This window comes from Gossypium hirsutum, chromosome D08 (genome assembly GCF_007990345.1).
Source record: "Gossypium hirsutum isolate 1008001.06 chromosome D08, Gossypium_hirsutum_v2.1, whole genome shotgun sequence".
NCBI classification, from domain to species: Eukaryota; Viridiplantae; Streptophyta; class Magnoliopsida; order Malvales; family Malvaceae; genus Gossypium; species Gossypium hirsutum.
The window spans coordinates 61,898,292-61,968,197 of record NC_053444.1 but is presented as its reverse complement, the minus strand read 5'-3'; the positions used below and the strand labels follow the sequence as shown (position 1 = coordinate 61,968,197).

At 32.2% G+C, this 69,906-nt stretch overlaps 9 protein-coding genes and 1 long non-coding RNA gene across 23 annotated transcripts in view; 4 read left to right on the top strand and 6 right to left on the bottom strand.

Annotated features, from left to right (window-relative positions):
• LOC121219925 (probable galacturonosyltransferase 6) overlaps positions 1-1,026 on the top strand; it is a 4,249-nt gene extending 3,223 nt beyond the window's left edge. For both annotated transcript variants that reach the window (XM_041098692.1, XM_041098691.1), the window contains exons 8-9: positions 1-334; positions 499-1,026. The exon at positions 1-334 is cut by the window's left edge and continues 188 nt beyond it. In XM_041098692.1, the coding sequence (XP_040954626.1) occupies positions 1-334; positions 499-774 (610 nt within the window). In that variant the 3' untranslated portion in view covers positions 775-1,026. The remainder of the gene's footprint in view (positions 335-498) is intronic.
• A 1,523-nt stretch (positions 1,027-2,549) lies between these two features.
• On the top strand, positions 2,550-3,599 carry LOC121219924 (photosystem II reaction center W protein, chloroplastic). The gene is made up of 2 exons (XM_041098690.1): positions 2,550-2,832; positions 3,198-3,599. The coding sequence occupies exons 1-2, from the start codon at positions 2,739-2,741 to the stop codon at positions 3,494-3,496; spliced, it is 393 nt and encodes a 130-aa protein (XP_040954624.1). The 5' UTR covers positions 2,550-2,738; the 3' UTR covers positions 3,497-3,599.
• An 876-nt stretch (positions 3,600-4,475) lies between these two features.
• On the bottom strand, positions 4,476-8,245 carry LOC121219923 (transcription factor UNE12). 2 transcript variants are annotated; one of them, XR_005916981.1, is made up of 7 exons: positions 7,569-8,245; positions 6,695-6,814; positions 6,236-6,301; positions 5,826-5,891; positions 5,621-5,698; positions 5,216-5,523; positions 4,476-4,790 (listed from the first exon to the last, which is right to left on the bottom strand). XR_005916981.1 is itself a non-coding variant. In XM_041098689.1 (6 exons), exons 1-6 carry the CDS (start codon positions 7,923-7,925, stop codon positions 5,293-5,295), a joined length of 918 nt encoding a protein of 305 aa, XP_040954623.1. In that variant the 5' UTR covers positions 7,926-8,245; the 3' UTR covers positions 4,476-5,292. The 2 variants fall into 2 exon arrangements, 1 of the variants encoding a protein (XP_040954623.1); XM_041098689.1 differs by having other exon boundaries at positions 4,476-5,523.
• A 9,075-nt stretch (positions 8,246-17,320) lies between these two features.
• On the top strand, positions 17,321-21,763 carry LOC107940215 (tryptophan synthase alpha chain). 2 transcript variants are annotated; one of them, XM_016873653.2, is made up of 9 exons: positions 17,321-17,706; positions 18,916-19,062; positions 19,141-19,206; positions 19,339-19,447; positions 20,618-20,694; positions 20,886-20,963; positions 21,042-21,119; positions 21,384-21,443; positions 21,533-21,763. In XM_016873653.2, exons 1-9 carry the CDS (start codon positions 17,515-17,517, stop codon positions 21,665-21,667), a joined length of 942 nt encoding a protein of 313 aa, XP_016729142.1. In that variant the 5' UTR covers positions 17,321-17,514; the 3' UTR covers positions 21,668-21,763. The 2 variants fall into 2 exon arrangements, with proteins under 2 accessions (XP_016729142.1, XP_016729141.1); XM_016873652.2 differs by having other exon boundaries at positions 17,325-17,706; positions 21,381-21,443.
• A 1,013-nt stretch (positions 21,764-22,776) lies between these two features.
• Positions 22,777-23,880, bottom strand: LOC107940226 (splicing factor U2af small subunit B). Its single transcript, XM_016873663.2, has one exon. The coding sequence runs from the start codon at positions 23,878-23,880 to the stop codon at positions 23,035-23,037; it is 846 nt and encodes a 281-aa protein (XP_016729152.1). The 3' UTR covers positions 22,777-23,034.
• On the bottom strand, positions 22,777-29,253 carry LOC107940227 (V-type proton ATPase subunit F). 3 transcript variants are annotated; one of them, XM_041098688.1, is made up of 6 exons: positions 29,053-29,172; positions 28,891-28,970; positions 28,313-28,445; positions 27,764-27,845; positions 26,814-26,887; positions 25,733-26,090 (listed from the first exon to the last, which is right to left on the bottom strand). In XM_041098688.1, the coding sequence occupies exons 3-6, from the start codon at positions 28,313-28,315 to the stop codon at positions 25,926-25,928; spliced, it is 324 nt and encodes a 107-aa protein (XP_040954622.1). In that variant the 5' UTR covers positions 28,316-28,445; positions 28,891-28,970; positions 29,053-29,172; the 3' UTR covers positions 25,733-25,925. The 3 variants fall into 3 exon arrangements, with proteins under 3 accessions (XP_016729153.1, XP_040954622.1, XP_016729154.1); XM_016873664.2 differs by lacking the exon at positions 28,313-28,445 and having other exon boundaries at positions 22,777-26,090; positions 26,814-26,896; positions 29,053-29,230; XM_016873665.2 differs by lacking the exon at positions 28,313-28,445 and having other exon boundaries at positions 29,053-29,253.
• Positions 29,254-37,301: 8,048 nt separating this feature from the next.
• Positions 37,302-40,111, bottom strand: LOC107940218 (factor of DNA methylation 1). Of its 3 annotated transcripts, XR_005916980.1 has the most exons (5): positions 39,890-40,111; positions 39,518-39,681; positions 38,843-38,958; positions 38,481-38,572; positions 37,302-37,800 (listed from the first exon to the last, which is right to left on the bottom strand). XR_005916980.1 is itself a non-coding variant. In XM_016873657.2 (4 exons), the coding sequence occupies exons 2-4, from the start codon at positions 38,862-38,864 to the stop codon at positions 37,651-37,653; spliced, it is 264 nt and encodes an 87-aa protein (XP_016729146.2). In that variant the 5' UTR covers positions 38,865-38,958; positions 39,890-40,107; the 3' UTR covers positions 37,302-37,650. The 3 variants fall into 3 exon arrangements, 2 of the variants coding, with proteins under 2 accessions (XP_016729146.2, XP_040954620.1); XM_016873657.2 differs by lacking the exon at positions 39,518-39,681 and having other exon boundaries at positions 39,890-40,107; XM_041098686.1 differs by lacking the exons at positions 39,518-39,681; positions 39,890-40,111 and having other exon boundaries at positions 38,843-39,498.
• Positions 40,112-45,368: 5,257 nt separating this feature from the next.
• On the bottom strand, positions 45,369-46,907 carry LOC107940224 (uncharacterized). The gene is made up of 2 exons (XR_001695389.2): positions 46,577-46,907; positions 45,369-45,632 (listed from the first exon to the last, which is right to left on the bottom strand). It is a non-coding gene; the product is annotated as an uncharacterized lncRNA (long non-coding RNA).
• A 7,174-nt stretch (positions 46,908-54,081) lies between these two features.
• LOC107940232 (basic leucine zipper 10) lies at positions 54,082-57,939 on the top strand. Of its 4 annotated transcripts, none has more exons than XM_016873675.2 (7): positions 54,082-54,560; positions 54,657-54,732; positions 55,901-56,096; positions 56,438-56,513; positions 56,603-56,728; positions 57,049-57,093; positions 57,413-57,491. In XM_016873675.2, exons 1-6 carry the CDS (start codon positions 54,102-54,104, stop codon positions 57,073-57,075), a joined length of 960 nt encoding a protein of 319 aa, XP_016729164.1. In that variant the 5' UTR covers positions 54,082-54,101; the 3' UTR covers positions 57,076-57,093; positions 57,413-57,491. The 4 variants fall into 4 exon arrangements, with proteins under 4 accessions (XP_016729164.1, XP_016729165.1, XP_016729162.1 ...); XM_016873676.2 differs by lacking the exon at positions 57,413-57,491 and adding an exon at positions 57,186-57,401; XM_016873673.2 differs by lacking the exon at positions 57,049-57,093 and having other exon boundaries at positions 57,413-57,939.
• An 11,159-nt stretch (positions 57,940-69,098) lies between these two features.
• The window catches only part of LOC107940234 (uncharacterized), a 2,760-nt gene continuing 1,952 nt past the window's right edge, over positions 69,099-69,906 (bottom strand). For 2 of the 4 annotated variants that reach the window (XR_001695396.2, XR_005916979.1), the window contains exons 3-4: positions 69,485-69,906; positions 69,099-69,406 (exon numbers count right to left, since the gene is read on the bottom strand). The exon at positions 69,485-69,906 is cut by the window's right edge and continues 481 nt beyond it. Coding sequence is in view for 2 of the 4 variants with exons in the window: in XM_016873678.2 (XP_016729167.1) it covers positions 69,804-69,906 (103 nt within the window). In the remaining 2 variants the exon portion in view is untranslated. The other 2 variants (XM_016873678.2, XM_016873680.2) reach the window with 1 other exon arrangement.

Here is a 69,906-nt window from a genome sequence, read left to right as displayed (position 1 = left end):
TTCCGTCCTCAACCATCTTCGGTTTTATCTGCCAGACATCTTTCCAGCACTGAATAAGATCGTGCACCTTGATCATGATATCGTAGTGCAAAAAGATTTAACTGAAATTTGGAGTGTTGACATGAAGGGAAAAGTAAATGCAGCAGTGGAGACTTGTACAGAAAGCGAACCTTCTTATCGAGCAATGCATATGTTTGTGAACTTTTCAGACCCGTTTTTGGAACAGAGATTTAATGCCAGTGTTTGCACATGGGCATTCGGCATGAATTTGTTTGATCTCCAAGAATGGAGAAGAAGAAATTTAACCGGGTTATACTGTGATTACTTGCAACTGGTATGAGCTTATTCTTTGATTCTACTGTTGGTTAACAATCATTTTAGTGCCGTGTTTTTCTATTCCGATGAATCTATAAGAATGTTAATTCGAAGCTTTTTGTCAAGATTTATCGCACGCCATATCTTTATCATATGCTTGTTTGCCTCTTCATTGTGTTACAGGGACTTGAAAGGCCATTATGGAAGGCAGGAAGTTTGCCCATAGGTTGGATTACCTTCTACAACCAGACTGTACCTTTAGAAAAGAGATGGCACATGCTCGGGCTAGGTTCCAACACCGATCTCAGTTCGGATGATATTGAGAACGCCAGAGTCTTACACTACGATGGGGTCATGAAACCCTGGTTGGAAATCGGAATCACTAAATACAAAGGCTATTGGACCCAACATTTGCAGTACGACAATCCTTACTTTCAACAGTGCAATATCAATGACTAAATTTGACGATCACAACATACAAAGTGAAGATTTCTTTGATTCATACCACATTACTAGTTGCATCTCAATTGATCTGATTCTTTAACCATCATTTCATGTAAATGTAAACTTATTTTTTCTCCCATCTTTATTACGGCTGTAATCTTTTAGGGGTTGAGTCAAATTTTATGGTCATAAATTTCATAGAGGTATTGCTGTATTGGAGGTATATACATTTTGTACATAATTCATATCATCACAATAATTCCACTATTTTTTCTTTTGAAAATGATAATTCCACCGAATTTAAACCTAGACGTTCTTGATATGAATGGGGAAACATATATATGATAGTTTATTTGTGAGATTTATTCTTCTTAATTTGTTTTTGTGAATCATATCAATAAATTAATGGTTAAAATATGTTATAAATTAAGTCTTTTTCATAAATTTAGAATTTAGTTGTATTTCTATTTTCAGTAATTTAGTCTCTTTATTTTTCGGATTTTAAAATTTAGGTTCAATTGTTAACACTATAATTTTTTTGTTAAATTAGTTGGCTTGACATTTTGAAAAAAAAACTCATTTAGTAGCCATGTAATTAAAAATTAATAATGTATTGAATTCGAATTTAACAAAATATTTTTAACAGTGTTAACGGTTGAACCTAAATTTTAAAATCCAAAAAGTAGAGATTAAATTACTAGAAATAAAAGTGAAGGACTAAGTTTCAATTTTACGAAGAGTACAAGGATTTATGGTATATTTTAACCTAAATTAATATGTTTAAGTAGTGGTTTGTTATCAGCCCACACAAATAGGCTGAGGGCCCAATAACTAGTATGGTGGCCCAAATAAGGGATAATTAGCAATAAGTCGGCCCAAGGTATATTGCTTTTAGCCATTACTAATTTTGAAATTAATTATTATATCTTCGTTTTTATTAAATAGTGAATGACATGTATGTTCTTATTAATTTTTAAAATTAATTATTATATTTTTATTAATAGAAAATTTAATTATTTCTTTTATTTTTAACAGGTTAATATTGAACTTTTAAAAGTAAAATTTTACCGATGGCAAAAAAAAAAGTAACGTTTTATTAAAATTTGGCTTAATAATGAATTTGGCTATTAACTTTTATATGTTTTGTCAAAATGGTCCTAATTGTATTTTTGGGTTTTTTTTACCATCAACCTTTGAGTTTTTTTTTCAAACTGCATTTTCTAATCGATTTAATGAATAAATTTAATGTTTCAATCTTTTATACGTTTGTTTATTGAGAAGCTTTTCTACTGAGTTAATTTTTTTAGATAGTTATGTTTATTTTCTTTAAATTAAGAGTTATTTTTTTAATTTAATGTATTATTTATTTGATTATTTCTACATGTAATTATCTCATTAAAAATATTTCATATATGAAATTTCACATCATGCCCGTTAACTTTTTTAACGGTACTTCCATTAAATCTGTTAGAAAGGTTGATGGTAAAAAAAAATTTAAAAATACAATTAGAACCATTTTGACAAAACATGCAAACATTAGTGAGTAAATTTATGAGTAAGCTTTAAAATTTTGGGTGCCAGCCAACACCATGTTCCTCTTCTCTCCCCCAATTCTAAAACTGAATGACAGATATGTCCTTACTAATTTTTAAGTTTAATTATTATTTTTATTTCTTTGTTAAATAAAATTTAATTATTTCTTTTTATTATTTTATTTTGGGGCCCAGGCCAAATTATCTTTACCCTTTTCTGTGTTTGTGGTGATGAGGCCCCCACTCCTTCATCAGTATCTATTTTATAGGTGGATGTTGTGCCACGTGGATGAAACTTATTGGGTGTATATCGATAAGAGATATCATCAAAATCTATTGGCAACCTTATCATTGTTGATACACACATTTGCCATTGCAGCCAAAATCAGCAACCTCAAGCTTTAGCAGTTGGTTTCTCTTTCTCCTCAATTCAAGAACTAATAAAGTATGGCAACCATTTCAGCTACCTCATCAATCACCATTGCAGCTTCTCTTTCATACAAGCCATCATCACTCAAGCTCACCTCCCCAATTGCCATTGGTAAGTTTTTGGGATTTCGTTTTTGGGTTAAATTCTGCTAAAACTCAGGTACTTTACGAAAAAATTGTCAGATTGTTATTTTTACATATTATTCATTAAAAAAATTTATTAATAGATTATTGGTCGTTATTTGTATCAAGAATTGAAAATTCGAAAAATATAAAGATTTATAGAAGGATCCAGTTGGAGAATATTGAGCAAGTAATTAAATTTAACTACTAGTGTTTGAGTTAAGTCTAAAATTCCAAAAAATACACAAGCGAAATTGATCAAATTAAAGCACAATGATTAAATCCATAACTTTTTATAAAGTACAAGGACTAATAACATAATTATTAATAGTCATTTTTCTGTTCTTCTTTCAGGGTTGCCAACAATGGCGAAGAAAGGGAAAGTGATGTGTTCTATGAAGGAGGAGGAAAAGAATAGCTCTAGCGTTGGCATGAGTGCTGCATCGCTGTTAGCTGCAGCAGTCATGTCAAGCTCACCAGCTATGGCTCTGGTGGATGAGAGAATGTCCACCGAAGGAACTGGACTTCCCTTTGGGTTGAGCAACAACCTTCTTGGGTGGATCTTGTTTGGTGTATTCGGCTTGATATGGGCTCTTTACTTCGTTTACACTTCATCCCTCGAAGAAGATGAGGAGTCCGGATTGTCCCTCTAAACCCATAGAAGTGTAACTTAAAATTTTAATTTTTGGTGTTTTTTCATTGTAATAAAAGCTACTGCATGTCCAATGTGTGTATAATTGGTTATTGTTGTACGTATCTAATTGTTTCTTCATTTGGGATGGGAAGGGGATAATAGGATTTCAACAAATGAGTGTTTGATAAGAATTTTAACCATTAATTTAAGTGAATTTTAATCATTATTGTTTGATTTGGTTGATATGAAAAATTAAACCCGATCAATTCAAGTACGGTAATTTTTGGGATAAGATAAGATATCATTGATCTAGGGTTAGATTTATCCCCAGTTGTTTGAATCGGACTGATCAATCAAATCAGTTAAAGTAAAAATCAATCAAGATATCAATTCGAAAAGAGGTATTAAATTGATTAATTTAATAATTGACACAGAGAGGTTGAACTGAACTAAAAAATTGACTGAATCGATCTCTCTTTTTTTTAATTTTTAATGATTTATTTAATTAAACATGTCGAACTGATAGTTTGACCAATTCGGCCATCGATTCAATTTTAAAAAACTTGATTTATTTCGTTACTTTGGCCAAAGGTCACTAAACAATTACGTACACATTTTAATTATTAAACTTCAAAAAATTACAAAATGATCATCGAACTATTCAAAAAAAAATTTCTTTTCAAAATCTAACTAGATTCGATAACCAATATAGTTGATCAGTACCCATCATCAATGTTAAAAGACAAAATTCATAACATTCATAACTGTTTTCCGAGAAAAAAATTGAATTGTAGAATAAAAAAAAGGTTTTTGATTAATATAAACAGTAAAAATAAAGAAAGCCAAAATACGATTTAAATAAAAAAATTTCGTCAATAAAGCATAAAATTACCAACTCAACCCACCATTCATGTCTCCACCCCAGTGGGTGGCTCAGACCAATGATTGAACATCCATTATAATAACAATCAATTAACAAGTTGAAAGAAGAAAAAAGGTGAAGTCAAATTACTTTATAGGAACAAAGTCCATTATCACAAAGTATCAGTTGGACTTTAAAGCAACAACCATTTTTTTAATGGACAGACATCACCCCCATTCTTCTACCTTTTACTGCAATTCCTCTCCCAAAATACCTTCTTACAATATTATTACATATATATATATTTGCAGGTCTGACAATCCCACTAACAAAAAAATTTAAAGCCCCCACTATGAGAGTGCCCCTCTTCTTCCATCATTATCCCCTACCCCCACCATTGACTACAAAAGAGATCACCATTGACAAATCCGGACATGAAGGCCCCCCCTTCCTGTATTTTTTTTAGGCAGACATTAAACTATGTTTGAAAATTTTAAAAAGCAAGTGCCATGGCATCTGCAGACATTTTTTTCTTTAAATAACAATTCATTAATTCTTTTTAATTTAGTCAACTTTAAAAATGAGCAACTAAATCAACCAATTCGTCAGTTTTACATATATTTAATGAGTATATAACAACTCTAGCTCTCATAATTCATTTAATTTATCAATTTTATCTTAATTTAATAAATTTAACAAAATTTATAAACATCAAGAACTAAATCTGTTATTATACCAATTAAAATGATGTACTCTAACTAATCGTCCTTAATTGCTCATCTTCAAAATTGACATGAATTAAATTGTTTCAAATTTTTTTAGAGGGATCAATTTACTCAAATTTGAAATTAAGAGGGACTAAAGAGATCTTTTTACCTTTTTTTTTCCTCATAGTGTTGGACATATAGGATGGGCTGTGTGGGATGCATACCCTTATTTTTTGTTTGTTAGAGTTATGGTGGGGGATCTGTTTCGGGCTTGACGATAGAAGAGGTATCCAGTGGTTGCGAGTGGTAGATGGCGGTGGCTAGTGAGATTGGCATAATGCAAAGAGCTTTTGATTTAAGGAATTGCATGGCAGCTCCTACGTTTTCTTCCATGAGCTTGGCTACTTGTCGCTCGGTGCCGTCGTTTGACCATTTCTCCCATGCCGGTTGGTTCCTTCCACCGTCGCCGCTTTCGTCCTGGTGTGTGTATGTAATAGAGGGAAGCTCGATAAAAGTATGTTGTGAAAGGAAAATGTGGGATATGTATATATATGAATGGCTGCATGCTTATTACCTCGACCGATGATAATGGGATGTCTGTAACAAGCGGTGCCACTGCCCCCGCCCCGCCTAACCTACTCATACTCAAAACCTGTTAAATAATCAACCAACAATCACCACCGAGTGTATTGACAGAGGAAAACTTCTAAAACAACAAAACACGTTCATATGACATCATAAACAAATCCCAAAGGGAAAAAAACCCAAGCTAACGATACCTTAACTTGGAGCCTCAGGAACTTGACATAATCTACAATTTCATCAAGCATGACCGCTCTATCAGTCTGCATAAAGAAACATGTCACAAAGATATATTATACATCGTTAAACTTTCTCATCGTTTAACACCCCAGATGCACAAATCTATCGTAGTCACCCATGTCTCAAAGAGATCCCTATAGGCTATAGCAATAACATAATTTGTCTAACAAACAATAAAGTTAGCTCGGAAATGAGCCCAAGGAAGCGGAGAAACCCTCGATCAACAATAAAGTTATGACAGTTTTAAAGCTTCCACATCACAAGGTTGGTCATAAAGCCATATTGCAAGGTTATACAAAACTCGCACAATCACTTCATGAGTACATCTTCGGAATGATTACAAAAAGAAAAAAAGAAAAGAACTGACCTTGTTAACACTAGGAACAAGTTCCTGTAATGCTCGGATTCTTTCGGCAATTCTTTCCCTCCGCAACTGTACCAAGCGAGAAAATAGAAAAGGTTCAGCTACAATTAGTGAAATTGCAACCACATGCCGAGCAGGTTGGCTTTGCAATTTCACAACGTAAAGCGGCAATCTATATTTCTATATGTCCGAGCTACATCTTATGATTAATCTGTTTCTTGGTGGAACGAACTTTCTCAGTGCACATCAACTGATTAACAAAATTACCGATATAAAAAACACCTTATATCATCGAATTTATCACTACTTAAAAGAAAAGCATCAACTCAACCTATCCGGTTTCTAGCTTGTTAAAAATTTTCCAGCTATAAAACTAACTTAACCATGCCTTTCCCTTTGATATGTTTTATCAGTCTCGTGTTTGCTGTGATCATTTTATTAATAATAATTTAAGCTTTTTACCCGTTCAGCAATGCTATGCGGGTCCGTGGCCTGTCCTCGTCTAGCCCGCACCCTTGGACGCATTGTTGGTGGATGCGGTGATGGAGCAACGGTAGCCGGCATTGGTGAACCATGGAAAACCTGAAAGTTATGTATAAGTCTAGATTGAATTGACATTACAAGTAACCAAATTACAAAAACGAATAAACTCTATATGATAGCAAAAAATCAGTAAAAGTACTATGGAGACCCTTGTACTAAGAGTCAAATTACATTTTACCCCTTCTAAAAAATAACAAATTAGTACATGTATTTTAGATTAAAAAGCAGACCAGTCCTCCTACAAAAAATTTTATCCATTTCTACTATCAAAAACTGATTCAGTGTACATTGTCATGAAATACACGTGACACGCCATATGTAACTATTTGGTTATTTTGTCAACCACGCCAGTTTTTATATGTAGAAATGGATAAAAAAAAAGTAATTGAAAGGACTAATTTAGTCTTTGATTTATTATACATGGACTAATTTGCTTATTTTTTTAAGTAAAAGGGTAAAATACAATCTAACGAATTAGATTCAGGGCCTCCATGTTACTTCAAACATAATGAGACACTGTTGTGAAATTTGACAGCTTCAACAAATAAGTGACTCTTGTATGATGTTAATGAAAACCTATTAAAAACCAGTTTCTTTAGGTAAAACGAACCGTTAACAAAAGACCCAACTGCTAAAGCATAAGTTTAGTACAATTATAAACAAAAAGAATCAAACTGTCAGTCATTTTAATGGCCCTTAAAAGTGAAATAAACAAAAAAATTTACCCTTTTTATGGAATCAAAGAAACACAAAGGCAAAAATGTTGACAAATTACTGGGGTTTTTTTTCTTACGTTTTTAACTGAGGAAGCCCTGCCATCAACGACTTCATCGCGAAACCGCCTGCTGCTACCACCAGAACCTTCCTCCGGCTTCAAGAACCCGCCGCTTTTCCCTTGGTCTAAGCTCAACCCCAACGGAAAAACCTGTCCGGGAAACGCGCCGCCTCCACCGCCGCCGATTCCGCCGAGATGACTGGCTCCATCACCAGAGCTGAGCTGTAGAAACATTGGCGTTCCGGCACCAGCAGTTGTTCCTGTCAGTCCACCGTCGGGTCCCGCCAAACCCGTCTCAGAAGGCGCGAAGTTAGGGAATCCGAGGATTTGCTCGAGGAAATCATCAGCGGAAGCCTCGTTGGGGTTATTAGCCATGTGAAACCCGAAGAAGTAGTAGCGGAAGTGAGTCCAAGTACCGAGTTAAAGCCACCAAAGATCATCAACATGCAAAAGAAATGGCGAAAAAAGAATTGAAAACCCAACAAAATATTTATAGACAAAAAACACGATATTATTTCATATCTTTGCCGTTCTAGCTTAAATCCTTCTATCAACGTGAGAAAGAGAAAATTTTGAGGTTTGGGGTTTCTTTTCTGTTCTGTACTTTCAGCTCTGTGAAAGTAACAGAAAGGAAAAGAGGGAATTTTTTTTTTCAAAGGGATTTTTTTGTTATCCTTGTAAAAAAAATGTAGCCTTTTATGTAATAAAAAGGGGTTGGAGCTCGATCAAAATTTTGTGGAAAACCTTTTCGGTCTAATTATGGTTTTAGTCCTTTTTCTATGTTGAAATTAAGGTTAAAGGAAGGCGTAAGGCCTTCCACAATGGACACCTGTCCATTTTTTCCTTTCTTTTTTTTAACATAAGAATATTATGTGTAAATTTTAATTTTAATTTCTCTATTTTTTCTAATTATAAGAATATTTTGTTCAAATTTAAGATTTAATCTATATACTTTAATTTTGACATAATTTAATATATTAATTTTATAATGTCATTAATTAGTTTGAATATTCTATTCTAAATAAAATGATTATGTGAAATTTTAAAAATTATTAGCACCGTTAAAATTTTTTATTAGATTCATATTTGTTATAAATGTTATTTTTTTATTACGAGGATATCAAGTTTATTTTATTTTATTTAAATGTCACACCTAACACAAAAAAAAATTAACGGTGTTATCAAATGGGTCTAAATTTTTAAATATAGAGATTAAATTCTAAATATACGAATAGTACCAAAACATTGAGCAAATTGTAACCTTAAAGTTTTTATACTATAATTTGGTCAAAAAATAAATAATTAACCCAGCATGAAGCATGAGTGGAAACCATACTAATTTGAGATTATTCGTGTTTTTAACTTTTATAATAGGCCTAAATTGGTTTTATTGTTGTTAAACTGGTGGTGTATGTACTTTTTTTCATATAAGTTTCATGTATATAATTACACCCAATCAAAATTCATATATCAAAATTGAACATAAAATCAAAATTGATCTATAATTTTGAAATTTATCTATTTACTACTAACGATTAGATTTTCTTAAAATATTGTATTTAATAGAAATGATAAATATAAAATTTAAGTTAGACCTGTTTGATTAGCGAAAAAATTAAACTAGATGAAAATTATTTAATATTTTTAATAATTTTTAGATAAAAAAATTTATTTAAAAAAGTGTTGAAATTTTATCCTTCAAATATTTTACACTTATTTATTATCTACTCTTCATTTTATTGTTCATTAGTTTTTTTTTTCTTTCTCAACATCAGCATTCAAATTAAAAGTTAAATATCAATTATTAAAATATTTCATATTTAAATTTAAATTTATTTAAAATTAGGAGTGAGCAAAATTCTATTTTATTCGAAAAACTCGATAAAAATTTTAAATTTTGAATTAAATAGTTCAAGTTATTTGAGTTAATCGAGTTATTCGGACCAACTTGAATAAAAAAATAAATTTTTCGGTTTAACTCGAATACAAATTACACAATTCGAATTATTCGAAAAAGAAAAGGCAAAACTATGTTGTTTTAATAAATGTTTAGCTTTTTTAATGTTAAAAAGTCATAACCATTAAGTTAAAATGTAAAACTAAATTGTTTTAATAAATATTTACGGATTAAGTTAAAAACAAAATCATTATATTGTTTATATAGTTAAATAATCAATCTATGTAAACGCAACATTAACTATAAATAATAGGATTCGTTAACTCGACTCGACTCAAATTGTTTTGACTCGATTCGACTCAACTAGATCAAATGCTCACCCTTAAAATAACATAAAATATTTAAAAATAAATGAAAGAATACGATTTGTTAAGTTTTGAATTTAAGATTTATTCAATATTATAATAATATTCCATACATAATTTTAAATAATAATATATCAACTAAATTTTATAATTTGAATTTAGATAGTAAAAAAACCTCATAATTTTAAGAAAATTTTTTATATAATAACTACTCTTCAACTTCGGCGCACTCGAACCCACATCCTCTTACATTGACAACAATGACAATACCTACAGAATTTTAAAATGTAATAGTGAATAGTAAATCTTATTATCATATCACTTGCGTAAAAATCACGTCTAATACAAATAATAAATTAGTTACAATATGAAAATGATTGATGAATAAATTTATTCAAAAATATTGTCTTCCTTATCACCATGCTCAAATCGGGCAACTTGCACCCTCTTTTGTAATTTCCAAACAAAAAATAAGAACTATATTTATAAAATTATATATATATATCTTTTTGTCAAATGTGGTAAATAAATTATCCTTTTTTATCTTAAATTAGTTTGAAAAATAAGACCAACCTATAGAAACATGAAACATGAGAAGTTTTTGTTGTCCGCGATTTTAGAATAATTTTTTTTAACTTTAAGGATTAATTTGAGAATTAGGTTATATTTTAGGGACCAGTTTTCAAATAAAGGCAACAAAAAACTATGAGTGATAGATGAATGAATAATTGGGGTAAATCTCAAAATTACTCATTAATTTTAATCTAATGTGTAATTTGATACATGAACTCTAATTTGATGCATTTACGTCCATGGAATTTTGTTTGTGATTCAAATACGCACATGGAACTTTTTTTTTTCATTTGTGTACATTTAAAGAAATAAATATGTTGATTTATTAGCATAATGACATTTTTTGTTCTCTAACTTTATAAAAAAAAATCATTTTAGAATTCCATTTAATTTTTCGCCTTTTTAGCCATTGAACTTACATTTTTTGTCAAACCACCCCAAAATGGATGGAAAAGAAAAGTTAATGTTCGTTAACTTTGTTGACGTGGCATACACGAGGATGGCATGCCAGTATTTAATTAATTTTTAAAAAAAGTTAAAATATTAAAATATTTTTTTATAATTTTTGTACTTTTTTAATGATTTTTTTAAAAAATATTTTTTTTGTATTCTTTTTTTTTAAATTAATTAAATGCTTAGTCGTCCATGTGGCAATCCACATGTATGCCACATCAATAAAGTTAAAAAACATTATTTTTTTCATCTATTTTGAGGTGATTTGACAAAAAATGTAAATTTAAGGGCTAAAAATGAGAAAAATCAAATAGAGGGCTAAAATGAATTTTTCTGTAAAGTTGGAGTGCCAAATAAATCATTATGCCAAATTTATTTTACATTTGATAAATATAATTATTTGTGTATGTAACATGTAAACTCTAAATAAATAATGTTATATAGAAAATTGTATTAATAGTTTATAAAAATTAAATCAAATTTAAATTTTTTTGTATGAAATTATATAAAACCAATGTCCATATATAACATTATGTATTGTACCAAAATTAACATGTATTTTGTATATTGCAATTTGCCTATCACATTATGTATTTGTGTTTTTTGTTTACCTAATAAATAAGAAAGCCAATGCATTAAAAGTGTGTAAAATGTGTTTCGGCTAAAGGGCGTAATCAGGCGAGCTCGAATATTGTTAAGCTTGAATTCAATTCAAATTTTGGAGCTCGAGTTTGAGCTTGATTAAGCATGTTTACTAATTTTTGTATTTAAACTTGGTTCGATAATTAATTTTAGGGTTAATAATATATGTTAAGGTAATAATGCAATTTAATAATATAAAAATATGAAAAGTTTGATAAGGTTCGCAAACTATTTGAGTCAAGTATTACTAAGCTCGTGTATTTTTTAAAATCAAAGATAATATAAGATAAAAAAATTTCATAGTTTAAAATTTATATTTATCAATCAAACTAATTATATAGTTTTTTTAAGTAGTGTATCAAACATATTTTATAATTTAAATTTGATAATTAATTTTTTTAATTTATCAAACGAGAAATTAATTGTAATACCCCTAACCCTTTTCCGTCGCCGGAACAGGGTTACGGAGCATTATCAGGGTTTACAGATCAATTATAGACATTTCATATCGTTCAACATTCACATCAGAAATCAATCATATTCAATCACATTGTCCCTTATATGAGCCATTGAGGCCCAAAAATACATATTAGAATCAAGTGGGGACTAAACCAGGTATTTAGAGAATTTTTCGCAAAATGCCAAAAATTTTCCAAGGTATAGGGGACACATGCCTGTGTGGTCAGGCCATGTGGACATTCGAAATAGGGCACACGGCCGTGTTCCAGCCCGTGTCCTTACCTTTGTAACTCTCTGACTTAGGTCACGCGGCCAATCCACACGCCCGTGTGCTAGGCCGTGTGAACAATTTTGAGCATCTTGTTTTGAAATTTTTTAAGATGCAGGGGACACACGACCAAAACACAATCCCATGTGCTAGGCCGTGTGTCGCACACGGCTGAGACACACGTCTGTGTCTCTGCCCGTGTTGACAAAATAAGGTCATTTTCAAGCCATATTTCTCACCCAAACTTGTCTTTCACCTAAATACAATAATTTGCACAATCACAAATCACAATAAAACCTTAAATTCAAGCTAAACTCAAGTTCAATGCATGTTAACACACCCCATATGTTCAAGTATTCAATCTTACTTAATTGACCATATAACATATATGCATATATAATCCTCTTTTCACTTTCATTCATTCACCCATACTCACACATTGATTTGATGAAACCACATATATATATATACATTAAAATGTATCAAACATTAGCCATACCAATGACTATTTTCAACCAAACATTTATATGCCATCATTGGTCAAACTTTGCCTATACATGCCATTATAACCAAAATAAAGTTACTATATATACCGAATTGAGCCGATGGATAGTGTGATGCATTTTCGACCAGCTTCCAACCTTAACGAGCTTCCAAGATTACTATAAAATAGGGAAATAAAACAGAGTAAGCATATAATGCTTAGTAAGTTCGTATAATGGAAAATTAACTACCATTTAATTACAATTAAAGTAAACATACAAGGCATACTCAAGCAAGTTGACCAAAAGCCTTATCACATATCCTCATCAAGCGTGTTAGTCATGAAATTCATGTAACAATTCATATTCATAAATGTACATAGTCATCAAGCAAATTTCATACACATATATCTTTCATCACACATTTCAATTTGTCAAATATCGTCACTTTCATGTATTTCAGGTATATACGGGTAATAATTCATTTTGAACTCATATTTTCTCATGTCAGAATTTTGCCTGTTGAATTATTAAAAATATCGATGGATGCACGGGTAGTACACACAAGGTGTACAAAACTGTAATCCGTCAATTCATATACATGAATGCTCATGCAAACATGTAAACGGGAAACTCTTTCGAGCCATATTACGGGAAGCTCATGTGAGTCATGCAACGGGAAGTTCAAACGAGCATTGTTGTCGAACATTGTTGGATATGTGATTAATTTTCATACATGGCAATTTACACAATTCACATACACAACATTCAATTCAAAAATATAAACATACAATTTAGTTACATGAACTTACCTCGACAAATGTTTGTGGATTTGTAATCTACTAATTCGATACTTTTTCTTTTCCTCGTTCTAACTCTATATTTGGTCTATCTGGATCTATACGAATAAATTTAACATCAATTTAATACAATTCATATTCAACTTAATCCAATTCCCATCTTAGGCAAAAATATCATTTTGCCCCTATACTTTTAATTAATTCCAATTTCGTTCCTAGGCTCGAAAAATGAAATTCATGCAATTTAATCATTATTCCTTGCCTAGCCGATTTTTATATGTAACAATAGCAGCCCATGTACTTCACAAAATTTAGAATTTTTTCATGAATTTTACATCTTTTCAATTTATTCCCTAAATCATAATTTCATAAAAATTCTCTTTACAAAAGTTGTTTATCTATCAACAACTTTTCATTTTCTACTATAAAACTTCATAATTCATGCATACTCATCCATGGCAAAACCCTAGTTGATAGAGGAATACGCACAGACCAAGATCAAGTTGCCAAGTCACGGGAAACTCCCTACGAAAGCTTTAAACAATCAGATCTGAAACGAAACAGAAAATTAAAAGATTAGAACTTTGAATTTCCAGATCTGAAATAAAATCCCCAAATCAGTAAAGAGTCCAATTGAGAATAGAAATAAGTGTTAATAAGGGTTCTTGAAACCCTAAAGGAGGTTGCGATTCTGCCCAATTGAACACCAAGATAGTTTTCCCCAAATTTCGGCAATCTAATTTCACCCAAAAAGAGTATGGATGAATCGGCAAGAACCCTAGAAATTGGGGATTTTTGGCTGATTCTTTAAGATAGAAAAAAGGCTGGAAACACAATAAGAACAACAAATAAATTAGATAAAGATTTGGCACAAGCAGAAATAAAGAAAGAATTGGCAGCAAGAAATTAAAAGATAAGTCCTGAGAAGCCTTAAAATCCTGAAAGATCTCACAACTCCCTTCAAACGGCTCTAATCTCCCCTCCAAAGAATATCAATGGCAAGAAGAAGGCTGGAGATGGCTCCCACAATCAAAAGATTGTTAAAACAACTTCTAAAGAAAACCCAAGAGAGAATTATTGGAGAAAAACTCAAAGAGAATTCTGCACTTAAACAAATCTGAAATTTTTGATATATTTGAGAAGTTTCTAACACGGTGGCTGGCCAAGCCTTTATATAGGCTTTTCAAATATTTTCCTAATCTAATTAGAAAACTAAAACTAAAAAAACTCCTAATTATTTTAATTTTAAATGGAAATTCGGCCAAGGGCTTTTAATTGGGCCTCTTGGACTGAATATTTACATAAAAATTTAAACTAAGTATTTAAAAAAATAAAACTTTACAAATTGGGTCACTTTGACAATTTGGCCTGATTTTCAAGTAAGCATGGTTTGTCTTATTATTTGGGCTTAGGTTGGGCCTTTATGACTCGTATCATTCGACTTGAATACTCACCTAATTGAGCCAAAATAAGTCTGTCTATCTTCAAGCTTCCAACTAGGGTTTCCATGTATTTTTATTTTGGAAAGATGATAATATATGATATTTTGTCTTATTTTAATACTTATCATCTTTAATTATTTTTACTTTCCAATTTCATCCTTTTCTTTTCTTAATTTTCCATTGATGACTAATCATCCTTATCTACTAACTCTTCTAAATGGTCTATTTGCCATATAAGGACCTCAAATTTTGAATTCCATAGCTATTTGATAAATATAGCTACTAGAACTCAACTTTTGTATTTTATGCAATTTGGTCCTTTTATCAATTAAACATGTAATCGGTAAAATTTTCTTAATGAAATTTTTATACGATATTCCTATCATACGGTAGACCATAAAATAATTTTAAAATAAATCTTCTTCCGGACTCAGATTTGTGGTCCCGAAACTACTGTTCCAGTTTCACTGAAAACGGGTTGTTACATTAATACTGTTAAATAACATTGTTAAAATTTTCTAATAAAATTGTTAACTTGAAAATAGATAGTTAAAAATATTATATTAAAAAATAGTTTGAATAATTTATAGGCAATAAATTAATAAAAAGTAACCCATTAATAAAAATAAAATGAATTGAAATAATGGAATTACATTAGAATCATTATAAAAAAATTTCTCTTTCTTTTTACAATAACATAAAAAAAATTCACTCGAGTATTTGATATAATAACAATATAATTTTGAGTTCAAGAAAGTTTTTAATCAATTTTATGAAATGAATGAATGAATGAAATGCTGAATTTTTACTAATAAATTTGTATTATAAAAGTTGTTATTATATTTAAAAAAAAAGTTAAACTATGATCTAGGTTTATGTATTTTTGTGCATTTAAAATTCAATGTTCTGTTTTTCTTTCAAGAAATTTAATTTTCAAGGCTGAGACTAGATCTGTGTTGAAAGGATTATGTGTAGCATGAAAAAAATGCTTTCAACAAATAGAACTAGAGTGTGATAACGCACTTCTGTTTGAGTCCTTGTTGGTTAGTGGTGCGGGTAACAGCAAGTTGGCAGAGTTACGATTAATACATCAATGATTAGGGCGTAGCTAGAAAGTATGAGTTCGTCATGTTTCGAAAACCCAAAATGTTGCAGCTGATTGCATGGCTAAGTATGCGAATGCGAGACCTGCAAATTTACAATTGTTTGATGCATCTCAGGACTTTGTATAAGGGGTGTTATTAGATGATATTATTAAGTCTGCATTGATGTAATGTTTTGAATAATAATGTCATCGCTTAAGAGCTGTCAATTTCTACCGAATTTTTTTTCTCTACTTTTAGATTTAAGAATGTAGGTTTAATTATTATTACCTTTATAATTTTTCTATTAAATTTAGATTTATCACAACATCAATTTTTTTATTATATAAACATTAAGCGAATATTCTTTTAATTACTTCAATATGTTGCACTAACAAATTCAATAAAATTATTTTAATAGAATTAATAATTGGACCGAGAATTTTAAATTTAAAAATAGAGGGATTTAATTATTGAAAATAAAGTAAAAAAAATAAATTCCAATATACACAAAGTATAATGAGTTCATGTGTGGGTTTTAGTATGGGTTAGTCGGTTTTGTTTGGAATTTTCCGGTTCTTAATCTATTTGTGATGTAATAATTTGATTCTACTTGTTTGAACATATTTGTACCCAATTGTGCTATAATAATTCAATTCTACTAGTTCAAGATTTATATTTGTATTTTGATTGTATCATTAATGAAAACTTATTTTTTTTTAATTCATAACTTTTCTTTCATCATGTGTAGGTTTGTTTAGATTTATTTTTAGGGAAAGTATTTGGCTTTTTGCTATTGATGTTTTTAGATTTCACGGGGTTAGCATATGATAAGTAGTCAATAGGTATATTAAAATATTATATATACATATAAGAAATAAGACACGTGACAAAATTTTAACTCAACTTGTGAAGTTAAAGATTATACTTCAAATTCTTACTTCAATGTGTAAATATTTTATACTGGCCAGTGGACCTTTTTAAACTCCACAAGTGAACTGAGAGTGCGACAAGTATCACATTTATTTATATAATTAATTTTTTAAATTATTTTACTACAATTTATAATACATTTATCAAACTCTAAACCAATTTGTGAAATCATTCAAGACACACCTTGTGAATTTTTTAGAACCTTGAAAATTTGACAAAAATGTCCTCTTTATTTATATACTTTTTAAAATTTGACAAAAAGTTCATAAACAATTTTCTCAGTAAAATTTTGGAAAAAAAAAACATTTACCTAGTTATACAAATTGTAATATTTTTCTAATAAATCTTTTTAAAATTGCACCAACCCAAATTCATAATTAGGCAACTATAGATTTTCCTTTATTTGGTTCGAGAAAATTTTTTAGAAATTTTTTTAATTATAATGGGACAAATACAATGACCTAAATCTGAATAAATTTTTTCATAAAAATTAGAGCCTATTTTTAATACAGAGAGCAAAAGGAAAGAAAGAAACCCTTTTAATCTCTTATCGAAAAAGAACACAGAAATGGGTATTTCTTTGAAATCTACAGCAGCGGGATTGTTCCTGTTAAAGAACCACAATACCCATTCTCCATCTCGCTTTCCTTCATTCAAACCCTTAGTTTCAACTAAGAGATTCACTCCAATGGCTTCTGTTGCTACTTCTCAAACTCTTGGCATTTCTGAAACCTTCTCTAAACTGAAAAATCAAGGCAAAGTAAGCATTTTCCCCTTTTTAATTGATGAGCAATTTATTTCTTTTCTTTTTTCTGTTAAAATGGTTTGTTTTTGTTTGTGATATTTCTGGGTTTTGAGTTTAATTTGAGTTGCAGCAAGTCAAAGTAAGCATTTCTTTGGTCCTATAAGTTGAGTAGCAGAAATTGATTTATGGTCTTATTATATATATATATTCAAACTTCATGTTCTGATTGTCTGTTTTTGTTTGGGATATTTCTGTGTTTTGAGTTTAATTTAAGCTGCATTAGAGGAACCTTTTGTCTTGTTAAGATCACAGGCATTGTTGAATTGATTCTTTTCATGGGTTTTATCAGTATGGTAGCCAGAGTTTAGTTGGCTTTCATTGCCTTATTAGATAGTGTTGACGCCAGGAGAAGGTTGTGGTGGTTTGTGACAGTTCTTTCGGTGAGTGGAGAGCCGTAAGAAGGTTGAGATGATCGGAATGTGGATGTTAGGAAAGGATTGGAGAGGAGAGAGTTGAGAGTGCTAGAAGAAAGAATGCCTTGGCCCTTTTTCCTGGTGCCAATAAGCCTTTAAGGGGTTGTATTTGATAGTTTTCAAGGTGCCATGTGTCGTCCATTTATTGGTTCTGGACTCACTGGAATTTGGCCGACCTACTGATGCCTTGCCGTTGGTATGGGCTGTCATGTCCAGGGAATGGATATTTGTAATGTGTGAATGGCAAATATCCTATCCATGCCTGGCATATAGTCTCATTGGATTGTGCTCGCTGGCATCCTAGCTCACAAGGTGTCCTTCGTCAAAGGTATTGACTTACGTGGCTGTAGGCTTGCGAGTTGTAGGTATAACAGATAGGTTTTTGAGATTCTAGATAGAAGATGTGGCTGTTTGATGAATATAAATTTTGTGCTTAATGAAAGAAAATCTTAGTTATTTTGAATATTCTAGAAAAAGAAAACCTATCAAGAGAGGATGAAAGTTTTTAAAGCTGAACCAAATTCTACGCATTGTTTTGTTTCTATAAGTTTGAATAATGTCTATGTTTGGTGACATGAATTCTATACTTGCAACTTCGAAGTATAAAATGCCTTGGCTATTGATTGCCGGTTTATAAACTACTCAAAAAAGGACGGAACTTGTTGAAGAAAATTCTTAATAATATTCAATGGTTTGTTATAGAACTTTCTAAAAACATGAAATATGACTTATAAGCATTCTATGTCCGAAGGTTGCATTCATCCCCTACATCACAGCTGGTGATCCCGACCTTTCAACAACAGCAGAGGCTCTTAAGGTGCTTGATTCATGTGGCTCGGACATAATTGAACTCGGTGTACCATATTCTGATCCTCTGGCTGACGGTCCCGTAATCCAGGTTTGTTAACCGTTTAGTTGTTTGTCTATGCGTTTTATTTAATTTTTCAAATCTCTTAGTCATGTTTCTTCTGTTTAGGCTGCGGCTACGCGTTCTTTGGCAAGAGGAACCAACTTGAATGCAATTCTTTCGATGTTGAAGGAGGTATGAATAGTACTCAGTGCCATTGTATCAACAAATGGAAATAGTGGAAGCGTATAGAAATATTGTTATATATATGTATATATAATTTAAGTTGAGAGTTATATTCTAAGTTTTTATTTTTAAGTTGTGCAGGTGGCTCCACAGTTATCTTGCCCGATTGCTTTATTTGCATATTACAACCCAATTCTAAAGCGTGGGGTTGAGAAATTTATGTCCGCTATAAGGGACGTAGGCATACAAGGTAATCAACACATTATGTTTTTTTTAAATTTTTTGGTTAAATTCTGCTATTAGTCCCTGTACTTTGTGAAATCTCTGGATTTAGTCGTTGTACTTTAGTTTGATCAATTTTAGTCTTTTTACTTTTCAGATCAGTCAATTTTAATCACTGTATTTTTCGAATTTTAAAATTTTAGTCCTGACCCAAATAGTAGCAGTTAAATCCATTTGGTTAAATTCAATTACTAGTCCTATACCATTCGTATTGTTGCAGATTTGGCCATATTTTCTAATTGGATCATTCTAAGTCCTTATACTTTTCAAATATTGAAATTTCAGTCTTGACGCAAATGATAGTCATTAATCCATTAACTAAATTTTTATTGAGTAATATGTAGAAATAACAGCTAACATAGTATTTCACATATGATAATATGCTTGCCGTATTAGATTTTGGAAATAGCAGAACCTAATGAATGAGTTTAGTAGTTATTGTTTGGTGAAGACTGAAATTTTAAAATTTGAAAGTACAAGGATTAAAAATGACCAAATTAAAGTAGGGTTAAGATTCACTACATCACTTTTTCATCCATTAATATCCAATGCAATGATCATCACCATTCGAATGTGTAGGACCCATCTATTAAATGTGAAAATAAACTTGTGAATGTTGATTAAACATGCATTGGATACTAAAGGATGAAAAAGCAAGAGTGGAGCCAAACCCTGTAGAATCCATCTGTTAAATGTGAAAATAAACTTGTGAATGTATAGGGACCAAATCCACAACTTTTATAAAGTACAGGGACTAATAGCCGCATTTAACCTATTTTTTTAAGGAATTTCTTCACTGTTCAACTGTTCTTGGTTTCCACGTCGTTTCTTTGTAGATAGCATCCTATAGGGGTAGTTAAACTTCTATTCTTTCCTATGGGTCACAATGAATTATTCAATCCCATAGAGGTAGTTTATTACGTTTTTGTTTTAAATTTTTAGGCTTTTATTAAGAAAACCCGGAATTTTGAATATGTTGTTGCTCATGCTGGCTTTGTATCTATCTAATGATTCGTTTATAGAATCCGAAACATAGGCCTAATACGATTTTTCGTAGCGGAGATTAGGTTGTTTTTTATTCTTGTTCCCTTCAAGAATCCCGACGTGCTTACCTCGATAATTCCATAAATATTTGCAGGACTGGTGGTTCCAGATGTCCCTCTAGAAGAGACCGAACTTTTGAGAAGAGAAGCTCTCAAAAATAAGATTGAACTGGTATGTTCCGGTATAAGAATATCTTATCTACCTTTACTACTACTAATAAATGCCCGTTCATAATATTTGAAGGCAGCATTACGATCCAATTAGATATAGTCTAAATCATAGCAATGCTTTTTCCTGTTTTTCGTTTCTGTAATAAATGCTTATAGTCAATCTAGTACGACTTATCTGCTCGTGTGGTTAAGGTAATGCTTACAACACCAACTACGCCGACAGACCGAATGAAAGCGATTGTGGAAGCAGCGGAAGGATTTGTGTACCTCGTAAGATCCTCTTCCAAAGTTGACCCCTGTTTTTCTTTCCCGTATTGTTTTCCTTGATTACTTTTGTCTTTAATGCAGGTGAGCTCAGTCGGAGTTACCGGTGCCCGTGCATCTGTTAGCGATCGGGTTCAGACTCTTTTAACTGAAATTAAAGAGGTTTGCATTGACAAATAAGAATCACTATATCATTAGTTAGCATTATATGTTTTAAACATTCTTGGATAGTCCTTGATCGGTAGCTAAGGCGAGCTTATGCTTGGTGCATTTATCAAAGTCATTACAAAAATCTTTCGGGTTTAGGCGACAAATCAACAAACCTTTAATAGATTCTATTTCTTTCCTTATTTTACAATTATAGATTTTGATAATTCAAGTACCCTTTTTACTTGCATTTTGATCGTTTTAACTTCGGTACAGCAGGTAACAACCAAGCCTATTGTGGTTGGCTTTGGCATATCGAAACCCGAGCATGTGAAGCAGGTCTGTCTTCCTTTGTATTTACCAATTTTTGTTTTTGGGTTCAATGTAGTTTGCTCATTGAATGAATGAGTATATATTGCGACGGACAGGTTGCCAGATGGGGGGCCGACGGTGTGATCGTCGGGAGTGCGATTGTGAAGGTGCTGGGTGAAGCTAAGTCTCCTGAGGAAGGATTGAAGGCGTTAGAAACTTTTACCAAATCCTTGAAATCTGTACTTCCTTGAAAGTTTTAATGGGTACTAAATCAGACTGGATACCTTTTTCCATCGAAATTGGAATTTCTTTGAAATAATGTTAAAATCTTTGGTTTGAAAGTACAATTTTGTGATCGAATTTGGTTTTTAGATATTTTTTTAAAGTTAAATTCATTGGGTGCTCTGTCTTATGGGGGATACAATAAATTTCTGAATTATTTTCTCTCGTTTGAACTCGAAAAATCGATCTTTAATGTCATCAAAAACTTATTCAACCAACCTTCTAAACTCAAAATGTAAATTGTGCACATAATTTTTCTACTTTTTTTTTTTAAATTTAAAGTTTTAATCGTTACTAAATAACAGACATTAAATGCATTTTAATTATTTCTAAAATTTTATGCAATAAATATATTATTTCATATCAACTAATTGTTCTCTCAAAAAAATAGTTATTTTCTTTTAATTCTATAAATATATTATCTCATATGTAGCACTTGCATATCAACTAATCATTTTCTCTAAAAATAATAGTTATTTTCATTTAATTCTAAAAAAAGTTAGATTATTTTAGTTAAGGAATGTAATAATCATTTTTGAATCACAACTAAATTGTTAAAATTTGAAGAAAAAAAAAGTATATTATTCAAATTAGAGAAAAAAATTAAATCCAATTTACATATAAAATATGATAAAATTTCAAAATTCAAAATTAATAGAATTCTGCTTAGTAGGCTTCAAAAATGAGTTAAATTCTACTTTTAATTAGATATTTTTAATCCCTATACTTTTTGAATTTCAAAATTTTAGTCTCACCAAACAATAACTTTTAAATTCATTAAGTTTTGCTATTTTCAAAATATGATGTGATGATTTTATTATCTGATCTGAAGGACCAAATTGGAAAAGTATGGACTAGATACTATTTGGATAAAATAATAGAGACAAATCTATAACATTTACAAAGTACAAGGATGATTAATAGTAGAATTTAACCTGAGAGAAGAACTTTAAGGAGCATGAACTCTCAATATGACCTGAACCTAAAATCCATCCAGAGGTTGAAGAGATAAAGTAGAGCATAAGAATCTGACTGAAACAGAGTATTTGAGTAAGCAAATTAAAAGCAAGAACTGATATTAAAGTAGCTTGAATCTCTTTAACAATGGACAAAAATAAAAGGAAACTATTCAACAGAGATACAGATACTCCCTTTAAAAAGACATTGTAACAGCTAAAATGGTGTCACGCATAGCTCGAAATGAATATTTAAGTTTTACCCAAAGTTGCAGAAACATAACAAAAACATTTCTGAAATTAGAAAAAGAAATAATTATAACCAAAAAGGGAAGAGAAATGAAAATTATAGATCAAACCGTGGTCTAAAGAGCTTGCTCTTATGGCTTCTCTTCCCTTTCTCGATTCCATTGTTCAATCCTGGCTCTACGTTCTTCACTCCCTTCCCTAGCAGGTGGAGGGCTTCGGCTTCGGCTTCGACTATGGCTTCGTTTAGGACTTCCATGTTTTCTCCGACCACCGACGTCACGGTCAGTCCTATCAGGTCTTCGACCATTCCGATCGCCATTATCATCACGGTCACGGTGACGGTCGCGATCCCTATCACGGCGGGGGCGAGGGCTTCCGCTTCTGCTCCTACTCCGATGCCCTCTGTATTTCCGGTAACTTCCGAACAGTTTCCTTCTAAGGTCTCTCCCAATTACTTTGACGTGCATGAAATTGCAATAACCACCACGGTTACAGTTATTCTCCTCGTATTGCCGACACGTGGCTTCACGGAAATCGGTAACCGGGGAAAAATCGGCAATGATGGGTCGACCGGAGTAAAACCTTCCTTGAAGTGCCTGGAGAGCGGCTGCCGCTTGATCTTCCTCCCTGAACTGAGCATATACGTTTCCAATCATGTGATCGGCGAGGTTATCACAAACGTTGAGACTCTCGATCTCACCGAACTTGCTTAGTTCCTCGTAGATATCCTCGTAGAAATCCTCGAAATGTTCCTGGATCTTGCGAGGATCTATGGGCTGTCCTTGGGGATCTACTCCGGGAGTGATCATATCTGGCCGCTGATACATGTTGGAAAGAAGGATGGTTGGGGAGATCGTTGGCCGGTTATGGAGACGTGAGCACCGGTCACCGTGCCGGCAAGCTCCAATCTTGAAATAAAAGGGACAATTAACACGGTCCTTCTCGGTACCGAAGATGGAGGCTAAGTGTTCCGCCATTTTTGAAGGAAATCAAACACAGTAAGGAGATTATCAAATTTAATTTCTATTAAAAACCAAAGGGATGACGAAGAAATAGAATTGGGAAGCTATGGTAAAGTTAGGGTTTCGAAACCCTAATTTTTGAAGTTCTTTTGGAAAAGAAAGGGAAAGAGAGAGATGAGCATACGCCGGGGAAAGACTTCGTAAACAAAAATCAAAAACCGGTTGTTTGGTTAATGATGGGCTTAATGATACCTTAAACAAAATGGGCCTATGATGGGCTTTGAAGATAAAAAGGGTGAACTACACCAGAGGTCATAAATTATTAGTATGTTTACATTTTAGCCACTCAACTTCAAAAAGTTACAAAATAGTCACTATACTATTCAAATGTTTTCATTTAAGTTACTAGGCTGTTAAGATATTTTTTAAAGTCCAAATGGTGACCTTCAAGCGACAATTCGATGACCGTAACAATGGAACAATACCTATCGACAAGTAGAACATATGTCAGATCTAAGACGATCTGATGGTCGGTGTCAGAGAAGAAAACAATTCGGATTTTACCTTGTAAATTCGTGATGTTCAAAGTTGTTTCATGAAAAAATTAGACTGTAAAAGAGGAGGGGAAGTTTACCCTTTCGATTGGTGTCAAAGGTGAGAACAGAGAAGACTATAAAACTACGATTTAAATAGCTTGATGACTTAAATGAAAAATTGAAAATAATTTAATGATTATTTTGTAAATTTTTAAAATTGAATGAGTAAAACATAAACTATCAATAGTTCAATGATTTTGGATGTAGTATACCCAAAGAAAAAATGGTGAAAGTATTTAGTAAATTACTATTATAAGGACAAGATTAAATTAATCTTTCTATTATGAAATGAATCAAAGATTAAGTTTGAACAAGATTTAATATTTACGGTTTATAATTTGAACTACAAATGAAAAAAGTTATGGCATTTTTTAAATAATGATTATTAACTTTGTCACAATTTGATTTAACACTAACTTTTTCTTTTGTTGCTACAATACTTAAAACTATCTATAATTGTTCCCTAATTACATTTCAGCGCACTTGAACCCCATGCTAAATGAGCTACGACTCAATCAATATGAACTCAATCAATATGAAACAACTAATGTGAACTGATCATAGATTGACTTAGCAGCTAGTTTCACCAAAGAAAAAATTGTTAAGAATATAAATTAATGAAAAAACAACCAGGAATCTTAATTGTATCCCGCTGGAGAACTTTGGCATTTTATAAATTTGTGCAAACCAAAATTTTCAGCCAGACTTGTATCCCGTTGGAGAACTTTGGCATTTTATAAATTTGTGCAAACCAAAATTTTTCAGCCAGACTTGTTGATTATCCATAGTCCAACATAATCCAAACTCAAAATTCTGGATTTTATAGAATCCATTTTGACTCAATAACCTTAAAATATCTTGAAATGATTCAAATTTAAAATGACCTGAAAAACTTTCCATGGCAATGGCAAAGTAGAATGACACGAACTGAAATCTATACCCAAAATGACTCAAAACCCTAATTTATCTTATAAATTACCCGGACTCAAATTGATATGATCTAAAACCAACCAAGCCTGACCGATTAATAGTTCTAGGTACAAGATTATAAGGCTATTTAACACTATTGGAACTTATTTTTCTTGTACCATAAAACGAGCTACAACAATTTAATAGGCACCCTACACCATAGATTCCGGCTTATCTTTCTCTAATCAACACGATTTCAAGCAAACCTGGCCGGAAAAAAGAGTTCCATTCAATAGAACCATCGTTACCTTAATGTTAACAAGGAGGCATCCGTTGGATGATGACTGATGAATCCTCCGAACTCTAGTCAAACATCTTATTCAATTAAAAAAAAGCCATTAAAGCATATCTCCAACTAAAAGTTGCATACTGTAGTTCATGGAATTTGAGACGAGAACCACTACCAATTGTCTGGAAAAGAATAATTTTAGTCACCCATAATAAACGAATCATGAAGGAAATAGAAACACAATGAGACTAAGTGTCTATTGGCATTTAACGCCTCCCAGATGCCACTGATTCTGCAGAAAAGAGGTATTTAACCCGTGAAAGAACTGAATCATGTGCCGGATCATATGGATGATCCTTAGATGGAATCTCCAAGATCGCTGGAACAGGCTTGTTGTAGCTATCCACCAGAAACCTTATCATATTTGCAACCTGCAATTAAAAAGGTAGAGGGCCATAGCTTAATTTAGCAAATACGAACTTGGTTCCAATGCAATTCAAATAGAAATTCTGTACTTGTGTCTGGACCGGTTATCATTATAGATAAAACTATGAATGTAAAAGATTCAGAAGGCAGTGTCATTTGGTTAATCTAAACAGGTAGTAGGCTAGGATAGCCAATATCAGAATAAGATGAAATTATCAATAAGACAGTACGAGCAAGCAAGACAAGAAGTAGAACACTAGCCGGTCATGAAGAAGTTTAGGTACTAACCAAATTTTACAGAGGCATTTTATCAAATTGCAGATCTTTTATTTGATCAGATCTCATCATCAGTATTACTAATGTAGCAGTCCCTATTATTGTTATTGATAGCATGATTCATGTAACAAGAAGTTAGCACAGATAGTCACTTAAACACTGCACTTCATTACTGAATCCAGTATATGTGTCTCTGAGCTTTAAGGCAATATAGGTTAACATGTCACAGATAATTGACCAACAGTCAATTCTATGGAGCGGTGTAAGTGTGACTTAATAATGAGATGGAAGCAAGAGAATTTACATGATCTGTGCTTGTTAGCATTTCATAGATCTCCAGCTACACATTACAAATTCTGTGCACGATACAGCTTAACAAACATATAGATATTCGCATAAAAAGTGCAGAATAGAATTGATGATTTATGGCAATATCTGCTGGAAAAACTTACATATTGGCTAATCAGAACGACAGCAATATCCTCCCTTGTAGTGAACTCCTTAAATGTATCTTCAATTTGTTTAACTGTGGTTTCTAACAGGCAGAAACAAAAGCATTGATTGAGTAAATGATAAAAAATCAGGAAATATTTAATTTGATTATGAAAATAACCATAAACGATGATTTGTTTATAGAAAAACCTAAAAAAGAAAGAGCTAAAAGATGTAGAAATCTGATATTTATTCTGATCCCAATAAGTCAGACAACTATGCATTGTCCTTCCTTTTCTATTTCCCTCCCCTCTCTTGCTACCAAATGAAAGGACATTTCCTGATAAATGGCTTAATTACTTAATTTTCCTAGTCAACACACATACAATGCAAATAATGTAATATTTAAAACTTGAAAGGCATATTCGTACTTCTCTATGAATTGTTTATTTTTTACTAGTCTTATTAATACTTGTTTCAACACAAAAAGGCACAAACACGTGGTTCCCACCCAAACAAAAATTTAATAACCAAGGCACCTAAAAGTCCAAAAGAAAAAATGACTTGAAATCATAGTTCCGAGAACATAATTCAACTACGATTGCATGCGTTAACAAATATGCAACAAACCATGCAGTTACTTTGATTTGAAAAAGAAAACTGTATCAAAGGCATACATTTAGTTTAACAATCCTAAACAGCATGTTTCCTTATTCAATATCTAGATTGTGATATTCCACTCTTTATCTAGACAGCAGATAAACCACGGTCAAGCTGAACATAATTTGGCCAATTCATATACCCTAAGGTGATTAAGAGAAAGTAAATAACTGCTCAACCTTTGAATTCAATGAGTGAATAAACTATCAATGGCAAGTTTGCAACTATAAAATGTTGACGAGAGTTTGATGAAGACCATACTTAAAATTTCAATTAATAGTAATAAAACATAGAAAGTTAAAGAGCTTACTTGAATCTACAATAAGATAATTTGTCTTTCTTCGCAAGTCAACATTACCCACACCAGCCATTAGAAAACCAACCACCGTGTCCTAGCCCAACAAATTATAAGTCAGACAGGTCAAATCAAATGCATTGTGAATTACATATAATGACATTTATCATTATGTTAACAACATTAGTAGAACATATATTCATCAAAACATACCATACACATACTCTTATTCTTACTACGTTCTATTAACAAAATGAGGAAACATGGCGAATGATTGGATATAGATGTTTTGGGGGAATTCTTAAAACAGTATGGCAATGAGTGATCTTTTCTATAACATATTAGAATCATTCAGAAAATGAAAAACTCACCAATAAATTTATGATGTTATGAACTTATGATAATTTTTCATAAAGATAAATCTGAATGATATTTACTTTCACTGGCACCCGAAACAAGCAGATTAAACTGAGCTTAAGGATCAGCTAGCACAGTTAAATCTGTATGGCAATGAGTGAACTTTTCAATAACATACCAGAATCATTCAGAAAATGCAAAGCTCACCATGAAGTTTATGCTGCTATGAACTAATGGCAATTCATCATTGAGCTAAATCTGAATGGTATCTACTTTTCACCCTCATCAAAAACGACAAGCAGACAAAGCTGAGTTTAAGGATCAGCTAGCGAAGCTAAATCTGTATAGCAATTAGTGAACTTTATAACATAGCAGAATCATTCAGAAAATACAAAGCTCACCACTAACTGTATAGTGTTATGAACATATGATAAATTCATCATAGAGATAAATCTGAATAGTATTTACTTTTCACCCTCGTCAAAAACAACAAACAGACTAAGCTGAGTTTACAGATCGCTATCACGTTACTACTAAGTCCAAGCAACACGCGTCAAACTTAAAAAAGTATTTTGTACCAAATCACACGATAGCTGCTTCAGTTGATGTAACTTGCTCTTTCTTAAAAAAACAAAATCTCTTGACATAAAAATTCAGGCAGTACAGAGTTAATCCAGAAGAATTGCCGGCAAATTTATAGGAGAAAATGCAATGATCTACATAAAAAACGGCAAAAAGAGCGAGATCTGTGCACTGATTTAAGCAGCTTCAAAAGTAATACTCACCTCGTCGGCAATCATTGCAATAAGAGCTGAGTTGCTCGTGGGGATTTGAACTCTGTTCGCCATTAATTAAGTTTTTTGAACTACAAAATCAAAAAGATCACTTAAAAGCTACGCAATTGACTTGGATTTTAGACCGAATTTGACGAGAAAAAAGAAATTTACCTTTCTCTAATGGATCGCCTGCTCTTACTTTCGACGTTCGATTTGAAGGATCTACACAAATTCACAGAGGCTGATTGTATTACTGGTGGAAAATTTTCTGATAATACTGAGACACGGAAATCGGAATATAAACGCTCTGATTTTGAGTAGAAAAACAATACCAATTAAAACGACAACGTTTTCTCCTCTACTCGAGATTCTTCTTTTCTTTAAATAAATCTATGCGTGGCTAAAATGCATTCCACCTGTAGAACGGAAAAAATATTATGGAGGTAATTATAATAGGTATCTTATCGCATTTTGCTGTAAAATAATTTTTATACCTTAGATTAAAAAGTAAATTAATTATTTTTATTAAAAAATTATCTATATTGTTAAAAACTAGCGTCACTAATAAAATATTCATATAATGACATGTGACATGCCATATGTATCTCATACTGACATATAAGAATCAACTTTTAACAATAAAAATAGATGAAATTTAAAAAAAATTAATATATTAACCCTATTTTTTGAAAGGAAAAAAACCAACATTATTTTACAATTAATTTATTTGTTATTCTTAAATGGTATGATAATTAAATTATTCATTTGAATTGTTAAATAGTATATTTACAGGACAAAACACCATTAAAAGTCTTTTTTTTTTTAATTTACCAAAATGGGCTCGGTATTTTATCATTTGCCGGAATGACCCTTTTCCCCGAAAGCGCGTCCACGTCAGCGCGATGTCAGGGGATGTGGCAGAAAATCGCGTCCCTGAGGGCGCGCTTTGCTTACGTGGACGGAAATCGCTCCCGCAAGGGCGCGTTTTGTTACCACGTAAGCGCTCCCTTCGGGACGCGTTTTGCCCGTTTCTCCCTACGTTAGGTTTTGGGTTTTTAGGGTTAGAGTTTTTAAGATTTTTAGGGTTTTGGAGAAAAATTAAACAAATAAGGGATTAGGGTTTCTTAATTAAATTAATTATAATTTTTTTCAAAATTGGATTAGGTTTCGTGTTTATGGGTTTTTAAGAAAAAATCAATTCAAATAGGGTTTAGGGTTACGTGAGTAATTAAATTAAAAATTTATTAAGGAAATCGCTCCTACGTGGACGCGCTTTTGCTACAATAGGTCCTGAAAAAATAATTTTGAGTTGACGTTTCTGAGCAAATAGTATAAAAAACGCTTCAAGCAGGATGCTTTATCAGAAGAATTTCTGAAATCGCTCCCACGTGGACGCGCTTTTGCTACAGTAGGTCATGAAAAAATAATTTCGAGTTGACGTTTCTGAGTAAATAGTATAGAAACGCTTCAAGCAGGATGCTTTATCAGAAGAATTTCTGAAATTGCTTCCATGTGAACGCGTTTTTGTTACAGTAGCATGTTTGGGCTGAGGCTATAAATGAGGCAAAAAATGTTATCAGATTGCATAAGTTACATCAAAAACAATTTAGAGAGGCTAAGAATGTTAGAAATTAAAGATGAGTGAACATATTAGTGCTGTTATTTACTATGATAGTGAGGTTTGCCACACCGAGAACGGTGTTGTTTTTTTATCGGAGAATACAGTGCGACTGGTTTTTAACCAAAACATAGATTTGATAGAACTTCGTAAAAGAATTAGGCATAAAATTTTCAGAACGACGCCAATGAAAGTTTTGTCTATTACATATCGATTTTGTTCTTCTGTTGATCCGGTGACATATGACTTGTTCGACATAAAAGGTGCTCGTAGCTTGGAGTCAATGGTGCAGACTCATCTTGCTAGTGGAGCACCTTATATTGAGTTATATGTACAATTTACATCGTCAAATGATGTACTTGCGACTAGTGTTCAAGAGGTATACACGACCCCTGGCCAACACTCAGTTAGCGGGTTACAAAACACAGAACAGCCCATGTTTGGTAGCGGTGTATAATGCACATCCCCTACAAGACACTCTGTTAGTGGATCGGATATGTACGTCGGTGGCTCGATGTTTGATGCTGGAAATACGTACTGGGGAACGACATCAAGTTTTAGTGGTTAACAATCTACATCCAATTGGGGACATTATAAATGTACTCCTTATGACGTCCATTGGTGAGGGGACCTCGTACGTTGCAGATAATTGTGGGTTAGAAGATGACTCCGATGTGGATCCACCTCGAGAGCCTATTCCAACAGAACTTGAAGATGCTGAAAGGAGTTCAGATGATGAAGAAATCCACGATTTAGAGCATACTCACCTCCAGCCCACATGCATAATGTCGATCTGTTTGCAAATGATGCGTTGGAGTTTCTAGATCTACCATACCGGTTGCGTGATAGTACAAGTTCGGGGCTGGATTCAGGTGAATTTGAAGTTAGTAATCAGTTTTCCAACAATGATAGTTTTATTGGTGCTTTGAAATAACATAGCATCAATAACAGCGTTAACTACCACGTGGTTAAATTCAAATCTGATAAGTTTGAGGCGAAATGTGCCGTGCAAGACGACACATGTTCATGGAAAATCTACGCCTTGTTGAGGAAAAAGACAGGGTTGTGGGAGATAAAAAAGTACAAAGGTCCACACACATGTGCTGCAGGTAAAATATTGACGGTTTCTGAATAATACTGTTATTATGTCATGTTGTATTATTTAATGAACTCCATTTATAGGTGTTTCCCAAGATCATCCCAAGATAGATTCAGCTATGTTAGCTAGCTTGATACTACCCACGGTGAAGGCAGACCGCAGGACTTCAGTGCCGGTCTTAATTGCCAATATTCGTAGCCAAATGGGGTACACGTCCTCTTACCGCAAGGTTTGGATAGCTAAACAGAAGGCATTGGAGAAGATGCATAGTAGGTGGGACGCTTCATATAATAAAATATGGCAGTGGTGTCAAGTGCTAGAGAGATACGTCCCAGGTTGCATTACAGACCTTGAAACGGAACATGCGTACTACAACGACCGATTGCTACGTGGATGCCAAGTGTTCAAACGCCTGTTTTGGACCTTTAAGAAATACCGAGACGCATTTTCATACTTTAAGCCATTGGTACAAATTAACGGTACCTTTATGTTTGGTAGGTATACTCACCGGCTATTGCTTGCAGTGACACAAGATGACGGTGGGAGAATTCTTCCAATTGCGTTTGCAATAACACCGGGGGAGTCATCTGATGACTGAGATTTCTTTCTATCTAGGTTAAGGAGGCATGTGTGCCCCCAACCTGATATCTGTGTTATTTCAGATCGGGGCACTGGTATACTAGCTGTATTTGATCGACAGGGAAGCTTATGGCAGCGCACATACCATCGATATTGCCTAAGACACGTTGCTTCCAACTACTACAGGCAATATCCATCTAAGAGCGAATAACGACAAGTGAACAACAAGAGTATTTAGTCTCTATCTGTGTTATTTAGTTTATCATTTTGAATTTATTGTAAATGAAAAAGTGGTATGTAATATTCGCTATGAACTTATATTGGCAATAAAATAAATAAAGATCGTTTTCACGAGATTTTGGCAGTTTTGTGTTCAATTAACGGCGAAGGCGCGAACTACCTTTGTAACATACATTTCGAACAGTGGACACAAGCATACGACGACGGCCTACGATATGGTCATATGACCTCAAACCTGGCTGAATGCATAAATTCTATTTTAAAAGGAACGTGCCATCTACCGATAACATCGATTGTGCGATAGACATATTTTCGTTTGGCGGCACTATTTACAAAGCGAGTAGCGAGTTATGCAGGCCAGATGCAGGGAGGCCATGTATGGTGCAATAAGGTAGTGCAAGAAATTAACAAGGCTAAGGCGCGGGCGAACACCATGCACACAGTGTGTCACGATGGAGACAACTTATGGTTTCGCGTGACAGAGTTTGATAGACCGCACCAAGGTGTTATTGGCGAGCAATATCGTGTACACTTGCGAAATAGGACTTGCGACTGTGGGATGTTTGATGCATTTTGTTATCCATGCGCTCATATAATTACAGCTTGTCAGAATCTCTGTTTGGACTCGATGAGCTATGTCGACAAAGTGTACAAATTAGAAAACATGTACAATGTCTAGAGACACGTTTTCCAACCGGTTCCAGATGAACGTAAGTGGCCCCCCGTATCGCTTACTCCTTTTAAGCTGTTACCGAATAGAGAATTGCGTCGCAAACCAAAGGGTCGACCTTGTTCGACTAGAATACGTAACAATATGGATATCCGAGAAACAACCAGTCAACAGAAGTTGTGCGGATGGTGTAAGAATCCAGGCCATACAAGCCGGTCATGCCCAAATCGCAATAGTTGAACGTCATTGTAAACAAATTTGTATTATTTATATTTTTTTGAAATCAAAAATTGGTACAAATATTCAAAATATTTACTTATTTTATTTTAAATCTATTTCATTAAAAATATTAAAGTAAATTACAATCACTTTATTCAAAACTATTTTGTATTTTATTAAATGAAATAATATGCCAAGTGTTCATCATATTGCCTTATTTAAAATAATTTCTATTATTAAGAATATTAACTATTTTGTATTTTATTAAATGAAATAATATCAAAATATTCAAAATAAACTATTTTGTATTTTATTACATCAAATAATATCAAATTATTCAAAATAAACTATTTTGTATTTTATTACATCAAATAATATCAAAATATTCAAAATAAACTATTTTGTATTTTATTACGTTAATATAAACTATTTTGTACAAATATATTAAAATAAAAATCAATCTCCGTGCCCGTCAGATTCAGTGCCACATGGCGGTCGTCGACGGTTATGCGCTGGATTCCTTCTTTGTCCAGCTTCCGGCGGGGGTTGTGGTTGCTCCGGCAGGGACTCTGGTTCATCCGGTAGGGGATTTGATTGTCGGTGTTGGGACGATAAGCCATGTTGATAGAATAGTGAATGTGGAGGTGTTTGCATCACCAACGGTGAAGGTGTTTGAAACTCATACGATGATAGGGTTTGGTAAAAAGAAGAGCTCCCGACGGCCCTCTTGCGATCCCTCCTGCGACGATGGTCTATACATCAGCGGTCCACTCGGCGTAATCGAAAATGAAGATGAACTGGGCCATTGACTCTAACCTGTCATGGGACTAGAAAAAGGAAACATATAAGGGTTAGGATAGATAAAAGGGCTAGGATACGCACCTGGCATCATCTGAAAAGGCTTTGCCGTGGGTATCGTCAATTGAACTGCTGGGCTGGGTGACTGTGTCGGTGCTGTTGCTGGCCTGATGAAGTTATGGGCGCTGATGATGGGCCGGGTGAATTTTTGGGCCTCGTTGATAGGCCTGCATTGTCGTCCCTTCTTCTTGGATTTAAAGGGCCACGTCGTTCCCTTTGGACACGCAATTGCTTTGCCTACGGCTTCCCATAGATCCTAAACCATGGCATATATTTCGGCACGCACGCTAACTCTGGAATGATGATCGGTTCCCGAGTAGGTATATAGTCATACCGATCTTCCCACATTTGGATGTAGTGTGACCAGAATCTCGGCCAATCCGTATGCAATTGACGTAGGTCGATTTTGTGATGATCATCCAACACCTCAGGTGCCACGGGAATCGGTTGTCGGAATCTAAATTGTCGTAATACTTTGTCCAACTGGTGCATCTCCACAGTCGCAAAGTTGACCAATGGGACTTTCATATGCCAACCGTTTCGATTTTAAAAGTACTCATCCGGAATTATTGCCTGAATTACCGGATCTTCGTATGGTGTCCATTCAAACTATATGACCATGATGGAAATATTAGTTATGTACTAAATACTAAATACCAATCGACTATCTCATTATGGAAATATCTATTTTATTTAATACTTACTTGTGCTTCCGACCGTTGGTCCAATAGAAGCTCTATATCTTCAAGAGAGGTAGGTAATCGAGCACAACTTACCGGATGGTTCTACCTAATTAAATAAATTTTTAGCATCCGATTATATTTTAAATCTACGTAATAATTGTAAAATCTAATATAAAATTTACCTCTTTATAAGTGAGAATGTATACGGCTGGTCCACTTAAGGACGTAAAAATGGAAAGCGAAATCGTGCCCATGACTGCAGTAGTGACAAGCAACCTCCGATTTTCGCTTTATTCAGTCACGTCATCCCGCACATCTCCCGGTACAATGTTGCCAACACGACAGACCCCCAGCTAAATTCACCAACTGCTTGAAAATCAACGAGTTTCAGCAGCCATCTTAGATGCACGAGGTTCCGTAACAAGTCCGACATCAGATAACCTCTAATTATCTGAAGAATGTATGCCCGAACATATCAGATTCTTTCTATTTCGGTTGAATCATCATTCGGATCCGGGAATGTGTCTCGTAACCAGCCTATCTCGATTCGACCTCCGTTAATATTCTCCGGAATAACACCCAACAGCTCGTAGCATACCGCTCCTATATCACCAGATTGAATAGACCCGGTGACTGCGTACCCGTCCACTGGCAACCCAATTGCAAATTGACATCTTCCAAAGTGATAGTGCACTCTCCACATGGAAGATGAAATCTGTGCGTCTCGGGTCTCCACCTCTCAATCAACGCACTGATGAGTTTCGGGTCCAACTTGCATCCCCGGCCTACCGTCGCCACGTGCCAAAAACCCGCCTCCCGCAGGTAATTCTCTACCAACGGTGATGGAGGACCATGCATATTGATGATATAACATTGTAATATCCAATCTACAGACTTTTATAACAAATAATAAAATAATAATTATTTAAAATTGCATAAATAAAAAATCTTAAATAATATTTAAAAATTAAATTTAACACTTACTATTTTCATTTATTCCACGAATATATGCTTGTCATCAAGACGAATCAATTCCCCAGCCATTGCTAAATTGGTACAAATTTTTACGATATAAAAAAAATTCAAAAAAATAAATTTTAAAACTATTTTAAAAATAATTAAAAAATTGAAGCTCTTTTAAATAGAAATTTTAGAGGAATTTGAGAGAATATTAGAGAGAAATTGAGAGAAATGATTTCTTGTGAAAAAAAATGAAGGTGGGGGGTTTTTATAGTTTTTTTTACCGTTGGGGGGGTCACCAACGGTCAAAAAAGTAGCTGTTGCTACTATTCAAGCGCGGGCAAAACGCGTTCCCAATGGAGCGCTTACGTGGTAACAAAACGCACCCTTGAGGGAGCGATTTTCGTCCACGTAAGCAAAGCGCACCCTCAGGAACGCGATTGACATCGCACTGACGTGGACACGCTTTTGGAGAAAAATGGCAATTCCGATAAATAATAAAATATCAGGCCCATTTCGGTAAATTTAAAAAAATGGCTTTTTATGGTATTTTGTCCATATTTACCTTTATGGTATTTTTATTTTTCTACGATCATTACTTTTCATATCATGCCTAAATTGTTCATAATTCCCTCATTCATCAACTTATTTATACTTATTTATAAATAAGAATATAATAATAAAACATATTACATGTTAAAAAAATGAAAAAGTAGCCGTAAATATGAATATAAAATAGATATAAAGAATTAAAAAAAAACCCACCTATAAACTAAGGGCACGTTTGGTTCGCTGTAATGGAATAAAGTTGTAATGAAATAGAGGCGTAATAGTAATTCAATTGTTTGGTTGAATGGAATGAAATAGATCTGTAATAATATTCTTATGTTTGATTGAATGGAATGATTTTGTAATAGCATAAGGAAAAAAACTAAAATGACTAGAATACCCTTAGCAGAATTTTTTTAGGTAAATGATTATTGTTATTGTTATTAAATTTTAATAAAATTATTAATATAAATAATAAATAATTTAATCATATTTTAACATAATTATTATTAAATATAATTTAATAAAAATATATAATTTAATAAAATTCTTAATATTAAATATTCTTATATGAATTTACTAAAATCATAATATATAATACTATAAAATATAATTTAAAATAATTATTATTAAATATAATTTAATAAAAATATATAATTTAATAAAATTCTTAATATTAAATATTCTTATATGAATTTACTAAAATCATAATATATAATACTATAAAATATAATTTAAAATAATTATTATTAAACATAATTTAATAAAAATATATAATTTAATAAAATTCTTAATATAATTATTCTTATATGAATTTACTAAAATCATAATATATAATACTATAAAAATAATATTTTATTTCACACCGCTAAAAACCATATCAAATTCAACTTCTTTTTTAATCTCATTTACATTCTTACCTTAAATGATCATACAAAAATTAAATGACCTAACAATGGACACACTTTAAATTATTTTTGAGTTCAAAAACATTAACAAGAGAACTGTTCATAATGTTTGATCAAAATGTTAACATAATCATATTTGAAAACCCAATCTAATAACCACGGTTCATACTTTCTCCTAAAACTAAAATCTTTGAAACTTCTGCCGAATAAACAACATGATGTTCACTATAAGAAACTTCAACTACAAGCATACTACAATAAGTTAATACAAAAGAGTTCTTTCAAAGTTGTTACCACTGCATTATAAATCTCTTCACCCCATTCCAGCTTTAGATTTGTTAGTTTCTCCTGAAAATTGGATGCCAATCTGGATTCTTCAGATTCTCCTACCATGATGAGTATAGAGTAGTGGCCTGAATTTCTGCTTCATCAGGAGGAAATCGCGACTTACAAGTGTCATGAAAAGCCTTTGGATCAAGCTCTCCCATTCTCTTTAATCCAATATTAGTGCGAATACCCAACAATTCTGGCAAACCCTGCATAAAAGAAAAAGAACATTGATTTTATGACCAGTTGCTAGAGTCTGCATAGTAATCCAAGGCTTAGGCAAACGTAATTCAGTCTTAAGCCAAGATAAAGTAGGCAATAACTGAATAGTGATGAACAAAAAGTCAATTGGCATTGGTCCAAACTATGATAAAGAGGAGCTACTCTTAGCAACTAGGAAAAATATGACATAAAAAGACATCAACTTAATATTTTTCCCATGAAGCAAAAAAAGAAAATCTTAACACCATACATCAATGGCAAGCAAGAGCAAGTAATTTTGCCTCTATATTAATGGATTTTCCAGCAGCAATCTGAAACACAACTCCATAAGTTAAGCTATCATAAAGATACAATTATGGCTATAATAGTGCTACAGAGCTTTATAAACTTTAAAATACAGCAGCCAAGTACATTGAATAATAAACTTGAGCAAAAGGCAGCAGAAGAAAAAAAGCAAACTTTAAAATACAGCAGCCAAGTACATTGAATAATCAATGCCCATATTGATAAAGAGAAGGCCAACAACCACAATAATGAAGAGACATTTAAGCCATCTAAGAACAAACATAAGCATCCATGTTAATCAGATTCACCAAGACCATGCAACAACTTATAGAAAGATATAGAAAAAAACGCTTATGAAAACAACTAAACATGAAAAAAATACCTGCATATATCGCACAACAATACTAGTATAATCAACAACTCTCCTTTGGGTCAGCTTTCTCATTCTTTTCGCAGCAAAATTGTCACCATGAGCTGAAAGAAAAATAAAAGAATTTTGTCAGAACTAAAATTTAGATAGCCTAACTTCTCTGAATTGTAACTCATCTAAACAGGCAGTTGAGAGTAGCCATAGACCTAGAGGGGTTACCAAAACATAAAGCTCATGGTAGAAAATGAACATCTAAGTGCACCAAACAATTCTCCTCAGGCTCAGGGGGTAAAAACATGAAAGAAGTACATGAAATGATCTAAGAAATATTGAGCGTTAGCTATTAAGAACAATGAAAGATCAACAAGACTCACTCAAGTTCCTGCCTAAGTGCATCAAACAATTCTCTTTTGGTCTGTTTCTCCGCACCAGACATGTTTAGGACCTTACTCTACTTTGCCATTTTGATCGTTGTGTTCTTCAGCTCCTCCTATAGCAAAGAGAAATTGCAGATATCATATACATTGGAGAAGTGTTATAAGTCATTACTCTTCAAATTCAATGAAAGTAGGTTTTGTAGACAATATTAATTAATTATGTAATGTCAGCAAAGCACACAATCAATATCAGCAACTTTAATGGAGACCCAAGAACTTAAGTTAACCATCATCTTTAACCAAGTTAGAACAATAAATATAATAAACAAATCATTGAAGCTTGATGGAGTCAAACATTTATAGAGGTTATACGATAAGCATATAACATTATAACCAGTACCCATAAAAAAGAACAAAATCTTCTCTTTTATAACATCATAAAGAAAGAGAGACTAAAAGGACTTAATTGCATTCAAACAAGGAACAAAGATTCATATTCAAGCTATTATCAAACGAGCTCAAATAAATAACATCAGTAAAATTGCAAAATTTCATGATAATACACAAAATTAAGGGGCACTGTCCCAGAAAATCGTTCAAGGAACTATTTTTACATAAAAAATACACAGATAAAACCAGGTTGAATATAAAAGAGATTATTGAGAGACTAACATTGGCTTTTAGCTGATTTATAATCTTCAACTTGAAAGCATTAATGGTTCCATCATTCATCAATGACTCCAACACATCTTCTAGGGTTATTACTGATGATGACCCCATATTTTAATTTTCACCAAAAACTACAATTGACAGATTGAATCCCTTTAATTCAATGCCTGAAAAAAAAAGCAAAAACAAAAACACTCTTAGGGCTTCGTTAAGCAAAATTAAAAGTTGGGTACTTGAAAAAAGAAACAGAAGTTGAATAGCAGACGATGGAGACTAGAAAGTTAGAAATGAAGATTAGAAAGTTGAATAGCAGACGATGGAGATTAAAAAGTAAAATGAACATCAATGATGCAAGGCCATTGACGAAAATCTTACCTCGTAGAAAATGAAGAGCGGCAGAGAGAGAGGAAGAAAGACTGAAAGAAACAAACCAGACAGAACTCGCCGTAAAGATTAATTCAACAACAACAATGCGATTTAATCCGCCATTTAGAAATTCTAGGAGAAGATTTGGAAAAGAAGGAAACGTAGGAGAAGAAGGAAATGTAGGAGAAGATGCTGAGGGCAGAAAATGGAAAATAGGAAAGAAACGCAGATGGAATCCCTATTCAACGCTTAAGGGAAGGAATGGCTGTGGGCCTGAATGGAATCAGGCTGTAATGCTATTACAGCCCAACCAAACATACATTTGGTGGTGGGCCAATTGAATTGGGGGAATACATTCATATTCCCCCAACCAAACATGCTGTAAATGTTTCCGCTTCACCCTCGCAAGCTTATTGCAACTAGAAGTCAAGTCTTGTACATTCTGGACCAACGATAAGTTCATCAATAGGATCTTTGAAGGAAAGTAACACACATTATCTTTGCAGGTGCACGGAGAACCATGAAATATGGAAGTGGAAAAAAATGGAAGCATCAGAGGTTTTTACTATAACAATGATCCTAACTATAGTTTATATATTTAGCTAGTTTGTTGTTCTTCCCTTTTTTTAACTAGTATCCAAGGGTAAACTTAGATTTTTTGGAATGAGATTAAATATATATATTTTCATGAGAGTTACATATTAATTTATATTTTTATGATTTTTAAAAGAAATAAATTGAAATCTAGCTTTATGGGGAAACTTATAATACTATATATTAACTTAATATTTTATGAATTTCTCTAAAACAAAAATATTTCATTTTAACCAGAAAATACTTAAATTATTGATCTTGTTGTTAGATTACTTTTTTTTTCTATTTAATTTTTTTTCTGACAATTTATAGTGTTTTATTTATAATTTGTATATGCGTCATATATATGTATTTATTATGGTTCTTATTAGAATCTTCTTCCAGACCTTCAACTACCAGAGAAACCCAAAACAATCAAAATTCATCCCACATTTGATGATCAGAGCAACCAAACATTGGGAGGGGGTTGAGATTTGCTTTTAAAATCAGAGTATCCTCAACCCAGAGACAGAAATGAAAAGGAGAGTAACTACGGTGCTTGATGGAAACAACGATCTAAACTCGCTATCTCCATAGCTTTTGACGGTGCGTCTTCAACCCAAAAATAGTCTTCTAACCTTCTCATCCCTTCGATTTCCATTGCATGTGCAGTTGAGTTACCTTCTCTTGCAACAAATTCGAAACGACATGTTGAAAAATTCCTCGCTAGGGCCCTTGCATTAAAGGTGATCATGGGTCGGGTTGAGTTTAGGCCCAAGCAAAAAAAAGGCCTGGGCTCGGCTTGACCCGAAAAGTGGGCCTAAAAATTTACCTAAACTCGACCTAGCCCGCCCATATTAATTTTTATATTATATTATTTTTACATAATTTTTAAATATATATAATACATCAAAAATACTAAAAACATTAAAATAAATATTTTTGAACAAATTGAAAATAAATTTTAAAAAATATGTATACTTAAATAATACTAACATAGATGCAACTTACCAAGAACAAGAAAATGTCTCTAAAATAATAACAAAATTAACAATAAAATAAGTGTTATACAATATCTAAACAATAACAACAAAATAGTAGTAACATAATAGTGAAATGGTAGCAAAATAGGGAGAAAACAACAAGAAAATATCAGTAAAATAACAAAAAAATAGCAAAATTTTTGTCATTTAGTGAATTCGGGTTGGGCCAGGTTCGGGCAAAAAATGTCTTACCCGAGGTCGACCCATTTTTAAAATGGGCCTTATTTTTTTTGTCCAAGCCCATTTTTCGGGACTATCTTTTTGCCCAAATCCTCCCACTTTTCGGGCAAGCCTTTAGGTCGAGCTCATGAAGAGGTTTACCTCATACCCCAGATAATCGATCTAATCTCCAAGTAGTCTTCCTCTATCGATTGGAGATTTTTTATAACGGTCTTAGAGTCACTTTTTAAGACAAATTGCATGAAGCCTATCTCTAAAGCGAACTGAATTCCGCAAAGAATTGCAATTGCTTAATCCAATACAACCGATTTTACCAGGTGACCTTCATCATTTCTAATAATGAACCCTGATACTGCTTTCTGTTTTGTTGTAGAGAACCCTGCATCTACATTAACCTTTACCCAATTCGGAGGTGGGGGATACCAGTTTATTATTACTCTAGGCTTGGGATGCTTTAACATTGATGACAACTCCCGATACTCCCTCCCATAACCTCTGACGAAGGTAATCACTTCTTCTACACTTAACACTTTTCTTTTATGTAAAAATTTGTTGCGAAAAAACCATATTGCCCATATTGTAATAGCGATTTCTTCTTTTCTGTTACCATTCGTTAAAACTTGCATCTGCAACTAGACTTGACCATTGGAAATTTAATTTTGAACAAACTTGCTTAGTAAACGTGCAATCTCAGAAGACATGAGTATTTGATTCACTATAATCACGATAGCGCATACATCTATTATCTGTCATAGTTCTTTTAAAATGCAAATTTTGGAATGTAGGAATAAAGTTTCAAGCAAATTTCCAAACCAAAATATAGATTTTTTATGACACTTTATTAAATTTGCTTATAATTATACTGCTCCATTGCATCCAAATTAGAAGGCTCAATAAGGGCTTTATAACCACTCTTTACTGAATAAATGCCAGAGTTTTCACTAAACCGGACTAACTTATCAGGTTGGTTAGTTAGAGGTATAGGAATACTCATAATTGAATTTGCCTCCTCTTCCAAAAAAGTTGAGAAGATTAATTTGTGGTTCTAACTATTAGAATCTAGTAGAATAAAGTCACTGACTCGTTCCAAATTTGCTACCCGGTTTGTAGAAATTTTTGCTTAAATTTTACCTGGTAGCCAATAGTCTTACCAAATCGAGACTAAGTGCCCCGAACCAATCCTCCACCAAAGTCCTGAGTTTAACAAAGCTTTGGAACACTATATACTTCTCCAAATCAGTGATGGGTTTGATCCCAATGGTGCCTCAAAAAAATTCGAACCATGATAGTATTTAGCACGGATCAATTTTGCTGTTAGGGAACCAGGATTCTCCATCAATCTTCATTCTTGTTTTGCTAACAGAGCAATATTAAATTTTGATAAATCACGAAACCCTATGCCACCATCCTCTTTTAGAATACACAAAGATATCTAAGAACACCAATGTAAACCATTCCTTCCAGCTTTTTTCTGCTACCAAAATTGAGAGATAACAACTTCAAGTTCCTTGTAAAAGGAGTTAGGCAAAAGGAAGCAAGACATAACATACATAGGGATTGCCTGTAACACCGCTTTAATAAGTACTTCTTTACCCCCAAAAGACAACATTTTCAAACTCCAGCTAAACACTCTTTTGACCAATTTTTCATTTTTCCTTAAAAGCCTCTTTTTTTATTATTTTACCCCACAATTGAAGGGAGTCCAATGTACCTTTCTGGAATAATGCTTGAATTTACCCCCAAAATTTGGCAAACCTTCTCTCTATTTTCCTCACTGACATTTGAACTGAAGAACGTACTTGATTTATCAAAATTTATTAATTGCCCCGAACTACGAGCATAAATCTCCAATCTGTCATTAAAAGCTCTAACCCTTTCTATTACGGCCTCTTCAAAGATTAAGCTATCACTCGCAAAGAGCAAGTGGGTGATAAGTGGGGCATGCCTATTAATGTGGACACCCTTAAGATCCTCACTTGTAGAAGCCATTCTTAGGAGGGCTGAGAAACCCTCACTATATATGAGGAATAAATAAAGGTTGATTGGATTCCCCTACCTAAGACCGCGAGAAGGAAATGACATCTCTCAATTCATGACCACAGAATAAGAAACAGTTCCAACACACCTCATAATTTTTTGAACCCACATGTCTGAAAACCTCATCCTTCTAAGCATGATTTTTATAAAAGGCCACTCTACCCTGTCATACGTTTTACTCATGTCAAGTTTCAAAGCGAATGACCCATCTTTCCCCGACATTTTCTTTTTTATAGAATGTAAAACTTCATAAGCAACTAGAATATTATTTGAGATGAGCCTTTCTGAAACAAATGCACTTTGTGCCCTATCGATGCAATAGTGAAGAAATTTTTAGAATTTGTTCACAAGCATTTTGGCAATGATTTTGTACAGTATATTACAAAAGAATAATTGGCATGAACTAAGCCATAAGTCAAGGGTTAGTAACCTTTGGGATCAGGACAATACGTGTCTAGTTTGTAACACCCCTAACCCGTGTCCGTCGCCGAACTAAGGTTACGAGGTATTACCAAACAAAACACAGTTCAAAACAGACATTCTTTACAAATCATAGGCCCAGTAATGTATTCTCCCTTATAAAATTTTTCGAAATAAATTGATAAACCAACCTCTTATTCATACAAGTCAAAATCATTTATTCGAATCACATATCTAACCACACATATCATGCCTTATCGAACATTCTCTTATATGAACTATATTTCAATATCTAACCATTTCAATTACGTTTGCTAATTCAAAACTTTCAAGCCAAGCTATCAAATATCAAAACCAAACTAAATAACAAACGTAATATTTAATAAAAATTATACATACACCTGTTAAACTAATTTAGCCATATCTCACAGTTTAATAACCATTTGCACATAAAACGTTAGGTAACTTTATACATGACCAACTAAGTTTTTTTTACATCATCCAACCATATGCATAACACCCTAAAACCAAAAGTCATTTCTAAATTCAATTACCAAATCATAGCATTTTAAACATTATAACCTTATGTACATTTTACTAAATCAAATTTAACCATTTTCGAATACAAATGCCAAGTCATAAAATATCTAATTTGCAAGCTAAATAGCATATCTAACATGTTATATTCAACCACACACATGAACCCCATACCTAATTCGCATGCGAATTATCATGCCTATAATTCATATACACAACCAATTAATATTTTCAATAATCAATCATTCAATTAACCTCCATATCAATTAGATCATAAACATTCTTTGTCATTCAAAAATCGAGCCTAAATAGTCAAATACCATAGCCGAACATATAACTACCTATATATATAACACATTTTATAACCATCATTGAATCAATGATTTGACCTTTTTAAAACGAAACTACAAGCAAACATTAAATAGGCATATGTATTCATATCTCAAATGTCCAACAATTTAAAAAAAAATAACCTTTCGGTTATCAAATTTAACTCAATAAATCATAACATCTCCATCACCCAGTCTATAAGATAAACATAGTATCTCATATCTTAACATCAAAACAATATGTCATTTATAGATATTCAAATGACCCCTTTTACCAAACCATATTATACCACTTTTCATGCCACCAAAGTAAGTTAATTAATAAGCCGAATATATACCCTACTTACCACTTCTCATTGCCAAATCATATAACCAACATCACAACATATTTACCATAAATCATACCTCTCAATTAAGCTTATAACATGACCAAAAATAATTGCCAACATTTGCATCATGAACAAGCCATTTTCGCATGGCTATATACATATACAAATTTCAAAAATCAAATATATCAAAACTAGCCTATACATGCCACATAACCAAATCTCAAAGCGTTTATTTACCGAAATGAATACGGGATAGTGTGATGAGATCTCCCAAGACTTCCAACCAGAGCAAGTCTCCGAAACTCTATAACATAAGAAAAACACACAGAGTAAGCTTTGAAAGCTTAGTAAGCCATAAGCAAATAAATCATTCCAATAATGTTTATAATTCAATTTAACTAAGCTGAATTTAAAAAAAATCTCAACCACATATACATTCATCATAATCTCAATTTCTTAAGACCACACTAGGTAACTTCACTAGAGTTAATTATGGATGGACATATAAACCGTTTTTTTTTAAATTTATATATCTACCATTAGCTCATTCGTAGGATTAAGCTTCCACAATTTCATTACATACCAACCGAATCATGATCATTTATTACAATTTATTCGTAAAAAATATATCAATTTCTTTTTATACACTTCCAAGCCCGAATAAGCATAACAATTCACATCTCATTATCACATAAATTATATAACGAATAATCATAATCATACTTACTTTCATTGCTCAAATTCATATTCATCATAAACATACCTGATTCGGCTGCACACTCATATACTCATTTATTTCTCGGAATACCCCGTTGAACCGTTCAGAATCAAATAGGATACTTGGATAGCTCAAAAAAAATCGTACAATGCCAACGTCCCAGACGTGGTCTTACATGTAATCAATATCGATGCCACTGTCCCAGACAGGGTCTTACACGAAATCAAATATGATGCCGATGTCCCAGACATGGTCTTATACATAAATCTCAAATCGATGCCAACGTCCCAGACGTGGTCTTACACGATAACATATATCGGAATCCTATGTCATGACATATGTATCCTAACTATTCCTATGGTTCGTACGGGGCTTTTCGGACGTCGTAATTCTATCGATTCAAGCTCGTAACTAGTTCTCCAACTCTAAATTCAATTCAGCATATGCACATATATTTATTAAAGATAAATTCAGCACATATAACATATATACATTCAAATTTAACAGCATTTATTTACTTATGAACTTACCTCGTACGAACGCGAACGGACCGGAACGACTAATCGATAACTTCCGATTTTCCCGATCCAAATCCGATTTCCACTTTTTCCAATCTAATTAATATCAAATTTAACTTAATTATTCAACATTTCATTAAATTTTCATTCAAGAACATATAAATGGAAATTTGCATTTTAGCCCCTAACATTTTGCATTTTTCTCAATTTAGTCCTTATTTCAAAATAACATAAAATACACAAAATTTCACTAAATCCTTGTTAGGCCGAATTCTACCCATACTACTAGCAGCCCATATTTTTAGTTTATTCACACATTTAACCTTGAATTTGTACACTTTTCTCAATTTAATCCTTAATACACATTTTTATCAAAAATCACTTAATTAAACATAATAATCTATCAACAAAAGTTTATATTTCATCATCAAACCACAAAAACATCAAGCTAACATCAATGGCAAATTTCAAAATCATCACCAATTCACAAAATTGAAGCATGGGCTTTAAAGAACACAAAGCAACGATCTCAAAAACGTAAAAATTATCAAAAACCGAACAAAGAACTAACCTTAATCAAAATTCAAAATGGCCGAACCCTTAGCTTGTTCTTTCCTTTTTCTTTTCTTTTACATTCGGTTAGTAGAAACAAAAGAAATGATAATGGCTTTTTAACTTATGTTTGTTTTTTATTATAATAACTTTATAATATATTATTTATTATTATAACCTTTATAATTACTATAAAAACTATATAATATATACATAGTGCCGTCCATTCATTAATTCAATGGCAAAATTGCAACATGAAACCTTCATATTAAAAGAACAACCACTATTTGGCCTTTCTAAAAATAACCACTAAATTTTATTTTACTCGATTAAGCCCTATTCTCAAATTAAGCACTCAAACAATAAAATTAATTCACGAAACTTTCACATATATAAATTCACACATAATAAACACAGAAAAAAAATATTAAAATATTTTTCAGACTCGGATGTGTGGTCCCGAAACCACTGTTCCGATTTGGGTCAAAATCGGGCTATTACATAGTTGAACTCTAAGATATTATTAAACCCATTTAGATTCTCAATACAACACAATAATTTGTTATCTCCTTACCCACAATATTCCAAAACCTGTGGTAAAAAACCTCCCAAACCATCATTATCAGAAGCCTTTAATGGACTCATGGATTTTAGAGCCAGACAAACCTCCTCATAGGAAAATTTCCACTCAAGATCTTTATTTATCGATTGAGTAATACACGAAAACCCCCCTCTAAAATGATATTGGCATTCTCGATTCCATTTGATAAGAAACGATAATCAAAGTAATTGGTGGCAAGCGACAACAACTCCCTATTACTTTCATAGCTGTTCCCATTAGAATCCGACAGTTTTTCCACCATATTCCTTCTTATTCTTTCCGTTGCAACTTTATAAAAAAATTCATGTTGCGATCACCATTCTTCATCCAATTAGCTTTGGGTCTTTCTTTGTTTCTAATAAAGCTCCTCATTGTCATCCTCCATATTTAGGGATAATTTAGTCACAATAATATCTCTCAGTACCTCATCATTAGGGTACGCGTCATTCAATTTAATGAGTTGTTGGTCGAGTTCTTTTTTTGTCAAGGATATTTCTTTTTGTATCTTTTTGAACCAAACAACTAAACCCACTCCAACTACCTTTAATCTATTTGGAACATTTCCCGAACTAGTAGCCCATAACTTTACAACCTCAGATTCGCAAGTTTCTTCCAAAAGCCAAGCAATCTCAAATATGAAATGCCACATTTGAGCATGCTTCTTGTCCATGTTCGAATTAAGAAAAAGGAGACAATGATTTGAGAAAGAATGCGTCAAGTGAAACATTCTATAATTTTAAAATAAATTCCACCAATCAGTATTTACAATACCATGGTCTAAACGTTCCTAGATGTTGTTTGTTTGGGTTCGACCATTCTTCCAAGTGAACAATTGCCCACAATAACCCAAATCAATAAGTGAATAATCAGACAAAACATCCCGGAATTTACTCATTTGACTCTCACATCGGGCTAACCCTATTTTATTTTCTGATTAATACACGATCTTGTTGAAGTCCCCTATGACTAGCTAGGGGATTTGTGGAAAATCGTCTAAATAACGCAGCAAATTCCACGATGTCTCCCTTAAATTTTCCTCAAGTGCTCCATAAAACCTCGTACACCTCCACGTTTAACCATCCAAATGCTCATCGATCATGATATCAATGTGACTTCTCGAGAATAACTTGAGAGACACATTACAATCACTATTCTAGCCCATTGATAAACCTTCATTTCTACCATCCGAATCAACCTTGATCCCATTTTAAAATCCACACTTACTTCTTATTTCTGCCATATGAGAACCCTGCAATTTTGTCTCAATTAAGAAAACCATAGAGGGATTTATATCTTTCAGCATATGTTAGAGACGACAAACTGTTTGAAGCCTCCTAAAACCCCGAACATTATAGCTTAAGAGTTTTATTGCGTCCAACTGGCCTGTTTGACAAGGCTTGCCAATCTACTTGAATTTGGTACCTGCATCAGAGTTCCCAAGGCTTAATTCGAATCATCCTTAGAAGAAACTCCTGAAGCATTTGACTGAAAACGAGATCATTTTAGCCGATAACTTTGTTTTATTGAGCTATTTTCATCATAAAAAACTATAATTTCCTCATCAAAATTATTCCCACAATCATTATTAATTTGGCCCAATTCACCCAACTTTACTGGGCCAAGATTTGACGGTACATTAGACTTTCTTTTTGTTGAAAGATAAATGTTGGAGAGTAATCCCAAATTTACTCATTGATCAACAGGAAATGTAACAACCCGGTCTTGACCCTAATCGGAATAGTAGTTTCGGGACCACAAATTCGAGTGAAAAAATATTATAATATTATTTTTCGTGTTTATTATATATAAATTTGATGTTGTGAAAATTTCGTGAATTAATTTTGTTGTTTGTGTGTTTAATTTAACAAAAGTATCTAACTGCATAAAATGTGAAATTTGCATATTAATGCGTAAAGTGTTTATTTGATAATAGCTTTTTAATATGAGGTCCTTAAAGGGCAATTAGTTTATTTTAAAGGATAGTGGAAGGTAATGGTCAAAAGTGACCTTAATTTATATTGTTTTGTTTGTTTATTTTTAAGGTTATTTTAGTAAAAGGTTAATAAATTATTATATGCTAAAAATTTAACTAAAAGAAAGCCATGTTCATCTTTGTGATTGCCGAAACTCAAAGAAAAGAAATAGGAAAAAAGGTTAGGAACATTCGGTCACTTGGAAGCTCAAATTCAAGTTATGTTTTGTTTGGTTTTTGATAATTTTTATGTTTTTGAGATCGTTGCTTCGAGTACTATCCGACCCATGCTTGAATTTTTTATTTTGATGAATATTTTGAGCTATGCCATTGATGAATAATTGTGTTTTGTGATGTTTGATAATGGATAATGAAAGATATGTTTTAGATTAAGATGTTTTGTATTGGAATTTTAGTGAAATTGAGTAAATAGGGCTAAATTGTGAAATTAAATTTTTGGGGGACTAAAATGTGAAATAAATGAAATGTGTGGACTAGTATGAAGACAAGGAACATTCGACCCTAGCTTAGTGAGGGCAAATTTTGTGTATTTTATGTTTTGTACAAAAAGGACTAAATTGTAAAAAGTGTAAACTGTTAGGGGCAAAATAGTAATTTTCTCATTTATGTATTTTTGGACTTAATTGAATGTTTTGATGAATAAAAAGGTTAAATTTGATTATGTTTAGATCAAGAAACGAAGAAAACGGATTTGGATCGGGGAAAAACAAAAGTAATCGAATAGTCGATCGTGTCCACTGATATCCGAGGTAAGTCTATTAGCAATTAAAATTTATTATGTTAATATTTATTCATGTATACTAATTGTATTTGGTGTTGAGCTATAATTAAAAGTATATTGATTGAATAAATTTTGAAGTATGGATGATATTTACATATATAGCATGTTCGAATATACAAGTATAATCTTGTATAGATTTATGGGTTGAAATAAAGGTAAGAAATGTATAAGAGTATAGTTGATATTCGAATAAGCATGTATATATATGTATATATATAATGCTAGAATATATATACATATATATATATATATAAAAGTTATTGAAATTAGTTAAAGTATGAATGTTGCATAGGTATAAATTCTTGATTTTAATCAAAGGAATGTATAATATATATATATGGTGTGAATATATATATGTAGGTATATATATGTATAAACTCTTGGATTTATTTAAAGCTATGTAACCCATGATTGTATGAGAAGTTTCAAATAGATATGTATATGTGAATTGTAATTTATATGTATATGCTATATTTGAATAAGCATGCTTACATATATGTATATGTTCTTGTAATGAATTTTAAGTATGAGTGTTATATATATATGCATAAATGAAGTTCGAATATGTACATATATATATAAATGTACATCTATTGTATATTTGATGAGCTAAAATTAAACGTATATGTATTGAAATTAGGTATGGAATTATATATTGATATACATGGTTGAATGTATATATATATGTTTGAGATTTGCATTGAATTAAAAGTATAAATTTTAAATGCTTGTATGATTCGAACATGGACTACAAATTTTCTTGGGATAGAGTTGAGATTGTGAATTATATATAAATGTTATGAACGTGTGTTGCTATTAAGAAATATACGAGAAATCATCCTTGTATCTGTGAAATTGAGATTTTCAGGCTAAGCGCCTAGCAGGCTTAATGCCGGTGAATTTTTCAGACTTTAAGTCTAGCAGGCTACGTGCCGGTGATCTGAATCAGGTTATAAACCTAGCAGGCTATGTGCCGGTGATCTGAATCAGGCTATAAGTCTAGCAGGCTATGTGCCGTTGAATCTGTTTTAATTAAGTGATTGCATACATTGAATATATATGTATATGATTTGGTTATTTATATTGGATTAATATATGAACATCTGTTGCTATGTTTTTGATGAGCATATAAAAGCTTGAATCTTTGTGTCTGGTGAGTATATATATCTATGCGTTCGGCATATGTGAACTAAAGTATATTTATATGTGCATTCGGCACATGTTGTTGATAAGTATAATTATTTGCTATTGACATATGTATATGAAAGATCATAAACATGCATTCAATGAAATGCAATGATAAGTATATTTGGAATTTATATATGCGAATAATGATGATGTATATAACTTGATTTTTAGGTATATAATGATAATACAAATGATTGTTTATATGTATTTTGGATATGCTATAAACTTACTGAGCTATAGAAGCTTACTTTGATTGTTTTTGTTTATTTGTTTATAGATTTTGGAGACGTGTTACGAGCTCGGGGATCGTCAGCTTAGTCTATCACACTATCGACTTCTTTTGGTATTTTGTTAACAGTTTGAACTTGATCTTATGGCATGTATAGGTTTGAGTATGATTTTGGTTAGATTTGGATTGTATAATATAATTAGCCATGTGAATATGGTTTAATTTCTATGTTTGTGATCAGTTTGTTTGTTTTTTTTAAAAAGAAATGGTTGTGTCTGTTCGGTAATGCCTCGTAACCCTAATTCGGAGACGGATATGGGTTAGGGGTGTTACAGGAAAAGATTGTGACACCCCAATATTGCTCCGTTCCGATTTATTTGTGGAGTTTCCATAATTTGGAATTTCACCACCACCGTCCTTTACTAGCCACCTACTCCTCCATGTCACATTTCTTCTTAATTGTGCCCGTAAAGAAATATCCCATTGAAACTCATAATATTGTCTCAGATGAAAAGCTCTAATCGAGTAAAACTTTCACTGTGACCTAATTTGTCGCATAGAAAGCAAAATAGAGTGAGTTTTTCATATTCAAAACGGATATAAATAGGTGGACCATTCGAGAAAGCGAGCTTCTTTTTCCTTTTCAGTGGTTTCCTAACATCAATTCGCACCCTTATCCCCATTATTCTTTTGTATCTCAATTCAATATCCGATGCATCATATTCCAAGAAAACCTCAATAAAACATCCTAACTGCTTTGCAACAACCTCAAACATAAAACCATGTGGAAGATCATATATAAGCATCCAGAAATCAACCCAGTTTAGTTGGACAGCCAGAGGATTTTCCCCTTCCTTTATCGATGCAGCACTAGTAGATGGGAATTAAAATTCCATGGACCATTTTTTCTATTCGGTCAACATCAACTTCAAAATAAAAACGAAATAAGAATCTTCAATTTCCCAGATCTAAGATTGAGACTCCCCCAATTGGATGCCAAACATTTGCCAACGTTGATCTCATGCTTGGAAGTTGACTACGCTTGAGGTAAGAAACATTCCCACAAAACTACTGGCATACGAAATTTCACGATCAGATGATTCTACCCCCAATTGGATGGTTTCTTCCTCCTCATCGTCAATTGATAAACCTGCTATAGACTTCTTAATGTTCTAATCACTGAGAGATAAACTAAGACAAAAATTTTTGTTCAAACAATTTGGAAAAAGAAAAGAAACGTGCTAACAAGAGCAGAAAAGCGTGTCAAAAGACAAAGAGAAAAGCGTGTCAAAAGACAGAAAAAAATTTGTTACAATAAGAATTTAAATTCATAATGAAAATTAAATAAATTATATAAACTTTATATAAATTTTTAGATAACGATATGGTGCAATCTTAGAGTGCCACATTCAGTTTTTTAATAATTGGACCGATGATTGAACAAGTTAGATCATCGGTTCTTGATTCAATCTATTCGATTGATTCGACTCTCAAACCAATAATAAATAAAGAATTAAACTTTACAAAAATCTAAAAAAATATTAATTCAACAATCGGTTTTTGTTTTGATTTTTTATTTTTACCAATTTCAAGAAATTTTTTATTTAATCAATTCAAACCCTTTGTTCAACCATTATATGAATCAATTCTCAGATCTTAAATACGATTCGTTCTAATAACATTAATCACATCATCAAATCTTGACAAAATCTAAACTTAAAAACTAAAATAAATCTAATTGTCAAGTTTAAAAACTAAAACGAAAAGAAAAGTACAAATATAAAACTAGATCTAATTACGAGCAAAAAATTATATTATCTTTTTTTTTTTACAATTATTTACCCAATTTAATCACTACAACATAAAATGTAAAGTAAACGATGTCACATTTTGGTCCAAACAAATTTGCCGACTATGGACCCCACATTCAATCTTGTATCTAATAAGTACAATTTTCATGGGCTCCTCTCCTCTTTCTCCTTTACTTTCTTTCGGTCTTAGCCCACAGATTGGGCCACATTAAACTTGACAAAATCAAGTGTTCCAGATTCCAGACATAGCCATCCTCATCACTCACTAATAAACTAACACGTTTACGAAAGGCCAAAGTTTGTTATCAACGTGTCGTACTATTATTGGATATATATTTGTAGACAAAAAAGCAGTAGATATTTGCTGTTTGTTACCGCATAAATGGTAGAACGACAAGAAAAACAAGACCAAACGCAAATTGCAAATCGCCGAGGAAAGAAGATTTCACTGAAAACGATGAATAGCGTGTTCTCAGTTGACGATTTCTCCGACCCTTTTTGGGTGGCTTCTGCTACAGGCGCTGCGGCGGGGATGAGCCGAAGCCAATCGGAGTGGGCGTTAGAGAAGTTTCTAGAAGAATTTTCTGGTGCTGGTGCGGCGATCCAGGGGTCACGTGCGGGTGAGAATGTGATTGGTACGTCTTTGGCGGCACCTCAAGCGCCGGTTTCGAAATCTGAAAATGGTGACGGGGATGGTGGCGCGGTGGAGGTAAAAAAGCCTAATAATCTTAATCCTCCGCCGTCCGATTCGACACCGACGGTACCGATTGACGCGGATGAGTACCGCGCGATCCTTAAGAACAAGCTCCATCAAGCCTGCGCTGCTGTTGCTCTCTCTCGTGTATTATTCTATCTCTAATCTTAATTTTCCAATTGGATTTTCTTTCTCCAAAAAATAAAAATTGAAATCTAATATTGCACCAAAAAAAATATCCAGGCGTCGGCTGTGAAGGCAGAAGGTTCGTCTGCGCAAGCTGAAAATCAAGCGCTTCAGTCGGGATCCTATGTTCAAGGTAGCCTTTTACTATAAAATGTCCCTGTTTTGGCTTCTCTTTTAAATGAATCCGACTCTTTAGATTGTTTTTTTTATCATCCAATGCAATAGATGGAACTTTTTTAGACTGAGGAGGAACGCTTACGGTTGTTTTATTCTTATTTGTTGACATCTTTTTTACCACATTTGACTGCAATTCCTTAGAGAATTTTTTTTTCTTTATAAAGAAAAATCAGCATACGATTTCTGCAATTAGATTCTTATATTTTTCATCTGTTTTTTATTTTCATTTGCTCAACTAGGAAAATTTTATGCATGCTAATTCGACTCACTTCAGAGGTGCTTTTTTTAATCCTTAGCAATAGTTAGATTGCGTTTTAGTCAGTGTAGAACATTTTTTTCTTACTGATACTTGTATTTTGAGAGTTAACGAAGGTTTCTCACTTTCTGAAATTAAATATTAGAGTTCTGGTGGTAAGCCACTAATAGTCAAATATCAGATGATTAACAGCGTCTTGTTTATAAGCTTGTGTTGTTGCAATATTAGGTTGCAACCTTTAAACAATAACTTTAGATAGAAAGAACTTTGTATATGGCAGTCAACTCCTTGATGTACTAGAACAAGTCTATGTGGGATTGAGTTGAATGTATTTCATCTAATCTGATTTGTTGGGGAAGGCTAGTGGCAGAATGCATGACGTGAATGTTTATGCAGTTTGCTTCCTTCTAAGTTAACTCCAGCAATGTTTGTTTTGTTCTTTGTTGTTGCAGCAGCTGTCTTGCATGTATCATGCATGATTATACTTAAGAATAGTAGTAGTCCATGTTTTCATTAAGTATAATGCAATTCATTCTCCAATTTATGTTTTGCGGAAGAGTGAAAGGAAAATGAGAAATTGATGGAGGGATATATAAAATGGAATTAACTTGGTTTACCATATTTTCATAAAGTTTATTAGTTTCCAATAAACTTTATGTAGGCATTCAAACAAGGCAAGCAACATTCTGTTTATATTTCATTTTTCTTCACTTCATTTAACTTCCTACTTTTTCTTCACATTTTCTGAGATCTGAACAGTAAACGATATACTAAAGAAGCTTATAGCTCTTTGTTTAATATCTCCTCTTCCTGTAACTACTTACCATTAAATCTTGCTGATCTTTTAATACAAATTCTATCATTGTAGGTTCCTCAAAGACACAGGAACAGGGTGAACCTGATGCTGGTATTTCGGCTGTTTCAACTACACAAAAAAAATCAGGGACACAAATGAGGCAAGCCACAAGTGGGTCATCAAGAGAAGATTCAGATGATGGTGAACTTGAAGGAGATACTGAAACCACCGAAAACATGGATCCGGCTGATGCAAAGCGTGCTAGGAGGTACTCATGTTTTGTATTGTTTTGTTGTATTGGTGATTGGTTTGAGGTGTTTGAAATGGTATCTGTTCTGTTTATTATTCTCTTTTGCTTACTGTGTTTACTTTCCTTTTGTTTATCTCTTTTCCTCAGTCTTAATCTTAGTGATGTATTTTCTTTACTAGTTTTTAAGTAACAGCTATAAGAACCAATTAGTTATCTTGGACAGGATCAAATATTCATTTAGCAAATAGAACTTGTGCATGTCACTTCCTAACTACCAGATGCATGAATGAATTAATTCACTCAAATTTTATGCAATCACAATGTTGCCTTTAACTAATTGTATTTTGGTGATGCCCCAGAATGCGGTCAAATCGAGAATCAGCCAGACGCTCTAGAAGAAGAAAGCAAGCACAAATGAATGAACTTGAAACACAGGTTTTGCCACATCATTCCCCGTTTCTCCTATGGTCTCATGCACTCTGTTTTGCTGTCTTGTTTTATACTGCAAGTGTTTTTTTCCTTAGGTTGGTCAATTAAGAGCTGAGCATTCCTCATTACTTAAGCGTCTAACTGACATGAATCACAAGTATGATGAAGCTGCCGTTGACAATAGAATTCTGAAGGCTGATATTGAGACATTAAGAGCAAAGGTAAGCAAGCCATCATCCTTGTCCAAGTTGCATTTTCTTATCCTGGTAGAGTTACTCTGCAATTAGTTAATATACGGTCCTCCTGAAAGTTGAAAACTTACTTCCAAATAAATGACAGGAGATTATGTTATTGTGACACCAGAAGTTTGTGAAGATTAGTCTGTGGCAAAATTTGAAAAGCCATGGGCAATTCAAATTCCTTCATCATCTAAAATTGAAGGATTTAGCTGTAAATGTGCTTGCAGAATATATTAGCAGCAAATCTCTCGGCGAAGAGGGATTAATTTGGTTATTGGCGATTTATATGTGCTTCATTTCAGGAATCTGCTGGACATGTCCAGTACTGACACACTGTTACTTCTATGGTGTGTTCAACTGTCCTTATACTTAAATTGTTCATGATTTGTCTGTCTATCTAAATTTATACAACAAATACTGACATGGTCTCGTGTGTTAGTTAATGCACCGAAGTTACCATCTTGGACATCAGATGCTAATGTCAGTGTTTGGACTGTTGCCAACTGTGAAACACAATCATGCATCTTTATGCCTGAAACTGCTGCAAGAGTATTATAGTTCTTTTTAACTATTTTACTTCTTGCTAAAAGTCACTATTGTTTATGATCCGTGTAAACTTTATTTCCGGGTTGTCAGGTTTTGATTGTTGTATTCTGAAATTTTCAGGTCAAAATGGCTGAAGAAACAGTTAAGCGAGTGACTGGCCTTAACCCCGTTCTTCTATCTAGGCCCAGTGTACCTAGTGTACCCGTGCCTTTTGTTAGCAGCCCATTGGAATCATCCACAGGTTCCATGCCATTGCCGCCGAACACTAGTAAGCTATTTCACCAACCAGTTCCTGACATTGCTGCTCCCATCCATCACCCGAGACTAGACAACAGTTTCACAGGCAACAACCTGGTTACTCCTATCGTGAATCCACAAACCGAAATAGGAGTGGAAAATGTTAACAAAACATCTGCATTGCAGCATACGCCGAGAGGCGTGCAAAAGCAGATTGGCCCTTGTGTGAGTCCATGCGTGCCCATGCCTGGCTGGGAACCCGGACTACCCCATGGGGCTGCCACGAACAACAAGCAAAGCTAAATATTAGCTTTAGCTGTTGGTACGAACTATTGGTTGAAATCTATTCATGTACATTGATCATTCTCACGTGCATTTTTGTATTTAAGATCTTCATTCAGCGTTGACCATCATTATCTGTCATCATATAACATTGACTGCATATCAGGTTCATTTAGTTAAAAAAAAAACTTAGAAACGGTAAATAATTCTGCATGAAATTCGTATGAACTTCACATGTGGTGCTCAAGGAGCCAAATCTGGCTGTTAAAAAGGTGTACCATTGAGAATGGCTGCTCGATTTTTGACAGCAATTGTCCATGCTTAGAAACACCCATGGGTGCAATCTTTTAGGCTTTAACCATTACATGAAATCATGCAGTTAAATGTTCATCAACAATTAACTTTGATTACCGGCGTAATTAAGCCAAGCCAAGTTAGAATATTGTCAAGCTTGAACTTGACTAGAAATTCGGTGCTCAAATGTGATTTGATATTGATTGAGCATCAATTTTTAAGTTTGAGCTTGCTTGAGATATAATCAATTTATTTAAGATTAAGTTTGTTTACCAATTTTTATACTCGAGCTTATGTTTGATTAGATAATTAAGTTTGAAGTTAATAATATATATTAAGAGTAATAATGTAATTTAGTAATGTAAAAAAATACTAAAAGTTGGATAAAGCTTGCAAGCTGATAGAATAAAATATTAATAAGTCTGAATTTAGCTTGACTAATAACTTGAGCTGAAGCTTGGCTTGCCAATTATCAAATTAAATTAATTTTTTTTATCAAATTCAGTAGTTTATGTGCATTTTTATCTCACTTATACCGTAACTTTAAATTTTACAATTTAGCTCAAATAGGGTTAATTGAAGGGATGAGGTCTATCTTAATGTCAAATGGATTAAGCAGGTCACTTGTATTTAGAGGGATAATGAACATAGTAAACAGATGTTTATACGCTTTGCCTTTAAATAAAGACATAATAATAATTTTATTCTTTAATGTCAATTTGGTTTTTATTTAAAAAAAAATTAAATTTAGTGTTCAACTTTATAAAATTTTGAATTTAACTATTAACTTTTTTAAAAAAAATGAACTATTTTTTAGTGAAAAAATTAATTAAAATAGTAAACTTTTAAACATAACAGTTAATGTGACTATCAATGTGCATTTTATGTTTTTTTTATTTTATAAAATTTTTATATGCTTTTAAATTTTTAATATTTTTATGATTTTTAAATTATTTATTATTAATATGAAATATACGTGAATGGTTACATCGATTGTCACACTAATATTATTTTAAAAAATAATATTTTAATCAACATTTTCGTTGAAAAATGATTTAACTATTTTTAAAACATTAATAATCAATTTTAATTAAAAATTAAATTGATAAAAAAAGAAACCGAGTCATTATTTTTTAAAATTTTTTGGTGAAAAACCGAGTCATTATTTTAATTTGGTTGTTGAGTTTCTGTAGTTCAAAAAACGCCGAATAATATTAACATGTGATGAATAAGATAAGTAGTAACTTTTTTCTTTTTCTTGAAAATAAGAGATACGTTGTAACTTTGTTATGAATCACATGTATAGAAATGTTTGGAAAACGTGGTGACGTAACTGAAAAGTCTAATTGCTGGCTGCTTTCTAATCACTCAATTTTATACAAATATAAATAAATAAATAAAATCTGGTCCTAACCATCGAAACTCAAAAAGAAAAAAAAAAAACCGACACACATGATAAAAACATGAATATATATGTTTAAAAATAAAGTAATTTCACACCTTTCCATATTTTTATATGATTAATATTTTAATAATTTAATTATTAAATTTATCAATATAATTATATTTGTTTTTTATATAAATTTTTGAATCAATTTGATATATCTATTATATTAATCTAAAATATTAAATTATTAATATTTACTGAACAGTTAAAAGTTTTTTTATATAACATAAATAATTAAAAATTTTCAATTTACGTCAAATTTGACATGCATTATCTATATGAAAGAAATATAAAATGTAACGGCTGAATTGCTAAAATATTAATCGTACAAAAAAATACAAAAGGAAGTAAAACTAAAATATTTTTACAACTGTATAAGTGAATCTCTCTCATGTATATTAAACTATAAATTACTTATTTTTCATCATGTTAAAAAATTCACTTTGGTACATATAAATTTAAGGGCAAAATACCAATAACAGTCCTTTTTTTAAAATTACTAAAATGGGCCAAGTAAAAAATTAATTACCGGAATGAGCCTATTTCCCCGAAAACGCATCCACGTCAGCGCGTTGTCAGGTGACAAAGCAGGAAAAAAATTCCACAAGGAAGCGTTTTCCCTGTGTCTCTGCGTTAGGGTTAGGGTTTTGGATTTTGGATTTTAAAGAAAAAATTAAATAAATAAGGGATTAGGGTTTCTTAATTAAATTAATTATAAAAATTTCAAAATTAGATTAGGGTTTCGTGTTTATGGTTTTAAGGAAAAAATTAATTAAATTAGAGTTTAGGGTTACTTGAGTAAATTAATTATAAATTTTAAAAAATTAGATTAGGGTTTAGTGTTAAGGGTTTTTAAGAAAAAATTAAATAAATTAGGGCTTAGGGTTACTTGAGTAAATTAATTATAAATTTTAAAAAAAAAATTAGATTAGGGTTTAGGGGTTTTAAGGAAAAACTCAAATAAATTAAGGTTTAAGGGTTTAGGGTTACTTAATTAAATTATTTGTTAATTTAAAAAAGCTCCCACGTGGACGCTTTTTTGCTACAGTAGTTACTGAAAAAATAATTTTGAGAAGACATTTCTGAGCAAATAGTGACAAAAACGCTTTAAGCAGGGTGCATTGTCAGCAAAAGTTCTGAAAGAAGCTCCCACGTGGATGCTCTTTTGCTACAATAGTTCCTGAAACAATAATTTCGAGAAGACGTTTCTGAGCAAATAGTGCCAAAAACGCTTTAAGCAAGATGCTTTGTCAGCAAAAGTACTGAAATAAGCTCCCACGTGACGCTCTTTTGCTACCGTAGTTCCTATTTGGCCTGAGGCTATAAATGAGCCAAATTTTTTTCTCAGATTGCATAAGTTACAGCAAAAAATTTAGATAGGCTAAGAATGATAGAAATTGAAGATGAGTGAATAGATAGAGAATTGCGTCACAAACCAAAGGGTCGACTTTGCTCCACTAGAATACGTAACAATATGGATATCTGAGAAACAGCCAATCAACAGAAGTTGTGCAGATGGTGTAGGAACCCAGGCCATACAAGTAGATCATATCCAAATCACAATAGTTGAACGTTATTGTAAAAAACTATATTGTATTATTTATATGAAATAATATAGAAATATTCAAAATATTGCCTTATTTAAAAGAATTTCTATTTTATTAAAAATATTAAAGTAAATTACAATTACTTTATTCAAAACAACGTTTTATTTTATAAAATGAAATAATATAGAAATATTCAAAATATTGTCTTATTTAAAAGAATTTCTATTTTATTAAAACTATAAAAGTAATTTTTTATTTTATTACATGAAATAATATAAAAAAATTCTATTTTATTACATGTAATAGGCATCAATATTCAAAATGTTTGTACAAATATATTAAAATAAAAATCAATCTCTGTGCCCGCCAGATTCAGTGCCACATGGCGGTTGTCGACGGTTACGCGCTGGATTCATTTTTTGTCCAGCTTCCAGCGGGGGTTGTGGCTGCTCCGAGGGGGATTCTGGTTCCTCCGGTAGGGGATCTGGTTGTCGGTGTTAGGAGGATGACCCACCTTGATAAAATAGTGACTGTGGAGGTGTTTGCATCATCGATAGCGAAGGTGTTTGAAACCCATAAGTTGACGGGGATTGGTAAAAAGAAGAGCTCCTCGACGGCCCCTCGTGCGATCCCTCGTGCGACGGTGGCATATAGATCGGCGTTCCACTCGGCGTAATCGAAAATGGAGATGAACCAGGCCATGGACTCCAACCTGCCATAGGACTAGAAAAAGGAAACATATAAGAGTTAGGATACATAAAAGGGCTAGGATATGCACCTGGTATCATCTGAAAAGGTTGTGCTGTGGATGTCGTCGGTTGAAGTGTTGGGTCGGGTGACTATGTCTATGCTGTTGCTGGGCCTGGTGATTGTGTGGGCGCTGTTGATGGGCCTGTGTCGTCGTCCATTCTTCTTGGATTTAATGAGCCACGTCGGTCCCTTTGGGCACGCAATTGCCGCTGCCTCTCCTCTTCTTATAGTGAATACGACTTGCCATGGATCCTAAACCATGACATGTATTCCGGCATGCATGCTAACTCTGAAACGATGATCGGTTCCCGAGTAGGTATATAATCATACTTATCTTCCCATATTTGGATATAGTGTGACCAGAATCTCGACCAATGCAATTGCCGTAAGTCGATTCTATGATGATCATCCAACACCTTAGGTGTCACTTGAATCGGTTGTCGAAATCTGAATTATCATAATTCTTTGTCTGATTGGTGCATCTCCACTATCGCAAAGTTGACCGATAGGACTTTCACATGCCAAGCGTTCGGATTTTGAAAGTATTCATTCGGAATTACTGCCCGAATTGACGGATCCTCGTATTGTGTCCATTGAAACTATATGAATATGATGGAAATATTAGTTATACACATAATACTAAATACTAATCGACTATATCATTATGTATATCTATTTTATTTAATACTTACTTGTGCTTCCGACCGTTGGTCTAATAGAAGCCGTATATCTTCAAGAGAGGTAGGTAATCGAACATAACTTGTCGAATAGTTTCACCTAATTAAATAAATTTTTAGCATACGATTATATTTTAAATCTACGTAATAATTGTAAAATCTAATATAAAATTTACCTCGTTATGAGTGGGAATGTATATGGGTGGTCCATTTGAGGACGTAAAAATAAAAAGCGAAACTGTGCCCATGACTGCAATAATGACAGACAAACTCCGATTTTCGCTTTATTCGGTCGTGTCGCCCCGCACATCTCCCGGTACAATGTTGCCAACACGGCAGACCCCCGACTAAATTCACCAGCTGCTCTAAAATCAACGAGTTTCAGCAGCCATCTTAGATGTACAAGGTTCCGTGACAAGTCCGGCATCAGATAACCTCCAATTATCTCAAGAATGTATGCCCCAGTATATCGGATTCTTTCTAGTTTGGTAGAATAATCATCCGGCTCCGGGAATGTGTCTAGTAACCAGCCCATCTCGATCCGACCTCTGTTAATATTATCCGAAATAGCGCCCAAAAGCTCATAGCATACCGCTCCCTAATCACCAGATTGAATAGACTCGGTGACTGCTTACCCGTCCACCGGCAATCCCAATTGCAAATTTACGTCTTCCAACGTGATAGCACACTCTCCACATGGAAGATGAAATGTGTGCGTCTCGGGTCTCTACCTCTCTATCAATGCACTAATGAGTTTCGGGTCTAACTTGCATCCCTGGTCTACCATCACCACATGCCAAAAACCTACTTCCCGTAGGTAATTCTCTATCAACAGTGATGGAGGACCATGAATATTACGAATATTGCATTACAATATCCGATCTACAGATTTTTATAAGAAATAATAAAATAAAAATAATTTAAAATTGCATAAATAAAAAAATCTTAAATAATATTTAAAAATTAAATTTAACCCATTGCTAACACGAACAAATTTTTATGATTTAAAAAAAATTAAAAAAATAAAATTATAGTTTTAAAAAAAAAATTAAAGAGAGTTTTAAGAGGAATTTTAGAGGAATTTGAGAGAAATATGAGAGAATATTGGAGAGAAGTATGAGAGAATTTGAGAGACATGATTTAAGTGTAAAAAAAATAAAAGGGGGGTTTATAGTTTTTTTTTTACCGTTGGGGGGTACCAACGGCTATTTTTTTGACCGTTGGTACTGTAGCGACATAGGAAAAACGCGCCCTCAAGGAAGCGAGCTTTGTGTCCACGTGGGCAAAGCGCTTCTTTGAGGAAGCATTTTCTTGCTTTATCACCTGACAACGCGCTGATGTGGTCGCGTTTTCGTGGAATTAGACCATTCCGGTAATTAATTTTTTACCGAGCCTATTTCAGTAATTAAAAAAAAAAGACTTCTATTAGCATTTTGCCCTAAATTTAATGCTTTTAAATGAAAATATAGTTTTTTTTGTTAAATATTTATATGGTAACACTCTGTTTAATTAATTTTAAGTTTAATTATGGTAGAAATTTAGTTTATCTATTTATATTAATAACATTGTTAATGAATTTATGATAAAGTTGAATATCTGGCATTTTTAAATTGGATTTAAAATTTAAAATCAAAATTATAAATTATATTTAAATTTAATAAAAATCAATTAAATGTGTTATTAACTAAATATTATTTCTTAAATAAAATAAATAGAGAAACTAAAATTTTGAAATTAAAAATAAAAAGCCTAATATTAAAATCCCAAAAATTACAATAACTAGAGAATAATTAGACCTTAATTTTAAGTTATTTTGTAATTAATTCTACATAGAGGGAAGAATTTTAGGGAGTAATTTTCAATTGTTTTTTTTATATAAAGTAAATTTCAAAACTTTACCAAAGTAAAAGAAAATTGTTATGTTGTGAAGGGAATCAAAGAGGGACAAAATTGTTGACTTTTTCTGTAAAAAAAAAGGCCAACACTGACTTTTACTCTTGATTATATAAAAGAATAGCCTAAAGAGGCAACACACTAACTAAGTCATACTTAAATTTATTAATATATTTTGATTTAGCAGGCACATAAAAGTTCGGGATTTTTTTTTCAAAATCAAAGTATCTATCATCCGTAGTAGCGATTATTCTACTAACACGATCATTAAATTTGTTAAAATAATTTTACCTCAGCATGCACATAAATTCAAAAAAACTAAAATCATAAAATATGCTTCACTCTCATAGTGGGGATGATTAAGGGATGATGTGAGCAACTACCATATCACATCTCGTGATTGAATTTCGAATTAATTTTATGACTATTAAATCAATAAAAACACAAATTATATTAATAATTATTCAATGATTGAAAGTATTTTATATAAATTAATTAGTTAGAAAATTTCAATTTATTTCAAAATTGACAAACCCGATCCATATAAGTAGAATATGAAGTATAATAGTTAATTTGTTAAAATATTAACCTCACAAAATTATTAAAATTTATACAAACTAATTCAATTTTATACAAACGAGAATGGGTCGATTAAGGACAATGGCAAAGAGAACAAGAAGTGGCATTGGCTCCAAAAAAAACGATAGATTTATCATTTAACCTCTTAATTTTTTATAAAATTATATATCAGTATAATGGTATAATTATATTTTGACCTCTCCACCTTAAAGTAATTTTTTGACTTCACCCCCTAATACTGTCTTTTATCTTGTCGTAATATTGTGCTCTTGAATTTAGTCAATTTGAATAAATTTATTTTAATATTATATTTTTTTTTCTATTCACAAAATTCGAACTCAAAACATTACTTAAAAAGGTATCGAATTTTTTAAAGCGTCTTATTTATTATGATTTTCTCTATTAAAACATAATTTTAGAAAGCTCATTAAAAATAACTAATTTTTAATTAACAATGAATTAAAAAATTATATTTCACAAAATCTATAAATTCATGATGAATAACATTTTATTACTAGAAAAGTTCTCTGAATTTACTAATAATTTAATAATTTCAGGTATAATTCCTTTATTTTTTTAAAAATATTATTAAATCGAATTAAATTAAAATTAATAATCTAACCAATTAAACCGATTTTTTTTGCAAACATTGTTTTTTAGTGCACTACAAAACCGGTAGCTTTTTATAAGCTACGCAAAGGATAAAAACGTGCCGGCTGACGGTGTGAATTTGAGGATAAGTCAAAAAAATTGATAAATTCTATAAAGTGATGGAATATTTCATTTTTTATTTCCTCTTTTTGGTTCATATTTATATTTGTAAAATTTTTAAGTGCATGCTTCATTATATAAAATTATTTATCTGTAATTGATTCAAATAATCAGAAATTAGATATAATGTAAATTAAATTTTACGTTCAAATTTTATACATAAGGATAGAAATAGTAGATTTAAAAGAATTTACCTTTTATTTAATAGTTTGATCTAACTCGATTATAAATTTAGTCGTGAATATAACTATTGGATATTGAAAATTTTTAAAGCACACGAAGAAAAATGATACTTAAAAGGAAAACTTTCACCTCGTTTTAAATTAATTTTTTAATTTCAAAATATATTAATTATATTTTAAATTATTGAAATTTTATCAATTAAAATCTTATATTACTAAAGTTGTTAAATCACATCTCAAATTTCATATAACATAATTTAAAAAGGAATTAAAGAGAAATAATAGGTTAAAAATGTATATCCATAATTTAAGAAAACAAATATTATCCAACTAAATTTTTTTAAACTCAAGGAATTTATTAAGTTAGGAGTTTTTCAAAATTGGATTGATGGTCAAATTCGTTCACCAATTTAATCAGTTCCTCCAATTTGATTAAATAAATCATTAAAAATTAGAAAAGATGTTTATGTTAAATTGCCCAATTCAACCAATTTTTTGTTTGATAAAATTGGTTCGTACTAATTTATGGATCAACCTATTCAATAGCTTTCTATTCGATTCTCGATTTAAATAGGATTAGAAAATTAAATTAAAAATAGGAGTATAGTGAAGTGGACGAGACAATGAGACCCCGCCGAATTTTGAAGATATTGAAAATTGGCATTAAAATTTCACAAAAGCAATCATGGTGGTTGGAGCTTTAAAATACAAATATAAAAAATAATCAAACGGCTTTTGATGACTAATTATTAAAAACAAGTCCTTTTAAATTTTATCTAATCCAATTCCCAATAATACGATGTGGACCCTCTTTTACGTCAGTACGTGGCACAGAAACGACAAGCTTCGGTGCTTGTTATTACAGTATAATTCTATTTTTATTTTAAAAATCAATCTTAATCAACGCTTAATTAAGTTAATTTTTAGGGTAAATTGTATCAATGGTCATCCAACTATTAGAAACTTTTTTATTAAGTCACTTAATTTTGAAAGGTTATAGAATAATCACCTGCCTGACCTTTTTATTTTTTTATAACTCTAAAATCGTTAAATACTTAACAGTTGATTGATGTGGCTGTTAAATTAATAACTTGTTTTTTTAACATTTATTTTTAATACATATCATTTCCATGCCATATAATAATTAAAAAATTATGGGATAAATTTCAAAACTATACATGAACTATGGTTTAATGTGCAATTATATACATGGACTTTGATTTTATGAAATTTTATATAAGAAATTTTGATTTGATCAAATTCTTATAAATTATTAACGTTATTATTGATATAACATCAATTTATATTTATATATTGCATACATAAATAATTATATTTATCCAACATAAAAATAAAATGATGTATTTATTTCTTTAAACGTGCATGATTAAATCAAAATTAAAATTTCAAGTATATATTTAAAGCACAAATAGAATTTCATGTGTATAATTGCACCAAATTAAAGTTTACGTATACAATTATACATTAAATTTGAGATTTATCCCAAAAATTATTAACCATCTCCCTCTCCCCCTTTTCATATAATAATTAAATTCTTAATACCTTGAATAATTAATGTTATTTTAATTTTTAATCAATTAATTAGATTATTTTTATTTTTATTTTTATTTTTATTTTAACCTTATCGTGAATTTGAATTTTACGGTGATGAAAGTGCAGGAAGGAAGGTTGAGCAATTCGCTGACATTCCCCAACCGACAGTTTGTTTATAATTTTGATTGTATTGCAAGTAAAAGACATTTTCCTAACAACAACAGAACAACTCCCTCTTTCCTTTTTTTATGTTCCAGAATTATCCCAAGCTTCAACTATTCTAAATGTTCCACAACTGCCAACCTTGTGTAGTTCCTTAGATTCTTCTGTTTTTTTTTATCTTTTCCCTTCACGCTGGACCATTCTGAACAAATGGGGTTCAGTTCTGAAACACCATAAACCCACGTCTCAAACTCTTAAAAGACGAAAAGATAAGTCTCCGAGGAAAACATTAACATATTATTATATTCGTTTTGATTAATTTCATGCCAATCTGATTATTTTGTCAGCGTATTTAAATAATAGGCTTTTATACCTATTTTTACCTTCACTTCTGATTCTTTTACTATTTTTTATTCACTTCACCCTTCATTTTACTTTCATCCCGTTAAAAAGAAAACCCACATGTTCATGTGTTTGCACTTTTGGTCCCTATATTATAATGAAGGATTATTTTTAGCTTGGAATAAAGGGTTTAAAAAAGTTAAAATTGAGTGTGATAATGCATTATTAATTAAATTACTTTTATCTAGTAGAGGAACCAGTTGTAATTTAGTAGGGTTACGACTACCACATCAGGTACTGTGCCGAAAATAGGAGGTTCATATCTGACATGTCCCAAGAAATCTTAATAGTGTTGCAGATCACATGACCAAATATGTTGATTTAGGAAGTTCTTTGATACATTTATTTAGAGCACCACCAATTTCGATTATAAGCTTGTTGAAAAAATATCGTTACACGTCTAATTCCTCTTAATTATGATTTATCTATTATAATCGCTTAATGATGTCTTTTTCTAAAAATAAAAAAAAATTAAGCCTAAGCCTAAAATATATGAATCAAATTGTAATCTAACATGCACTTATAGTTTGATCCATGGAAATACGCTCAGCAGGATAGCATTTAACGTTGGTATCAATTTTTCAGACGGTATTTATTTTGCAAAATCAATTAAAATGTTTCAAAGTTAAAAATTTGAGTCATAATTTAGTACTTTTGTGAAATTATTATATTATACCTTTTTTCAAAAAAAAAATTTCAAGAGAAGATTATTTTGTTGTTTTACATTTTCCTTAATTTGGGGGACAGATAAAAAAGAAAAAGGAAAACACTACCACTGGGCACTGACCATGTGTACACATCAGAATCAAAATATATAAATATGCCAACTACTAGATGGACAAAAACGTCATTCACAAGGAAATTTAAATTTACCTACAAATAACATAAGATTAGGGGTGAGATAAATTAGGCTAAAATTGCAATTAGAATATCTTTTTTTGTTTATGCTTAGTTATCAAAATACTAAAGAATTGACATCTGGTGGTCCATCTCAATAACTAAACAAAAACATAATAAGGAAAATTGGGATATATTTTTGAAGTCCATCAATCAAAACCAAAACTGTGGGTAACAAACAGAGCTTAAAGTAGTAAAAAATAAAATAAAACAGAGGTTTTCAGGCCACACACTGAACCTAGAGAACTATTCAATCCAAAAACAAAATAGATTCTTTAATGACATTAATAAAAATATGGATGAAGAAGAAGACACAGCAGAGCATCAGGTGAAAGTCTTTCAAGTAAAAAAATTAAAAAATTATTAAGTTTTAGACCTGACCTCACTGTGTTCGAGACTGCACGAGCCTGTTTCCATCAGCATAAAATTCAGTTCCATTCCTTTTAAGAAGAACATTAACAAAGATTAAAGCTGAGAGTTTTTTAAGAAAAATGAAAGAAAGATAATGGGGAATTTACCATTTTCCTCTTCTATGCCATGCTTTGAATTGATTCCACAAGGTCACTGCAAAAATCAAATTTAAAAAAAAAGAAAAAGAACCCCAAGAAGAATATATGAATTTCCAATGCTTCCTCGAAGATTTTACAGAAGATTTTTGAACTCTAATGTTTAAACTTTTAACTACTGTTTTTATAAAAATTTTATTTCATATTATCAGATCAACCCTTACATAAAAAAAAACAGAAGGGGATTCAAACAGGTAAGTCATGTACCATAGTATTTGATTCTCTAATAACCCAAAAGGGTGCAAAAAAAGAAGGGAAAATTAAAAAAAAGTCAAAATTTTATTGGTTCATCTTCTATTACTGAAGCCAAACCAGTCACTAGCTTAACCCCAATAAGTGAATTCTTGGGTTTTATCTCAGGTAGCTTCCATGCT

What these genes read in the sequence shown, in the direction of transcription:
- LOC107940232 (XM_016873673.2), top strand. Translation starts at nt 54,102, where the DNA reads ATGGTAGAACGACAAGAAAAACAAGACCAAACGCAAATTGCAAATCGC. An exon ending in CTGCTGTTGCTCTCTCTCGT is followed by an intron (nt 54,561 to 54,656) that starts GTATTATTCTAT and finishes AAAAATATCCAG; the next exon opens with GCGTCGGCTGTGAAGGCAGA. An exon ending in GTCGGGATCCTATGTTCAAG is followed by an intron (nt 54,733 to 55,900) that starts GTAGCCTTTTAC and finishes CTATCATTGTAG; the next exon opens with GTTCCTCAAAGACACAGGAA.
- LOC107940227 (XM_016873664.2), bottom strand. Translation starts at nt 28,953, where the DNA reads ATGGCGAACAGAGTTCAAATCCCCACGAGCAACTCAGCTCTTATTGCA. An exon ending in TTATCTTATTGTAGATTCAA is followed by an intron (nt 26,897 to 27,763) that starts GTAAGCTCTTTA and finishes TCTGCCTGTTAG; the next exon opens with AAACCACAGTTAAACAAATT. An exon ending in TCGTTCTGATTAGCCAATAT is followed by an intron (nt 26,091 to 26,813) that starts GTAAGTTTTTCC and finishes TTTTAATTGCAG; the next exon opens with GTTGCAAATATGATAAGGTT.
- LOC121219924 (XM_041098690.1), top strand. Translation starts at nt 2,739, where the DNA reads ATGGCAACCATTTCAGCTACCTCATCAATCACCATTGCAGCTTCTCTT. An exon ending in CACCTCCCCAATTGCCATTG is followed by an intron (nt 2,833 to 3,197) that starts GTAAGTTTTTGG and finishes TTCTTCTTTCAG; the next exon opens with GGTTGCCAACAATGGCGAAG.
- LOC107940215 (XM_016873652.2), top strand. Translation starts at nt 17,515, where the DNA reads ATGGGTATTTCTTTGAAATCTACAGCAGCGGGATTGTTCCTGTTAAAG. An exon ending in TTCTTTCGATGTTGAAGGAG is followed by an intron (nt 19,207 to 19,338) that starts GTATGAATAGTA and finishes TAAGTTGTGCAG; the next exon opens with GTGGCTCCACAGTTATCTTG. An exon ending in TCAAAAATAAGATTGAACTG is followed by an intron (nt 20,695 to 20,885) that starts GTATGTTCCGGT and finishes CGTGTGGTTAAG; the next exon opens with GTAATGCTTACAACACCAAC.
- LOC107940218 (XM_016873657.2), bottom strand. Translation starts at nt 38,864, where the DNA reads ATGCACTTAGGCAGGAACTTGA. An exon ending in GCACTTAGGCAGGAACTTGA is followed by an intron (nt 38,573 to 38,842) that starts GTGAGTCTTGTT and finishes TTTTTCTTTCAG; the next exon opens with CTCATGGTGACAATTTTGCT. An exon ending in TTGTTGTGCGATATATGCAG is followed by an intron (nt 37,801 to 38,480) that starts GTATTTTTTTCA and finishes TCTTTTATGCAG; the next exon opens with GGTTTGCCAGAATTGTTGGG.
- LOC107940226 (XM_016873663.2), bottom strand. Translation starts at nt 23,880, where the DNA reads ATGGCGGAACACTTAGCCTCCATCTTCGGTACCGAGAAGGACCGTGTT.
- LOC121219923 (XM_041098689.1), bottom strand. Translation starts at nt 7,925, where the DNA reads ATGGCTAATAACCCCAACGAGGCTTCCGCTGATGATTTCCTCGAGCAA. An exon ending in CGCATAGCATTGCTGAACGG is followed by an intron (nt 6,302 to 6,694) that starts GTAAAAAGCTTA and finishes CGCTTGGTACAG; the next exon opens with TTGCGGAGGGAAAGAATTGC. An exon ending in TTGTTCCTAGTGTTAACAAG is followed by an intron (nt 5,892 to 6,235) that starts GTCAGTTCTTTT and finishes TTCTTTATGCAG; the next exon opens with ACTGATAGAGCGGTCATGCT.